General features: G+C 28.6%; 3 protein-coding genes across 3 annotated transcripts; all 3 read right to left on the bottom strand.

The window, feature by feature from the left end:
• Positions 1-16264: 16264 nt before the first annotated feature.
• Positions 16265-21357, bottom strand: LOC142224029 (fibrinogen C domain-containing protein 1-like). The gene is made up of 5 exons (XM_075293838.1): positions 21224-21357; positions 21046-21161; positions 20751-20771; positions 16542-16997; positions 16265-16471 (listed from the first exon to the last, which is right to left on the bottom strand). The coding sequence occupies exons 1-5, from the start codon at positions 21305-21307 to the stop codon at positions 16348-16350; spliced, it is 801 nt and encodes a 266-aa protein (XP_075149953.1). The 5' UTR covers positions 21308-21357; the 3' UTR covers positions 16265-16347.
• Positions 21358-27933: 6576 nt separating this feature from the next.
• On the bottom strand, positions 27934-35045 carry LOC142224028 (uncharacterized). The gene is made up of 6 exons (XM_075293837.1): positions 34919-35045; positions 34737-34852; positions 28781-28855; positions 28641-28715; positions 28180-28577; positions 27934-28105 (listed from the first exon to the last, which is right to left on the bottom strand). Exons 1-6 carry the CDS (start codon positions 35015-35017, stop codon positions 28017-28019), a joined length of 852 nt encoding a protein of 283 aa, XP_075149952.1. The 5' UTR covers positions 35018-35045; the 3' UTR covers positions 27934-28016.
• Positions 35046-39460: 4415 nt separating this feature from the next.
• Positions 39461-67461, bottom strand: LOC142224027 (uncharacterized). The gene is made up of 15 exons (XM_075293836.1): positions 67355-67461; positions 67179-67294; positions 67093-67113; positions 59607-59681; positions 58445-58519; positions 58281-58355; positions 54331-54405; positions 54160-54246; positions 53884-53937; positions 51491-51559; positions 44052-44114; positions 43925-43993; positions 40843-40911; positions 39971-40381; positions 39461-39708 (listed from the first exon to the last, which is right to left on the bottom strand). The coding sequence occupies exons 1-15, from the start codon at positions 67436-67438 to the stop codon at positions 39591-39593; spliced, it is 1461 nt and encodes a 486-aa protein (XP_075149951.1). The 5' UTR covers positions 67439-67461; the 3' UTR covers positions 39461-39590.
• Between the last annotated feature and the right edge of the window lie 4628 nt (positions 67462-72089).

Genomic DNA, 72089 nt, shown 5'->3' with positions numbered 1-72089 from the left:
TCTATAGAAATAAAATTTTGACAACATTGTCTATAGAAATTAAATTTTAACAAAAATTTCTATAGAAATAAAATTTTTACAAAATTTTCCATAGAAATAAAATTTGGACAAAATTCTCTATAGAAATAAAATGTTGACAACATTGAAATAAAATTTGGACAAAATTCTCTATAGAAATAAAATTTGGACAAAATTTTCTATAGAAATAAAATTTTGACAAAATTTCCTATAAAAATAAAATTTGGAAAAAATTTTCTATAGAAACAAAATTTTGACAAAATTTCCTATAGAAAAAAAAATTTGACAAAATTTTCGATAGAAATAAAATGTTGACAAAATTTTATATAGAAATAAAATTTTGACAAAATGTTCTATAGAAATAAAATTGTGACAACATTTTCTATAGAAATAAAATTTGCTTTGTTTGTTATTGTTGGTTTTCTCTTCAATCATTATTGTTGTTTTTGATTTCAGCTTAAAACCATGCATCGACTAAACTACAAGTGTAGGTTAACCAACAGAGGAAAAGTATGCTTGTCAAATTTATTTTACGCAGTAGCCGACTATCAAACCTTTTTTCGGAAGGTTCAAGTGTAGTTCACTTTGAGTTGAGTGAATTACCAGAATTTATTCTGATAATTGGTTGATAGTTTTGCTGCAAGTAGAGGATGCTGATGAGGAATGTGGTAATTCCGAAACAGCTGTACATCCAACTATCTTGCAGTCTATACGGCTTTGCCCAAATAAATTTGATAAGCAAATTTATTTGGTTGGTTAAGCTACACTTGTAGTTTAGTCAATGCATGGTTTTAAGCTGAAATCAAAAACAACAATAAATAAACTTTGGACAAAATTTTCTATAGAAATAAAATTTGAACACAATTTTCTATAAAAATAAAATTTTGCCAAATTTCTTATAGAAATGAAATTTTGACAAAATTTTCTATAGAAATAAAAATTTGACAAAATTTTCTATAGAAATAAAAATTTGACAAAATTTTCTATAGAAATAAAATTTTGACAACATTGTCTATAGAAATAAAATTTTAACACAAATTTCTATAGAACTAAAATTTTGAAAAAATTTTGACAAAATTTTCCATAGAAATAAAATTTAAACAACATTTTCTATAGAAATAAAATGTTGGCAACATTTTCTATGGAAATAAAATTTTGACCAAATTTTTTATAGAAGCACAATTTTGACAAAATTTTCTATAGAGATAAAGTTTTGACATAATTTCCATTTTTTTTTTAGAAATAAAAGTTGACAAAATTTTCTATAGAAATAAAATTTAAACAAAATTTTCTATAGAAATAACATGTTGACAGCATTTTCCATAGAAATGAAATTTTGAGAAATTTTCTATAGAAATAAAATTATGACAAAATTTTCTGTAGAAATAAAATTTGGCAACATTTCCTATTGAACTACAATTATGACAAAATTTTCTAAAGAAATAAAATTTTGATAAAATTTTGACGTTTTCTATAGAAATAAAATTTTGACCAAATTTTTGTAGAAGCACAATTTTGACAAAAATTTCCATAGAAATAAAATTATGACAACATTTTCTATAGAAATAAAAAAAATATTGAACACATTTTTTATACAAGCACAATTTTGACAAGATTTTCTATAGAAATAAAATTTTGACAAAATTTTCTGTAGAAATAAAATTATGACAACATTTTCTATAGAAAAAAAATTTTACCTTATTTTTTATACAAGCACAATTTTGACAAAATTTTCTATACACCCTAAAAAAAAATCGCTTCTTTAACATATGTTCCAAACATATTTTGCAGGAAGCACATATATTATTGGATACTACCGAAACATTAATATGTTTGTTTTATGTCAACATATTATATGTTTGGAAGCATTTTGAGCCCAAAAAATATATGCTTGGAAGAATTTTTCCCAAAGACGATTGTGCTCATTGCCTAACATACTCGTAATTTGACTTCCACGAAATATTTTAGTTCTTGGCACCTTTTTCTGTAATACAAATAATGTTGAAGAAATTATTCACTTTTATAAATTTTTTAAATTTTACCTTTCGCCTGCACGGAAAATCGAACCGAGGACCATACAGTTTGTAAGCCAACACACTACCACTGGGCTACGTAGCTGTTATAGTCACCAGTAGATAATTATCGTTATAAGTTACATTTATATAGCATAGTTTACAGCGCCCACGAGCCCATGCAAACATAACATTATTTAACAGAAACATACATTTGTTTGCCACGTGGAGCAGTGGTTAGCATGTCTGTCTTGCATGCAAAGGGTCGTGGGTTCAATCCCTGCTCCGACCGAACACTTTTTTTTTTTTAATTTACACATTTTTATTTATACTATATTAAATTTTTATAATGAAACTTCGAAATGTGGGTTATTAAAGATTTATAGTCAGTAGCAGTGCTTGATATAAACGAAATTGACTGATTTTTTTATCAAATATTTTTTTATTGCAAAAATAACAATTTTGTAACAAAAAACTGTTTTTGGCACAAAACTTTAAAATTTGGATAGAATTTAAAAACTCTAACAAAAGAAGAACGTGGAGTCGAGTAGAAACACACATAAATAATTTTATAATATAAACATAAATTTATTTAGGCGTGAACAGTTTTTTACTAGCATTTAACACCATCGCTCTAAAATGCCTTTTATTTTTCTTTAATAATTCATTTTAAAGAAAATAAATTTTTGAATTGTTTTAGTTGCAAAACTCGAACTTAATGCCCGCTTTTATATTTGAAGGTGTCCGTCAACTCCTCGCGGACTTGCTTTTATAAATTTTACTATGTAATTTTTCACTATTTCCTCCTTATTTCATTTTACTGTCCCAACTCTAAAAAGAGTATAGTGCCCTTTCGTTATTTTTATGAAGACCCCTGATTTCTTTTAACGAACCAAGAAAAAAATTGTGCCCATAATGCCAAAATAATAAACGAAACTCATGTCCACACTAAAATGCTGCTCTCAAGGCGAAAACATATGCTGTTTGTTTTTCAAATGTCTATTCTCTTGGTTCCGAATGTCTATTCTCTTTATTCAAATTAAATAATATTTAGACTTAAGCATATCAAATTTTTGGCCTTATCATAAATCAGTTTTCCGAAACAAAAGCGGTTTCACAGAAATTGTTCTCTTTTGATTCTTTCGCTGTGTAATGTTGATATCTTTCGTCAACTCTCCGGGTTTCCATCTTTATTTCTTTCTCTATACTCTCTCTGTCGCTTTGAATAAAATATCACAACATATGTATGTTTAGTCGAAATTTGTAAATTTATATATGTTTGCATTCACACGTATGATTTTTATGAAACATTCATGCCCCAAACATAATATATTCTAACATATTAACATAGATGTCCCAAACATTTAGTGTTAGTTTAGGAACATTACATGTTTGCACTTAAATATATTGTGTTTTAAAATTGTGCCCGAAACACATTTTGTTTATATCGGAACATATGAAAAACATATTTTTCTAAGAGTGTAGAGATAAAGTTTTGACAAAATTTCCATTTTATTTTAATAGAAATAAAATTTTGACCAAATCTTTCATAGAAATAAAATTTGGACAAAATTCTTTATAGAAATAAAATGTTGACAACGTTGTCTATAAAAATAAAATTTTCACAACATTTTGACAAAATTTTCTATAGAAATAAAATTTGGATAAAATTTTGACAAAATTTTCTATATAAATAAAATTTAAACAAAGTTTTCTATAGAAATAAAATGTTGACAAGATTTTCTATAGAAATAAAATTTTGACAAATTTTTCTATAACAATATAATTATGACAAAATGTTGACAACATTTTCTATAGAAATAGAATTTTGACCAAATTTTTTATAAAAGCACAAGTTTGACAAAATTGTCTATAGAAATAAAATTGTGACAAAATTTCCTATAGAAATAAAAATAAAATTTTGGCAAAATTTTCTATAGAAATAAAATTTGGAGAAAATTTTGTATACAATGTGGACAAAATTTTCTATAGAAATAAAATTTTGACAAAATTTTCTATAGAAATAAAATTTTGACAAAATTTTCTATAGAAATAAAATATTTACAAATTTTCCTATGAAAAAAAAAATTTTTTTTTCAAAATTTTCTATAGAAATAAAATGTTCACAAAATTTCTTATAGAAATAAAATTAAAAAAAAAAATCTATAGAAATAAAATTTGGACAAAATTTTCTATACAATGTTGATAAAATTTTCTATAGAAATGAAATTATGACAAAATTTTCTACACAATGTTGACAAAATTTTCTATAGAAATAAAATGTTGACAAAATCTTCTATAGAAATAAAATTTTGACAAAATTTCCTATAGAAATGAAATTTTGACAAAATTTTCTATAGAAATAAAATTTTGCCAAAATTTTCTATTGAAGTAAAATATTGACAAAATTTTCTATAGAAATAAAATGTCGACAAAGTTTTCTATACAATGTTGACAAAATTTTCTATAGAAATAAAATTTTGACAAAATCTTCTATAGAAATACAATTTTGACAAAATCTTCTTTAGAAATACAATTTTGACAAAATTTCCTATAGAAATGAAATTTTGACAATATTTGCTATAGAAATAAAATTTTGACAACATTTTCTATAGAAATAAAATTTTGACAAAATTTTCTATAGAAATAAAATTTTGACAAAATTTTCTATAGAAATAAAATTTGGACAAAATTCTCTATAGAAATACAATTTTGACAAAATTTCTATACATTCTATACATGTGGACAAAATTTTCTATAGAAATAAAATTTTGACAAAATTTTCTATAGAAATAAAATTTTGACAAAATTTTCTATAGAAATAAAATATTTACAAATTTTCCTATGAAAAACAAAAAAAAATTTTCAAAATTTTCTATAGAAATAAAATGTTCACAAAATTTCTTATAGAAATAAAATTTAAAAAAAAAAATTCTATAGAAATAAAATTTGGACAAAATTTTCTATACAATGTTGACAAAATTTTCTATAGAAATGAAATTATGACAAAATTTTCTACACAATGTTGACAAAATGTTCTATAGAAATAAAATTTTGACAAAATCTTCTATAGAAATAAAATTTTGACAAAATTTCCTATAGAAATGAAATTTTGACAAAATTTTCTATAGAAATAAAATTTTGCCAAAATTTTCTATTGAAGTAAAATATTGACAAAATTTTCTATAGAAATAAAATGTCGACAAAGTTTTCTATACAATGTTGACAAAATTTTCTATAGAAATAAAATTTTGACAAAATCTTCTATAGAAATACAATGTTGACAAAATCTTCTTTAGAAATACAATTTTGACAAAATTTCCTATAGAAATGAAATTTTGACAATATTTGCTATAGAAATAAAATTTTGACAACATGTTCTATAGAAATAAAATGTTGACAAAATTCCTTATAGAAATAAAATTTTGAAAAAATTTTCTATACAAATAAAATTTGGACAAAATTCTCTATAGAAATACAATTTTGACAAAATTTTCTGTAGCAATAATATTTTACTGAATTTTCTATACAAACAAAATTTTTAAAAAAATTTTCTATAGAAATAAAATTTTGTCAAAATTTTCTATAGAAATAAAATTTTAACAAAATTTTCTATAGACATAAAATTATACTGAAACAGACGATTAATATATAGCTGGAATAATAATTAATTGTAAATTAAGTAATAAAATTTTGACAAAATTTCTTATGGAAATAAAATTTTGACAAAATTTTCTATAGAAATAAAATTTTGACAATCATTTCTCTACAAAATACGTTTCTTTTTTTAGTTTGATAGATTTTTGGTATCGGATATTGGATTCGGAAATATAAAGCAATCACACTATCACACGCTGTCAAATGAACGGTTTAGAAATGTCGAATTTTTTTCGCAGAAGTGTTGTTTTCTCGGCAAACATACACACGGTTTCCGAAATCAGAGACATAATTTTCGAGAATATAACATGGTTGAGACGAAGATGTTCCAAAAATAAAATGTTGCTCTTGAAACAGGTTTGGGGTTATCATATTCCTTCTGTGAGTGTATTAACTGATAGATGAGGACTAAGGGAGCTACATGAAAATGCTGCATGATCACCTCCCAGAGGATGGGGAACATTTTATGGAACCAATTTTTGTTTCCATAAAATAGTTATCGCAATCATATACAGAATGTCCTAGAAAATAACATGGTGAACATGTTAAATGTTCACCATCAAAAAGTATTATTTTGCTTTAGAAGGTGATCATATTTTTGCTCTGGATGTGTCTTTTAAGCTCAAAAGTGACTACCTAATTTTTTGAAGTCAAAATTTTGTGCTTTGTTTTTTTTTTCATTAATTTTAAAAGTTTATCTGTAATTATAAAAATTAAGCGATTTATTTTTATTTCACATGTTGTCTACACTCACACTCACTGGAACGAAATATTAGACAAACGCGATTCCCCTTTAATGTAAAGTAATTTCTTTAAGAGCAAATGGAAGAAAGTAAATAAACAAACAAACCAAAACAAAAAGAAAATTTATTTGCTTCAAAAAAAAAAAAAAACTTTGTTTGTCTAAAATTTCGCTCCTCATAAAAGAAAACTCTTCGTTCAGTGTATTATTATTATTTGTTCCCCCTTTTGATGATATTGCTGAAGATACACTTTATATTTTTTATAGACAAGAATTTTATACAAAATATATTTAATTTTTTTTTATTAATAATTAAAAGTCTATTACTATTATTTTTTATGATATTGCTGAAGATATTCTTTACATAAATTTTTATAGACAAAACTTGGATATGAAATAATTTTTTGTTTATTTAATACAAATAATTTTTGTTTTATATATTATTGTCTCTACAACAAAAAAAAAATCAAACTACAAAACCACCTTTTAAATAATTAAAAATTATAAATAACTAATTTATCACAACAAATGTAAAATCTATTGTGAAAAACCAAATAAAATAAAGTATATTATTATAGATAAATGGAAAATATTATGGCTTGTTTTTTTCCTCTCCACAAATTAAGTGCTATTTTGTCAAGTTAAAAAAAATGTCAATGTTATTTACATAAATGAAGAGAAGAATAATTTAGAAATCAATTCAAATCTATTAACAAAAAACCCCTAATTTTTATAAAACAAAAACTATTCTCCCTCAAAAGACTTCCTCCTCTACAAAAAATAAAAAGCGATAACAAAAATATTTTGTTTGCCAAAATTGAATTTTCTTTTTATGCCAGAAGAAAATATTAAGCCTGTAAATTTTTGAAAAATGGGAAAAGAATTTGTAAGAAACCACAAAACAATTATATTTTTTATTAAAATTTTCTCCAGTGAAGAAACAAATCGAAAACCCAACCTACTTTTCACCTTAAAAACCAAACCCAAAGGCTCTAAAAAAAAAAACACTATACAAAAAAATTAAATTAAATACTTGTAAATATAAATAATACATTTAATTTAATTAACAAAAATAAAAAAAAAAACTATATAAAGCTAATCTTATATATACATACATATACAATATAATAATTTATAAGGATTTATGTTTTAAATATAAGAAAAAAAATACGAAAAAAAAACACAGCAACAAATTGAAACTAAAATTAGAAAATAAAACAAAAAAATTCATATAAATAAGAAATACTAATAAAAGTGAATGCAACCAACAATATGTGTGTTTAGTTTCTATTTATATACATATATTAAATAAATATGTATTTATAAATAATAAACAAATAATTTTATTTTGTCTATATTGTTTATAGTTTTCTTTTGGTTTTTCATATAATTATTACTACTACTGCAACACTTCTTAAAATAAATAAACAGACAGTTTAACTAATTGTTTAAAATTGACAATTTAATTAAAATTATAATGATTAACAAATCAGTCATCACAATACAGAATGCAGTAAATCATTGAATTAATATTCCATTGATTAATCTTACAAAAATTGGTCTAATAAGCATTGCATACATGAATCATACTAAAGAATATAAAAATAAAACAAAAACTCCAGAAAACATAAATCAACAGCAACAAAAACAAATTGATAATAAGTTATAAGAAGTCAAACTAAAATAATGGAAAAAATAAAAAAAAACTATTTTATAAAATAAATAAAAATAAATGTTTTATTTATTAAATCGTTTGAGTATCGAAATACTTGTGAGTGGAGAGTCTCTTGGTCGCATCCAAATTCAAGTTTCTAATATTTCTAAACCGCTAGTCTGATAGCTGACAGATTTATTCTAGTGACAGTTCTTTTTATTCTTTAACAACTTTCAAAAGGATTTGGTCTATTCAATTGGCTATTGTTAGAGCCCTGGTGCATTTAAATGTTATACTCCGGCATTTAAATTGAATCCACGGTTGCCACTCGTGCCACAAATATTCTACCAAAATTTAAAGAAAAATTTACCAAAAACGTACCAACTTTAAAAATGTTGGAACATTTTGATCAAATTTTTGTGGTTAGTATGAAGGAAATGTTTTTTCTTCGAAAGAATTGTTTTATATTTTTAATATTTCTACTAAACCGGAAGACTGTGATAGTATAACCTAACACGAAAATTAACATTTTTAAAAATATTAAATTTATAGAAATAAAATTTTGTTAAAATTTTATTAAAATTTTATTTCTAAAGAAAATTTTTTCCAAAAATGTTGTCAAAATGTCATTTCCATAGAAATTTTTTGCAAAATTTTATTTTCATAGAAATTTTATTACTATAGAATTTTTTTGCAAAATTTTATTTCTATGGAAAATTTTGTCAAATTCTGATTTCTTTTGAAAATGTTGTCAAAGTTTTTCTATCTATAGAAAATTTTGTCAAAATTTTTTTTCTGTAGAAACTTTCGTCAAAATTTTATTTTTATAAAAAGTTTTGTCAAAATTTTAATTCTATAGAAAATTTTGTTAAAATTTTATTATATCCGGAGGAAAATTTGTCCAAATTTTATTTCTATAGAAAATGTTGTCAAAATATTATTTCTATATAAATCTTTTTCAAAATTTTATTTCTATATAAAATTTTGTCAAAATTTTTTTTCTATAGAAGGCTTTTTATAGACAGTTTTTGCAAAATTTTATTACTATATAATTTTTTTGCAAAATTTTATTTCTATAGCAAATGTTCTCAAAGTTTTTCTTTCTATAGAAAATTTTATCAAAATTTTATTTCTATAGAAAAGTTTGTCAAAATTTTATTTCTATTGAAAATTTTGTCAAAATTTTATTTATATAGAAAATTTTGTCAAAATTTTATTTCTATTGAAAATTTTGCCAAAATTTTATTCCATGGAAAATTTTGTCAAAATTTTATTTCCATAGAAAATTTTGTCAAAATTTTATTTCCATACAAATTTTATTACAATAGATTTTTTTACACAATTTTATTTCTATGGAAAATTTTGTCATCATTTTATTTCTATAGAAAATTTTGTCTAAATTTTATTACAATAGAATTTTTTTGCAAAATTTTATTTCTATGGAAAATTTTGTCAAGTTCTTATTTCTTTAGAAAATTTTGTCAAAGTTTTTCTATCTGTAGAAAATTTTGTCAAAATTGTATTTCTATAGAAAATTTTGTCAAAATTTTATTTCTTAAGAAAAGTTTGTCAAAATTTTATTTCTATTGAAAATTGTGTCAAAATTTTAAAAATTTTATTTCTATACTATATAGAAAAAAGAAAACTATATAATTTTTTTGCAAAATTTTATTTCTATAGCAAATGTTCTCAAAGTTTTTCTTTCTATAGAAAATGTTATCAAAATTTTATTTCTATAGAAAAGTTTGTCAAAATTTTATTTCAAATTTTTGTGGTTCGTATGAAGAAAATGTTTTTTCTTCGAAAGAATTGTTTTATATTTTTAATATTTCTACTAAACCGGAAGACTGTGATAGTATGACCTAACACGAAAATTAACATTTGTAAAAATATTAAATTTATAGAAATAAAATTTTGTTAAAATTTTATTAAAATTTTATTTCTAAAGAAAATTTTTTCCAAAAATGTTGTCAAAATGTCATTTCCATAGAAATTTTTGTCAAAATTTTATTTCTATAGAAAATTTTGTCAAAATTTTTTTCTATAAAAAATTTTGTTAAAATTTTATTTCTATAGAAAGTTTTGTCAAAATTTTATTTCTATAGAAAGTTTTTTCTATAGAAAATTTTTGCAAAATTTTATTACTATAGAATTTTTTTGCAAAATTTTATTTCTATGGAAAATTTTGTCAAAATCTGATTTCTTTCGAAAATGTTGTCAAAGTTTTTCTATCTATAGAAAATTTTGTCAAAAATTTTTTTCTGTAGAAACTTTCGTCAAAATTTTATTTTTATAAAAAGTTTTGTCAAAATTTTAATTCTATAGAAAATTTTGTTAAAATTTTATTATTTCCGGAGGAAAATTTGTCCAAATTTTATTTCTATAGAAAATGTTGTCAAAATATTATTTCTATATAAATCTTTTTCAAAATTTTATTTCTATATAAAATTTTGTCAAAATTTTATTTCTATAGAAGGCTTTTTATAGACAGTTTTTGCAAAATTTTATTACTATATAATTTTTTTGCAAAATTTTATTTCTATAGCAAATGTTCTCAAAGTTTTTCTTTCTATAGAAAATTTTATCAAAATTTTATTTCTATAGAAAAGTTTGTCAAAATTTTATTTCTATTGAAAATTTTGTCAAAATTTTATTCCATGGAAAATTTTGTCAAAATTTTATTTCCATAGAAAATTTTGTCAAAATTTTATTTCCATACAAATTTTATTACAATAGATTTTTTTACACAATTTTATTTCTATGGAAAATTTTGTCAACATTTTATTTCTATAGAAAATTTTGTCTAAATTTTATTACAATAGAATTTTTTTGCAAAATTTTATTTTTATGGAAAATTTTGTCAAGTTCTTATTTCTTTAGAAAATTTTGTCAAAGTTTTTCTATCTGTAGAAAATTTTGTCGAAATTTTATTTCTATAGAAAATTTTGTCAAAATTTTATTTCTTAAGAAAAGTTTGTCAAAATTTTATTTCTATTGAAAATTGTGTCAAAATTTTATTTCTATAGAAAACTTTGTCAAAATTCTATTTCTATAGAAAATTTTGTCAAAATTGTATTTCTATAGAAAATTTTGTGAACATTTTATTTCTGTAGAAAAGTTTGTCAAAATTTTATTTCTATTGGAAATGTTGTCAACATTTTATTTCTATAGAAAATTTTGTCAAATTTTTTTTTTTTGTAAAACTTTTGTCAAAATTTTGTTTTTATAAAAAGTTTTGTCAAAATTTTATTTCTGTAGAAAATTTTGTTAAAATTTTATTATTTCTGTAAAAATTTTGTCCAAATTTTATTTCTATAGAAAATATTGTTAAAATATTATTTCTATATAATTCTTTTTCAAAATTTTATTTCTATATGAAATTTTTTCAAAATTTTATTTCTATAGAAGGCTTTTTTATAGACATTTTTTGCAAAATTTTATTACTATAGAGTTTTTTTTTGCAAAATTTTATTTCTATGGAAAATTTTGTCAAATTCTGATTTCTTTAGAAAATTTTGGCAAAATTTTATTTCTGTAGAAATTTTTGTCAATTTCTTTTTTTATAGAAAATGTTCTCAAAGTTTTTATTTCTATAGAAAATTTTGTTAAAATTTTATTTCTATAGAAAAGTTTGTCAAAATTTTATTTATATTGAAAATTTTGTCAAAATTTTATTTCTATTGAAAACTTTGTCAAAATTTTATTTCTATTGAAAATGTTGTCAACATTTTATTTCTATAGAAAATTTTGTCAAAATTTTTTTTCTGTAGAAACTTTCGTCAAAATTTTATTTTTATAAAAAGTTTTGTCAAAATTTTAATTCTATAGAAAATTTTGTTAAAATTTTATTATTTCCGGAAGAAAATTTGTCCAAATTTTATTTCTATAGAAAATGTTGTCCAAATATTATTTCTATATAAATCTTTTTCAAAATTTTATTTCTATATTAAATTTTGTCAAAATTTTATTTCTATAGAAGGCTTTTTATAGACAGTTTTTGCAAAATTTTATTACTATATAATTTTTTTGCAAAATTTTATTTCTATAGCAAATGTTCTCAAAGTTTTTCTTTCTATAGAAAATTTTATCAAAATTTTATTTCTATAGAAAAGTTTGTCAACATTTTATTTCTATTGAAAATTTTGTCAAAATTTTATTTCTATAAAAAATTTTGTCAATATTTTATTTCTATAGAAAAGTTTGTTAAAATTTTATTTCTATAGAAAAGTCTGTCAAAATTTTATTTCTATTGAAAATTTTGTCAAAATTTTATTCCATGGAAAATTTTGTCAAAATTTTATTTCCATAGAAAATTTTGTCAAAATTTTATTTCCATACAAATTTTATTACAATAGATTTTTTTACACAATTTTATTTCTATGGAAAATGTTGTCAACATTTTATTTCTATAGAAAATTTTGTCTAAATTTTATTACAATAGAATTTGTGTCATTTTCTTATTTCTTTAGAAAATTTTGTCAAAGTTTTTCTATCTGTAGAAAATTTTGTCAAAATTTTATTTCTATAGAAAATTTTGTCAAAATTTTATTTCTTAAGAAAAGTTTGTCAAAATTTTATTTCTATTGAAAATTGTGTCAAAATTTTATTTCTATAGAAAACTTTGCCAAAATTCTATTTCTATAGAAAATTTTGTCAAAATTGTATTTCTATAGAAAATTTTGTGAACATTTTATTTCTGTAGAAAAGTTTGTCAAAATTTTATTTCTATTGGAAATGTTGTCAACATTTTATTTCTATAGAAAATTTTGTCAAATTTTTTTTCTGTAGAAACTTTTGTCAAAATTTTGTTTTTATAAAAAGTTTTGTCAAAATTTTATTTCTGTAGAAAGTTTTGTTAAAATTTTATTATTTCTGTAAAAATTTTGTCCAAATTTTATTTCTATAGAAAATATTGTTAAAATATTATTTCTATATAATTCTTTTTCAAAATTTTATTTCTATATGAAATTTTTTCAAAATTTTATTTCTATAGAAGGCTTTTTTTATAGACATTTTTTGCAAAATTTTATTACTATAGATTTTTTTTTGCAAAATTTTATTTCTATGGAAAATGTTGTCAAATTCTGATTTCTTTAGAAAATTTTGGCAAAATTTTATTTCTGTAGAAATTTTTGTCAATTTCTTTTTCTATAGAAAATGTTCTCAAAGTTTTTCTTTCTATAGAAAATTTTGTCAAAATTTTATTTCTATAGAAAATTTTGTTAAAATTTTATTTCTATAGAAAAGTTTGTCAAAATTTTATTTATATTGAAAATTTTGTCAAAATTTTATTTCTATTGAAAATTTTGTCAAAATTTTATTTCTATCGAAAATTTTGTCAAAATTTTATTTCTATTGAAAACTTTGTCAAAATTTTATTTCTATTGAAAATGTTGTCAACATTTTATTTCTATAGAAAATTTTGTCAAAATTTTATTTCCATAGAAATTTTATTACAATAGAATTTTTTTGCAAAATTTTATTTCTATGGAAATTTTTGTCAAGTTCTTTTTTCTTTAGAAAATTTTGTCAATGTTTTTCTATCTATAGAAAATTTTGTCAAAATTGCATTTCTATGGAAAATTTTTTCAAATTCTTATTTCTATAGAAAATTTTGTCAAAATTTTATTTCTATAGAAAATTTTGTCAAAATTGTATTTCTATAGAAAATTTTTTCAAAATTGTATTTCTATAGAAAATTTTGTCAAAATTTTATTTCTATAGAAAACTTTGTGAACATTTTATTTCCATAAAAATTTTATTACAATAGAATTTTTTTTGCAAAATTTTATTTCTATGGAAAATTTTGTCAAGTTCTTATTTTTTTAGAAAATTTTGTCAAAGTTTTTCTATCTATAGAAAATTTAGTCAAAATGTTATTTCTATAGAAAATTTTGTCAAAGTTGCATTTCTATGGAAAAATTTGTCAAACTCTTATTTCTATAGAAAATTTTGTCAAAATTTTATTTCTATAGAAAATTTTGTCAAAATTGTATTTCTATAGAAAATTTTGTCAAAATTGTATTTCAATAGAAAATTTTGTCAAAATTTTATTTCTATAGAAAAATTTGTCAAAGTTTATTTCTATACAAAAGTTTGTCAAAATTTCATTTCTATAGAAAGTTTTTTCTATAGAAATTTTTTGCAAAATTTTGTTTCCATCGAAATTTTATTACTATAGATTTTTTTGCAAAATTTTATTTCTATGGAAAATTATATCAAATTCTTATTTCTATAGAAAATTTTGTCAAAATTTTATTTCTATAGAAAATTTTTTCAAAATTTTATTTCTATAGAAAATTTTGTCAAAATTGTATTTCTATAGAAAATTTTGTCAAATTTTTTTTCTATAGAAAATTTTGTTAAAATTTTATTTCTATAGAAAGTTTTGTCAAAATTTTATTTCTATAGAAAGTTTTTTCTATAGAAATTTTTTGCAAAATTTTATTTTCATAGAAATTTTATTACTATAGAATTTTTTTGCAAAATTTTATTTCTATGGAAAATTTTGTCAAATTCTGATTTCTTTAGAAAATTTTGTCAAAGTTTTTCTATCTATAGAAAATTTTGTCAAAATTTTATTTCTGTAGAAACTTTTGTCAAAAGTTTATTTTTATAGAAAGTTTTGTCAAAATCTTATTTCTATAGAAAATTTTGTTAAAATTTTATTTCTGTAGAAAATTATGTCCAAATTTTATTCCTATAGAAAATGTTGTCAAAATTTTATTTCTGTATAATTCTTTTTCAAAATTTTATTTCTATAGAATATGTTGTCAAAATATTATTTCTATAGAATTCTTTTTCAAAATGTTATTTCTATAGAAAATTTTGTCAAAAATAGAAAGCTTTTTTTATAGAAATTTTTTGTCAAAATTTTATTTGATGTTGTTTTTGATTTCAGCTTAAAACCATGCATTGACTAAACTACAAGTGCACGCAGAGAAGAAACATGATTGTCACAATCATATTCGAAGAGCAAAATAATGTGATAGCAGCTATTTTTGCGGCGACCATGTAGCATTTTAACCTGCAACCATGTTGGCTCAGTGAACATGGTTCTAAGAAAAATACAATTGTCCTCATCTAAAATGTTATTATATTGATAAAAAGAATTTTGTTTCCATTAAAAGACAATGGCCACGATTTAAAATGTTATGGTATTCATTCAAAATGTTTTTCTTCCAGTTAATAGAACATGGTCACAACCTAAAATGTTTTGACCTTTATGAAAAAACTTTTTTCGTCGTCGAAAAAAGGACGCCACTTGAGAAAAGAAAACACAAAATTAACTTTATTTATTTGTTTTTATTTATTTATAAACAAATTCATTGTTTATTTGTATTTATAATGCCATTCAAGCAAACATCATATATTTTTACACACTCTATTTTATTTCAATTTCAACAATAAGTAATTATTCCATATTTACATCGTGCCCATCAAATGTACAAACGCAGGCATCATGTAACTGCAAATAAAAATAAATGATCCATATAGCAAAATGTAGAACAAAAAACAGGTACATTTTTCAATTACACTTTCCTTTTTTGTGTTCACATAAAACCACGTGCCACTTCTGAATAAATAAATTAACACAAAACACAGTAAATCCGTATTCTCCGTCCATTCCAAGAAACAATCAACACACGACTGACGCGCAAAATGAAAATCGTGTGTACCTGCTCAATGTTTTTATAAAATTTTTGTCGCTGCAAAAAAATTAAAAAATTAAATGGTCACGAAAACAATGTACATGGTCTTTATGGCCATGTAATGGTTGTAGACATGTCTATACGTAAACTGTAAAAATACTTTTTTCTCTGCAAAAAATTAAAAAAAAATTGAATGGTCAGGTACATGATTTTCCTGACCATATAATGGTCTCAAATTCTATCATTTAAATAATAGAACATGTTTGCGGCATTTGAGAACCATTTAAATGCTTATTGCCAACATATATTTTTCTCCGCTCGAAAATTATTTTTACAAAGACAAAATACATGGTTTTCGCGACCATTACATACTCTAAATAAGCATTAAATGGATGCGGCAACCATGTCCAAACATGTTTTTTCTGTGCGTGTTCCGAAGAACTTTTAAGTCAGCACCTCAAAAACGGCAGTGGCTGTGGTCCTCATAGCGCTTGTCATATAAAATTTTAAAAAATTAAAAAAAAAAAACTTTAGCCCTTATATACATTATTTTTTATTATTTTTCAAAGATTGATATCAATACATTTCAAATCGAAAGTCTTCATTTTTAAATTACAACTTTGGTCTAATCATCATTACAGCAAATTTCAAGGAGTGATCCCATCCATGAAACGAATTCCAGCTGATACCCCATGTATGGGCTTGATTTGGTGGCCGGTAAGGTCCTGTTAAATAGCTAAAAATATATATATATTTTTTTTGTTTTTATAAAAAAAAATCCATAAATAGTGATTTGATTTATTTACCATGTATAACAGGTACTGAAAAACCACCATCCTCCACTAAAAACTACACCACAATTTCTCTGATTATTATCATCATTATCCTGATCGGATGTTGTGAATTTATGACCACGATGATTAGCAAAATCATTTCCTGCATCACCCGTATAATTTTCAACTTTTAAGAGAGCATATTTCTCTGCTTCACTACCAATTCGAAATAGATCATAATGGGCATAACGCATTTGCCCATTGAAATCTTTGATAATAATTCGTAGTTCCTGAGGTGGACCATACGTGGTAATTTCGTGAATACGCTGAAGACCCATAAAATATTCACCATTGGGATCACCAAATCCATTGCTATATTCATTCCATGGACGATTAAAATTTACCGAGCCATCTTGACGTCGCAAAATTGTAGTCCAAGGGCGATTAAGGCTAACAATCTTCTTCAATAGGGCATCTTGGCTTTCAAATCTGGAAAAGGAGACGTAATGATGAGTTAGTAAACCATGGTGTTTTAAACTTCAAAAGCTATAGTTAGATTTTTTTTAAATTCTGTAACTTGTTCCATTTCATTTCATTAACCCTAAACAGCTTATCTACGTCTGAGAGACGTATGCGTTTTTTTAGTTTTACGCTCTCCCTCCCTCCCTCCTCATGAAAATGAGTACCAAAAATGTGATTTATTTGTTACACAATAAATAAAAGTAGCCAAAAACGTGTTTAAATGATAAGTATAAGTACAAAAATTTAAAAGAAAAATCCACAAATTTTGTCCACAGACGTATGTTTAGCTTATACGTGACTTTCAGTAGGATAAGCTTTCTAGGGTTAAACGAGCATCTTAGTTCTTGAATATGGAGAAAAATTATAATGACGAAAGTTACAGTTCCTGGTATTCTTTTATATCTTTATAACATAACATAGTTGCGCTAAACATATTATATGTTTCCCGTGAAAGAGTAACGTTATGCTCTTGGAACATGTCTATGCAGATCCTTCTAGAATACCTATGTGGCTTAGGGAGCCACAGTGGTGCAATGGTTAGCATGCCCGCCTTGCGTGGGTTCGATTCCTGCTTCGACCGAACACCAAAAAGTTTTTCAGAGGTGGATTATCCCACCTCAGTAATACTGGTAACATTTCTGAGGGTTTCAAAGCTTCTCTGAGTGGTTTAACTGCAATGTGGAACGCCGTTCGGACTCGGAGGTCCCTTGTCATTCAGCTTAACATGGAATCGGGCAGCACTCAGTGATAAGAGAGAAGTTCACCAATGTGGTACCACAATGGACTGAATAGTCTCAGTGAACCTGATACATCGGGCTGCCACCTATCTTAACCTAACCTAACCTATGTGGCTTCATCTAGCATATTTTGATTAGAGGTTCAAATTTTGCCAAATTTTTTTTTTGATTGAAAAATTTTGTAAAAAATTTATTTCTATAGAAAAATTTTTCAAAATTTTATTTCTATAGAAAATTTGGCCAAAATTTTATTACTATAGAAAATTTTGTTTCCATAGAAAAATTTTTCAAAATTTTATTTCTATAGAAAATTTTGTCAAAATTTTATTTCTATAGAAAATTTTCTCAAAATTGTATTTCTATAGAAAATTTAGTCAAATTTTATTTCAATAGAAAATTTTCTCAAAATTTTATTTCTATAGAAAATTTTGTAAAAATTTTATTTCTATAGAAAATTTTTTAAAATTTTATTCCTATAGAAAATCTTGTCAACATTTTATTTCTATAGAAAATGTTGTCAACATTTTGTTTCTATAGAAAATGTTGTCAACATTTTATTTCTATCGAAAATGTTGTCAACATTGTGTTTCTATAGAAAATGTTGTAAAAATTTTATTTTATAAAAAATTTTGTAAAATTTTTTTTCTATGAAAAATTTTCTCAAAATTGTATTTCTATAGAAAATTTTCTCAAAATTTTAGTTCTACAGAAACTTTTTTCAAAATTTTATTTCTAGAGAAATTTTTTCAAAATTTTATTTCTATCAAAAATTTTCTCAAAATTTTTTTCCTATAGAAAATTTTGTCAAAATTTTAGTTCTATAGAAATTTTTGTCAAAATTTAATTTCTGTAGAAAATGTTGTCAACATTTTGTTTCTATAGAAAATTTTGTAAACATTTTATTTTATACAAAATTTTGTAAAAATTTTATTTCTATAAAAAATTCCTCAAAATTGTATTTCTATAGAAACTTTTCTCAAGATTTTAGTTCTATAGAAACTTTTTTCAAAATTTTATTTCTAGAGAATTTTTTTTCAAAATTTTATTTCTATCAAAAATTTTCTCAAAATTTTTTTCCTATAGAAAATGTTGTCAAAATTTTATTTCTATAGAAATTTTTGTCAAAATTAAATTTCTGTAGAAAATGTTGTCAACATTTAATTTCTAAAGAAAATTTTGTAAAAATTTTATTTTATAGAAAATTTTGTAAAAAATTTATTTCTATGGAAAATTTTCTCAAATTTTTATTTCTATAGAAAATTTTCTCAAAATTTTAATTCTATAGAAACTTTTTTCAATATTTTATTTCTAGAGAAATTAAATTTTCAAAATTTTATTTCCAGAACATTTTTTTCAAAATTTTGTTTCTATAAAATTTCTTTTCAAAATTTTTTTCCTATAGAAAATTTTATCAAAATTTTATTTCTATAGAAAAATTTATTTCTTTGGAAAATTTTCTCAAAATTTTATTTCTATAGAAAATTTTCTCAAAATTTTATTTCTATAGAAAATTTTGCCATATTTTATATCTGTAGAAAATTTTGTCAACATTTTATTCTTTTTGGAAATTCTGTCAAAATGTTATTTCTATAAAAAATTTTACTTTTAGAGAAAAATTTGTTAAAGTTTTACTTCTATAGACAATTTTGTCAAATTTTTTCTTTAGAAAATTTTGTCAAAATTTTATTTCATTCGTTTTGTTTGTTATTGTTGGCTTCTCTTCAATCCGAATTTATTCTGATAATTGGTTGATAGTTTTGCTGCAAGTAGAGGATGCTGATGAGGAATGTGGTAATTCCGAAGCAGCTGTACATCCAACCATCTTGCAGTCTATACGGCTTTGCCCAAATAAATTTGATAAGCATACTTTTCCTCTGTTGGTTAAGCTACACTTATAGTTTTGTCAATGCATGGCTTTAAGCTGAGATCAAAAACAACAAAATTTTATTTCTATAGAAAATTTTATTTCTTTAAAAAAATTTGTCAAAATTTTGTTTCTATAGAAACTTTTGCCAAAATTTTATTTCTGTAGAAACTTTTGCCAAAATTTTATTGCTTTACAAAATGTTGTCAAAATTTAGTTCTATATAAAATTTTGTCAAAATATTATTTCTATAGAAAATTTTATGAAAATGTTGTTTCTGTAGAAAATTTTATGAAAATGTTATTAAAATTGTATTTCTATAGAAAATGTTATCAAAATGTTATTTTTATAGAAAATGTTATCAAAATTTTATTTCTATAGAAAATGTTATTTCTGTAGAATTTTTTCTATAGAATTGTATTTCTATAGAATTTTGTCAACAGCTTATTTTTCCTCTTTGCAAAATCTACTAAAGCATAAAGATATCTACCAAACAATAAAATATCTTCCATTTTTGGTAGAATTCTAACAACTGTGGCTACCACCTCTCGCACGTTGAAACTGGAAGAGCACCCTCCGTATGAGTTTCAGAGAGTAATCAAAACTTCCCGTAAATGCTGTTCTGTGGGCACAAAACTTGACCAAAAGAAAACCAATGACACATACTGAAAATTAAAGCTATGACACGAAGCTATGTCCTGAATATAGTTTCGTTATTGTCCGATGCGTTTATTCCGAACTACGCCATCTATTGTCAATCCTGTCATTACTAATTTGCGCTCCTTATATATTTGACTTACATTTCTAGCCGTTTAGCGTTCTATATTGCAAAAAAAAAATAACGAACAAATATGTATCTGCAAGCAACTTTGCATTTGCGAAAAGGTCCTTCCATCATTCTTTGATAGTAAGTCCTGCTTCCCCATACTCGATCTATTTTCCCAGACAACGCTTTATGAAGCATAATCTATTGCGGAGTTAATGGTATCTTCCACCGTTACCTTTATCATCCTATAACAGTTTGTGCCATTTATTATGTTCTCATTGCATTTGCCGTTATTCTCTTTCTCTCCTTCGCTCTCCCTTTTCACAATATGGTGTACTCACTATAATACAAACCTCTTATTTAAGTCTTCGAATCTATAAGAGAAAATTGAAATGCATTAATTCAACAATCAAAAGAAATTTGTATCAAAAGGATATGGTCACACTTGGCAATTATTTGAGCAAAATGAGTATTGAAGTTTTTTTTTCAAAAAAAAAAACTGGTTAACAGTTTTGAAAAATATTCCAACCATGACAACATTATATCCAATATGAACTAGAAATGTTCGTTGCTTTCGCTGTGTTGACGAATTACGTTTTAATTTGTATCAAATATATGTCCAGTGTGACCACACCATCAATTTTATACCTCTGCCTCAAATCCATAAGATTATTGTTCATTTTATCAGTTTGCTCCACCACCGTATTCAATTTCATGAAAAGATTTTTCCATAAAAATGCAGTGTCATTCGCATTATTAAGATCCTTAAGGTGTAGAAATTTTCAAAGGAATTTTGCAATGAAATTAAAAGCCCATAGTAACATACCAAGAATTCATTGTTAGATGTTTCTGTGGCCACAGCAGCATTAACAACTGCCCAAAAGGCTATTATGATTCCAGCGTCTATCATAATTCTTTAAGCTATTACACTTGAATGACGAAGCTTGACTTGGACTTGGATTTGTTGATAGGTATTTAATTTTATTTTCCAAAAAAGGTCTTATCAGTGCATGTTCAAACAAAAATATTATGGAGTTGATAAATCCAAGGGGATTTTTTGTATTTTTTTTTTTTTGTTATAAAACTTTTTATGTGAAAAAAACATTTAGGGAATTTCAGAAATTCTTAGAAATTTTAAATTTACAGTAAGACCCAAAATTTTGCTATTTCAGACTTACTCAATTTGAACCATGGACGTCATGAATGGGCAGAATGGTTCCAAGAAATGGCAACAGTGGATGATCAATTTTCGAAGAAAATCATCTTCAGTGATGAGGCACATTTTCATCTCAGTGGATTCGTCAATAAACAGAATTGCCGCATTTGGGCGAATGAGAATCCAAGAGTGATTGTCGAAAAACCAATGCACCCACAAAGAGTGACTGTTTGGTGCGGTTTATGGGCTGGCGGCATCATCGGGCCGTATTTTTTCCAAAATGAGGCCGGTCAGGCAGTTACTGTGAATGGTGTTCGCTATCGTGAGCTGATAACGAATTTTTTATGGCCCGAATTGGAAGATATGGATGTGGACGATATGTGGTTTCAGCAGGACGGTGCCACTTGCCACACAGCTAACGAAACAATGGCTCTTTTGCGCAACAAATTCAATGGCCGTGTTATCTCATGTAATGGCGATGTCAATTGGCCGCCAAGATCATGTGATTTGACACCGTTGGACTTTTTTCTTTGGGGTTATTTGAAAGAAAAGGTGTACGTCGATAAGCCAGCAACAATTCAAGAGCTAAAGGATGAGATAATTCGGCACATTAACGGCATAGAACCTCCATTATGCCTCAGCGTCATCGAAAATTTGGACCATCGGATGGAGGTGTGCCACCGAGATCGCGGCGCCCATTTGGCCGATATTTTATTCCATACATAATTGAATAATACCAATATATCATAATAAAATAAAATTACAATAATTTCCTAAATAGTTTGTGTTTTATTCAAAATCACCATCGGCCTTTGAAATTATAACCACCCTTTAGCAAACGTATCACAACCAGGGTTGCCACTTAAGCCATACATAATCAACCAACATTTTGAGAAAATTTTAGCAAAAAACTACAAAACAAAAAATCGTATTTTCAAAATTTTATTTCTAAAGAAAATGTTGTAAACATTTTATTCCTATAGAAAATTTTGACAATATTTTATTTCTATAGAAAATTTTATTCCTATAGAAAATTTTGTCAAAATTTTATTTCTATAGAAAATTTTCTCAAAATTTTATTCCTATAGTAAATTTCATGAATATTTTATTTCAATTACAATTTTATGAAAATTTTATTCCTATAGACAATTTTTTCAAAATTTTATTTCTATAGAAAATGTTGTCAAAATTTTATTTCTATAGAAAATTTTGTCAAAATTTTATTTTTATAGAAAATTTTATACCTATAGAAAATTTTATTTTATTAACACATAATTTTGTCAAAATTTTATTTCTATAGAAAATTTTCTCAAAATTTTATTCCTATAGAAAATTTTATGAATATTTTATTTCAATTAAAATTTTATGAAAATTTTTTTCCTATAGAAAATTTTTTTCAAAATTTTATTTCTATAGAAAATTTTCTCAAAATTTTATTTTTTTAGAAAATTTTTTGAATATTTTTTGAATTAAAATTTTATGAAAATTTTATTCCTATAGAAAATTTTGTCAAAATTTTATTTCTATAGAAATTTTTTTTAAAAATTTTATTTCTATAGAAAATGTTGTCAAAATTTTATTTCTATAGAAAATGTTGTCAAAATTTTATTTTAATAGAAAATTTTATTACTATTGAAAATGTTGTCAAAATTTTATTTCTATAAAAAATTTTGTCATATATTTTATTTCTATAGAAAATTTTCTCAAAATTTTATTTCTATTGAAATTTTTCTCAAAATTTTATTCCTATAGAAAACTTTCTCAACATTTTGTTTCTATAGAAAATGTTGTCAACATTTATTTCTATAAAAATGTTGTCAACATTTTGTTTCTATAGAAAATTTTGTACAAATTTTATTTTATAGAAAATTTTGTAAAAATTTTATTTCTATGGAAAATTTTGTCAAAATTTTATTTCTATAGAAAATTGTCTCAAAATTTTAGTTCTATAGAAAATTTTTTCAAAATTTTATTTCTACAGAAAATTTTCTCAAAATTTTTTTTCTAGAGAAAATTTTTTCAAAATTTTATTCCTATAGAAAATTTTCTCAAAATTTTATTTTATAGGATATTTTGTTAAAATTTTATTTCTATAGAAAATTTTCTCAAAATTTTATTTCTATAGAAAAAAAAGGCCGACGTATATAATTCAGTTTGACAAAATTTTCTATAGAAATAAAATTTTGACAAAATTTTCTATAGAAATAAAATTTTGACAAAATTTTCTTTATAAATAAAATTTTGACAAAATTTTCTATAGAAATAAAATTTTGACAAACTTTTCTATAGAAATAAAATTTTGTGTTGGCATGACTGTTAGCGGCCATATACTAGCGCAATGTACCAAATTTCAACCGAATCGGATGAAGGTTGCTGCTCCAAGAGGTTCCGGAGGTCATATCTGGGGATCGGTTTATATTGGGCTATACATAATTATGGACCGATATGGACCAATTTTTGTATGGTTGTTAGAGATCATATACTTACAACTGAAATGGATAAATTTTGCTCCTCCAAGAGGATCCGCAAGTTAAATCTAGCGGTCGGTTTATATGGGGGCTAGGTTAGGTTAGGTTAGGTGGCAGCCCGATGTATCAGGCTCACTTAGACTATTCAGTCCATTGTGATACCATATTGGTGAACTTCTCTCTTATCAGTGAGTGCTACCCGATTCCATGTTAAGCTCAATGACAAGGGACCTCCTTTTTATAGCCGAGTCCGAACGGCGTTCCACATTGCAGTGAAACTACTTAGAGAAGTTTTGAAACCCTCAGAAATGTCACCAGCATTACTGAAGTGGGATAATCCACTGCTGAAAAACTTTTTGGTGTTCGGTCGAAGCAGGAATCGAACCCACGACCTTGTGTATGCAAGGTGGGCATGCTAACTATTGCACCACGGTGGCTCTCATGTAAACGTGGTCCTATATGGCCCATTTACAATACCATCCGACCTACATCAATAACAACTACTTATGCCAAGTTTCAAGTCGATAGCTTGTTTCGTTCGGAAGTTAGCGTGATTTCAACAGACGGATGGACAGACGGAAGGATATTCTTAGATCGACTCAGAATTTCATCACGACCTAGAATATATACTTTATGGGGTCTTAGAGCAATATTTCGATGTGTTACAAATGGAATGACAAAGTTAATATACCTATCCTATGGTGAAGGTATAACAAGTAACAAGAAAGTCTAAAGTCGGGCGGGGCCAACTGCATCTTACTCTGCACCACTTTGTGGATCTACATTTTCGATACCATCTGAAATCCTTCAAATTTATTGGGTGCTATATATATGGGTTTATATTCCCATATACCTAAAGGGTGATACGGTCAAAATTTGGTCAAGGGAAAACGCGCGTAAATCGGTGAAATCGTTTATTAAAAAAATCAAATTAAATTTCTTTTTCAAGTTCAATTAGTATAAAATTCAGGAAAAATATTCAGTTAGGCTTTTCCAAATCCGAATTGCCGGGCCTCACGCTTGACACCTGCCATCAGATTTTGTACAGCCACCTTGTCCACCTTCTTCGCCGCAGAAAGCCAGTTTGCCTTGAACTGCTGCTCGTCCTTAGCAGTTTTTTGGTCTTCTTTAGGTTCCGCTTGACAATAGCCCAGTATTTATCAATTGGGCGGAGCTCTGGCGTGTTGGGAGGGTTCTTGTCCTGGGAACCACCTGCACGTTGTTGGCGGCGTACCACTCCATGGCCTTTTTACCGTAATAGCAAGATGCCAAATCCGGCCAAAACAATACGGAACAACCGTGTTTTTCAAACACTCTTTCACGTACATTTCTTGGTTGACAGTCCCGGAAGCTATGAAAATGCTGATTTTCAAGCCACAGGTACAGATGGCTTGCCAAACCAGATATTTGTTTGCGAACTTTGACAGTTTTATGTGCTTGAAAATATCTGCTACGTTTCCCCTTCCTTTTGCCGTATAAAACTCCTGTCCCGGAAGCTGCTTGTAGTCGGCTTTGACGTAGGTTTCGTCGTCCATTACCACACAGAAAAAAATTTCACGAACATTTTTCCAATTAAAATCTTAATTGAGTTTTAAAAAATATTCAATTAAAAATTTAATTGAATCAACAAATTGTATAATTGAAATAAAAATCAATCATACAAATTAATAGTATCAATTAATTTTTTAATTGACTGTCAATTAATTTTTTAATTGATACTATCATTTCTGTGATTGAAGACATTTCAATTAAAAAATTAATTGGATCAATTAATTTCGTGATTGATTCAGAAAAAAAATTTTTTGTGTGCACGCAGTCAAACTTCGTCAGCATCGTCGTGTACAGCCTCCGGGATCGCGCTTTGGCCGTCGTATTTTGTTTATCATCGCGATTTGGAGTCACTACCTTCTTGTAAGTCGATAGTCCGGCTCGTTTTTTGGCTCGATGCACGGTTGTAGACGATACACCCAGGTTATTTACGGCATCTCGGAGAGAGAGGTTAGGGTTTCGCTTGAAACTACCGGCAACTCTCTTTGTCGTCTCAGCGGCTTCCGGTTTTCGATTTCCCCCCGATCCAGACTTCCTGGCTGTCGAAAAACGTTCCCCAAACACTTTTTTACATTTGTAACGGTTGATTTGGCAACTTTTAGCGATTTTGCCAGCTTTGCGTGCGAGTAGCTCGGATTTTCGCGATGCGCGAGCAAAATTTTGATACGCTGCTCTTCTTGCTTGGACGGCATTTTGACAACTGAAGAGCGAATTCCAAAATCAAAATAGGAGCAACATTCTACACACACACCTTCAAAATGAGTGGTGTTCAGGTTTTTTAAATGCAAAATTGAAAGAAATACGTCAAGTTTATATTGACTAAATTTTGACCGTATCACCCTTTACATTTAAATCTGAATCGACAATATATTTAAGGCTCGTTGGTGGACAATATATTTAAGACTTCTTAGAAAATCTATTGACGTAAAATTTAAGTCGATTAATGCCCTGGAGTGGAACACAATATATTATACTATATTATACCCTTCACCACTATGTATACCAACATTTTTGATACCCTTCTTACATCTTCAAATTTTTTAGGACCTATATAAAGATTTGGACACAAATTTTTAAACTTTCACAAAATGTCTTAACTCAAAATTTAAATTGGTAATGACCGGGACGGACTACAATGTTAATAAAAAACTATTGAAATTAGAAAAAATTTCGCAAATCTGTATGTATACCAACGACGATTTTACTAAGAACATGTGGGAATTTTGGCCATATTTGCTAAAATCGCAAGATAATATATATAGGGGCTTTGTCTAATTCTTAGCCGATTTTAATAAAATTTGGCCCACATAGTTAAAATTTTAATTGAACTCTCTCCCTTGCACAATTTTAAGTAAATCGGAGGGAAATTTTGATCTACGGTGGCCATATGACTTTAAATCGGACAACAGATATATATAGGAGCTGTATCTAAATCTGAACCGATTTCAATTCGGTATGCATATTTATAATATTAGTTCTACTCCTTATGCAAAAATTTAAGTTACTCGGGGTAAAACTTCGGCCTCTAGGGCCATAGGAGTGTAAATCGGGCGAAAGCTATATGTGGGAGCTTTAGATATATCTGAACCGATTTTTTCCAAAATCAATGTCTGTTCATGTATTTTTGCACACAAAAATACATGAACAGACAGACGGGCATCGCTAAATCGACTCTGAATTTAATTCTAAGCCGATCGATGGGCCTCAGACCTTTCCTTCTTGGCGTTACATACAAATGCACAAACTTATTATACCCTGTACAACAGTAGTGGTGAAGGGTATAAATATGGTTAGGTTAGGTTATGTGGCAGCCCGATGTATCAGGCTCACTTAGACTATTCAGTCCATTGTGATACCACAGTGGTGAACTTCTCTTCCCAAATCAGGTAAAACTCTGGCTTCTGGTGCATATCGGGCGAAAGATATATATGGGAGTTATATCTAAATCTGAACCGATTTAATCCAAAATCAATAAGGTTATATTCCTACCCAAAACACATACCTACTTGTGCGAAATTTAAAGTTGATTGGACTAAAATTGTGACCTAAACTTTGATTACAGAAATGTTTTCACAGACAGACGGACACAGGGACATGGCTATATCAGCTCTGGGGCCGATCCTGAGCAATATTGCCAAAGACACCATGTGTCTATCTCGTCTCCTTCTGGGCGTTGCAGACATATACCCTAACCTATAATACCCTGTTCTACAGTGTGACGCAATGTATAAATACGGGAATGATTAAACCATAAATCATTTTTATGCAATTTGAAGTTTATTTTATTTATTACGTTTTTAAGTTCATACCAAATATCACCATAGTCTCATCCTCAAACTTTCTGGAAAAAAAACAACAAACCAGCCAAAATCAAAAACACAATTATGTGTTTTTTTCAATTTATTTACTCTTATACAATTTTGGTCTAATCATCATTGCTGCATATTTCAAGGAATAATCCCAGCCTCTCCATGGGTGCCAACTAACACCCCAAGTTTTTGATTGCGCTTGTTTGCGATAAGGTCCATGTAAGTGACTATTAGAAATCCAACAAAAAAATGATGTTAATATATGTACCATAATTCTTTGGAATTAAGGAAAAAATCTTACCCACTATAGCAGGGATCGTGAAACCACCAGGCTCCTTGAAAGTCCTGTGGACAAGTTCTTTTTTTTCCACTCTATCCAATGTTGAAAATTTTTTCCCTCTATGCCATCCCATGCCATCTCCGGCATCTCCGCTATAGGTTCCCAATTCGACAATGGCATATTGCTCACTCTCGTTTCCCACTCGAAATAGGTCATACTTGGCATAACGTGTCTCACCATCGTAATCGGTTAGAACCACCAATAATTCCTGTGATCGATTTCCATTGGTAAGGATATGAAGCATTTCAAGACATATAAAGAAATCACCATCTGGATTGCCAAATCCATTTTTATATTCCATCCATTTTCGATAGAAATTAACAGAGCCATCTTGACGACGAAGTATTGTAGTCCATTGACTATCGGAAAGAATAAGAGAAGTATTGCAAGATTTGACAGAAATTCTACATTTGGTTACCTACCTTTGAGTTGCTTCACACAAGCCTAGACGAATGTCTTCCAATTTGGTTGTGATTTGATTCTCCAAATCATTTTTACTAGAAGTTTTGAAAATTGTATAAGTTCCTGGATAAGTCGTGGGAAGCTGTAAATCCATACTTACCTTTTTGACATTTCCATTGGGACTCCATTTAAAGTCTCTGTTAATTTTATGAGCCTAGCATCCATATCATTTTGCCTAGAAAAATATATTTATATGTTCATATATGCGCCTCTATAGATAGAATTCTACCAAAAATGGTGGATTTTTTACTGTTTAGTAGATTGATAGATTTCTTGATGGTTTGGTTGACTTTGTTAAATTTTGGAAATAAAATTTTGACAAAAATTTTCTATAGAATTAAATTTTTACAAAATATTCTATGGAAATAAAATCTTTACAAAATGTTCTATAGAAATAAAATTTTGACAAAAATTTTTATAGAAATAAAAATTTGAGAAAAATTTTTATAGAAATAAAATTTTGAGAAAATTTTCTATAGAAATACAATTTTCGACAAATTTTTCTATAGAAATACAAAATTTTCCATAGAATAAAAATTTGGAGAAAATTTCCTATAGAAATAAAATTTTGAGAAAATTTTGAGCTGTACATCCAACCATCTTGCAGTCTATCGGGCTTTGCCCAAATAAATTTGACAAGCATACCTTTCCCCTGTTGGTTAAGCTACACTAGTAGTTTAGTCAATGCATGGCTTTAAGCTGAGATAAAAAAAAAACAACAATAGAAATAATATTTTGACAAAACTTTCTATAAAAAGAAAATTTTTACAAAAATTTCTATAGAAATAAAATTTTGAGAAAATTTTCTATAGAAATAAATTTCTGACAAATTTTCTATAGAAACAAAGTTTTGGCAAAATTTTCTATAGAAATAAAATTTGACAAAAAAAGAACATTTTCTATAGAAATAAAATTTTGAGAAAATTTTCTATAGAAATAAAATCTTGACAAAATTTTCTATAGAAATAAAATTTTGAGAAAATTTTCTATAGAAATAAAATTTTGAGAAAATTTTCTATTGAAATAAAATTTTCGACAAATTTTTCTATGGAAATACAAAATTTTCCATAGAATTAAAAATTTCAGAAAATTTTCTATAGAAATAAAATTTTGAGAAAATTTTCTAGGAAAATAAAATTTTGACAACTTTTTCAATAGAAATACAAAATTTTCCATAGAATTAAAAATTGACAAAATTTTCTATAGAAATAAAATTTTGAGAAAATTTTCTATAAAAATAAAATTTTGACAAAATTTTCTATAAAAATAAAATTTTGACAAAATTTTCTATAGAAATAAAATTTTGACAAAATTTTCTATAGAAATAAAATTTTGACAAAATTTTCTATAGAAATAAAATTTTGACAAAATTTTCTATAGAAATAAAATTTTCGACAAAATTTTCTATAGAAATAAAATTTTGACAAAATTTTCTATAGAAATAAAATTTTCGACAAAATTTTCTATAGAAATAAAATTTTGACAAAATTCTCTATGGAAATAAAATTTTGACAAAATTTTCTATAGAAATAAAATTTTGACAAAATTTTCTATAGAAATAAAATTTTCGACAAAATTTTCTATAGAAATAAAATTTTGACAAAATTTTCTATAGAAATAAAATTTTCGACAAAATTTTCTATAGAAATAAAATTTTGACAAAATTCTCTATGGAAATAAAATTTTGACAAAATTTTCTATAAAAATAAAATTTTGACAAAATGTTCTATGGAAATAAAATTGGACAAAATTTTCTATAGAAATACAATTTTGACAAAATGTTCTATAGAAATCAAATTTTGACAAATTTTTTTATAGAAATAAAATTTTCAGAAAATTTTCTATAGAAATAAAATTTTGACAACATTTTCTATAGAAATATAATTTTGAGAAAATTTTCTATAAAAATAAAATTTTGACAAATTTTTCTATAGAAATACAAAATTTTCCATAGAATTACAAATTGACAACATTTTCTATAGAAATAAAATTTTGAGAAAATTTTCTATAAAAATAAATTTTTGAGATAATTTTCTATAGAAATAAAATTTTGAGAAAAATTTCTATAAAAAAAGTTTGAAACATTTTTCTATAGAAATACGAAATTTTGAGAAAATTTTCTATAGAAACAAAATTTTCGACAAATTTTTCTATAGAAATACAAAATTTTCCATAGAATTAAAATTTTGAGAAAATTTACTATAGAAATAAAATTTTGAGAAAATTTTCTATAAAAATAAAATTTTGACAAATTTTTCTATAGAAATACAAAATTTTCCATAGAATTAAAAATTGACAACATTTTCTATAGAAATAAAATTGTGAGAAAATTTTCTATAAAAATAAAATTTAGAGAAAATTTTCTATAAAATTAAAATTTTGAGAAAATTTTCTATAGAAAAAAATGTTAGACAAATTTTTCTAAATTAATACAAAATTTTCCATAGAATTAAAATTTTGAGAAAATTTTCTATAGAAATAAAATTTTGAGAAAATTTTCTATAGAAACAAAATTTTCGACAAATTTTTCTATAGAAATACAAAATTTTCCATAGAATTAAAATTTTGAGAAAATTTACTATAGAAATAAAATTTTGAGAAAATTTTCTATAAAAATAAAATTTTGACAAATTTTTCTATAGAAATACAAAATTTTCCATAGAATTAAAAATTGACAACATTTTCTATAGAAATAAAATTGTGAGAAAATTTTCTATAAAAATAAAATTTAGAGAAAATTTTCTATAAAATTAAAATTTTGAGAAAATTTTCTATAGAAAAAAATGTTAGACAAATTTTTCTAAATTAATACAAAATTTTCCATAGAATTAAAATTTTGAGAAAATTTTCTATAGAAATAAAATTTTGAGAAAATTTTCTATAAAAATAAAATTTTGACAAATTTTTCTATAGAAATACAAAATTTTCCGTAAAATTAAAATTTAACAAAATTTTCTATAGAATAAAATTTTGAGAAAATGTTCTATAAAAATAAAATTTTGAGAAATTTTTCTATAGAAATAAAATTTTGAGAAAATTTTCTATAGCAACAAAATTTTGAGCAATATTTCTGTAGAAATAAAATTTATTTTTATAAAAATAAAAATTGGGAAAATTTTCTATAGAAATTAAATTTGGAAAAAGTTGTTATAAATACAATAAAATTTCGATAAAATTTTCTATACAGCTAAAATTGCAACAAAATTTTCTATACAAAAAAAATGTCGGCAAAATTTTCTATGCAAATAAAATTTTGCAAAATAAGCTTTTTTTGTTTGGTATTTCTTGGTAAAATGTTCTCCGAAATATGGTAGATTATTTTTTACTCGAGTAACAACCGTTGTTGATTATATAAGAGTGGTCCGAAAAGTACATAAGTCCATCGACTAAAGCTAAAGTTTTTGATAGGTTAGATTCAGGTGGCTCGAAATCGGTGCCGGTGGAGTTAAAACATAATCAACGATCTTGAATTGACAAATCAACGGTTGAAACCGCGCGATCCAACAGGAGATGGCAAGAGGAAATTTTCGACACAAAGAGTTCATGGTTTTTTTTTCTATTCCGAACTATTAAGACAACCGTGAAATGTGCAATTTATTAAAATCTAGATGTTTACTTTTCGACTTTTTTAAATCGAAACAAATTCGAAAGTCGAAATTCACAATGGTAAGAGTGGATTCCCCTTGATCGGCATTCAAGGTTTTGTCCTATGGACCGAGTTCAATGTTGGCTAAGGGTATTCCAAAGTGATATGAGTGACGGCACTTTGACCGGAATTAAAATCATTCTTCTATGGAATGAGTTCAAAGTGATCAATGCGATCACGGTCCAACTAAGAGGTACTTCACAAATTTTCGATAGAAATAAAATTTTCTATAGAAATAAAATTTTGACAAATTTTTCTATAGAAACGAAATTTTGACAAAAATTTCTATATAAAATTTTGTAAAGCATTATTCCCATTGAAAATTTTGTGAAAATTTTATTCCTATAAAAAATTTGTCAACATTTTATTTGTACAAAATTTTCTATAGAATTAAAATTTTGACAAAATTGACAAAATTTTCTATAGGTAAAATTTTCTATAGAAATAAAATTTTGACAAACTTTTCTATCGATTTTTTTTCTACAGAAATAGAATTTTACAAAGTTTTATGTAGAAATACAATTTTTACAAAATTTTTTATGGAAAAAAATTGACAAAATTTTCTATAGGAAAAAATTTTGACATAATTTTCCATAGAAATAAAACATTTTACAAAATTTTCTATATAAAATTGTGTGAATTTTTTATAAAATTATTATTTCTATTTTGTCACAATTTTATTTCTATTAAACATATTTTCAACATTTTATTTGACAAAAATATTGTATAGAAATACAATTATGACAAAATTTTCTATAGAAATATATTTTTGACTAAATTTGTCTATAGAAATAAAATTTTAACAAAATTTTCTATAGAAATAAAATTTTGACAAAATTTTCTAAAGAAATAAAATTTTGACAAAATTGTCTATATAAAAAAAAATTTGACAAAATTTTCTATAGGAAAAAAATTTTGACAAAATTTTCCATAGAAATAAAATTTTTGACAAAATTTTCTATATAAAATTTTTATAATTTTTTTTGTAAAATAATTTTTTTCAAAATTTTCTATAGAAATAAAATTTTGACAAAAAAGTCTATCAAAAAAAAAATTTGGCACAATTTTTTTAGAGAAATAAAATTTTGGTAAAAATGTTCCATAGAAATAAAATTTTGGTAAAAATGTTCAATAGAAATAAAATATTGACAAAATTTTTTATAGAAATAAAATTTTGACAAAATTGTCTATATAAACAAAATGTTGACAAAATTTTCTGTATAACAAAAATATTAACAAAATTTTCTATAGAAATAATGTTTTGACAAAATTTTCTATAGAAATAAAATGTTGACAAAATTTGCTAGAAAAAAAAATTTTTTACAAAATTTTCTATAGGAAAAAAATTTTGACAAAATTTTCCATAGAAATAAAATTTTTGACAAAATTTTCTATATAAAATTTTTATAAATTTTTTTGTAAAATTGTAATTTCTATAGAAAATTTTGTCAAAATTTTATTTCTATTAAACAATTTTTCATTGTTTTCACATTTTATTTGACAAACAATTTTGACAACAATTTTCTATAGAAATAAAATTTTGACAAAATTTTCTGTATAGAAAAAAAAAATATATTGACAAAATTTTCTACAGAAATAAAATTTTTAAAAAACCTACCATTTTTGGTAGAATTCTACCAACTGTGGCAACAGTGATTTAATTACACACAACAATTTTTTGACAAAGAAAATTTCCTTGTACGCATTACTTTTGCGCAAATTAATTTTTTTTATAGAATAAAAATAACTTTGTTGGAGTGAAATTTTGTTAAGGATATAAAGAAAACAAGTTTTTACCGGGTTTAAATTGTAGGATATATGTAGGATGTTAGGATTTTGACAAAATTTTCTATAGGAAAAAAGTTTTGACAAAATTGTCCATAAAAATAAAATTTTTGACAAAATTTTCTATATAAAATTTTTATAAATTTTTTGTAAAATTATTATTTCTATAGAAAAATTTTATTTCTATTAAACAATTTTTCATTGTTTTCACATTTTATTTGACAAAAAATTTTGACAACAATTTTCTATATAAATAAAATTTTGACAAAATTTTCTACAGAAATAAAAGTTTTACAAGAATTTATATAGAAATAAAATTTTTACAAAATTTACAATAAAAAATCTACCATTTTTGGTAGAATTCTACCAACTGTGGCAACAGTGATTTTATTACACACAACAATTTTTTTGACAAAGAAAATTTCCTTTTGGGCATTACTTTGGCGCAAATTAATTTTTTTATAGATTAAAAAGAAGTTTGTTGGAGTGAAATTATGTTACGGATAAAAGGAAAACAATTTTTGATGTTAAATTTTAAGACCCTTTTATCTATAGTTTCTTCGCACATTTTATTGGATATTTTAATTCGACTCTCCGAGTTGGTGCTATAAATTTCTTCACCTACCTCTTAGTTATATCATCGAGTCCTTGTTGCAGTATCTCGATTTCAGACAAAACTTTATTCAGTTTTATAAATAGATTCTTCCATAATTCAGCATTACCAGCTTCATCGGATGGATCCTGAGTAGGAGAAAAAAATAGTTTTTCAAATTTTGGAAATTTCCATTAATATTCACATAAACTTACCAAGTATTCATTATTTGTTGCATGTGAGATTTGAAAAATAAAAACTATAAACAAAAGAAATTGCATTGTCCTCCTTAAGCTTGCAGTCCCTAAAATCATACTGAAAGCTTCGTTAGCAAATACATATCATAATTCTGTGGCTTATTAAATTGACTTACTTTTGATAAGAAGGGGATTTCCCATTGAAGATTGATATGAAATTTCTGAACAATCCCTCTACCCAAATGTGATAAGTTTAAGTCACTCATTTAATTTAGTTTTTGATATATTTTTTTGTTTTTTTTTTTTTTTTGTTTTTTTTTTTTTTTTTAACAATCATACATATCAGAGTACGCACAGTGGGAGAATTTGTCAATATTAAGGAATTTAATTTAAAAGAAAAACAAGTAAGGAAAGTCTTAAGTCGGGCGGGGCCAACCATATTATACCCTGCACCACTTTATAGATCTAAATTTTCGATACCATATCACATCCGTCAAATGTGTTTGGGGCTATATATAAAGGTTTGTCCCAAATGCATACATTTAAATATCACTCGATCTGGAATTTTTTCAATCGTTTTTTTTTTCTATTGAAAATTTGCTTAAAATGTTATTTCTTCAGAAATTCTGTCAAAATTTTATTTCTAAAAAAATTCTGTCAAAATTTTATCTCTAAAAAAAATTTTGCAAAATTTTATTTATATAGCAAATTTTGTTAAAATTTGTATTTCTATAGAAAATTGTGTCAAAATTTCTATTTCTATAAAAAAATTAAATTTTATCTCTATAGAAAATTTTTGCAAAATTTATTTCTATAGAAAATTTTATTAAAATTTTTATTTCTATAGAAAATTGTGTCAAAATTTGTATTTTTTGGAAAATTGTGTCAACATTTTTATTTCTATTACAAAATTTTACTTCTATAGAAAATTATTGCAAAATTTTATTTCTATAGAAAATCTTTGCAAAATTTTATTTCTATAGAAAATCTTTGCAAAATTTTATTTCTGTAGTACAGTTAAGCAAAACAATCTTTCTATAGAATTTTTTTTCAAAATTGTATATCTATAGAAAATTTTGTTAACATTTTTATTTCTGTAGAAAATTTGTGCAAAATTTTATTTCTATAGAAATTTTTTGCAATTTTTTTTTTTAATTTTTATAGAAAATTAAACATTATAGAAAATGTTGTAATTTTTTTTATAGAAAATTGTGTCACAATCTGCATTTCTATAGAAAAAAATTTTGAAAATGTTTATTGTCTATAGAAAAAATTTTTGAAAATTTTTTTCTATTGAAATTTTATTTCTACAAAAATTTTTTGCATAATTTTATTTATATAGAAAATTTTGTTAAAATTTGTATTTTTATAGAAAATTGTGTCAAAATTTCTATTTCTATAAAAAAAAATTGTATCTCTATAGAAAGTTGTTGCAAAATTTTATTTCTTTAAAATTTTTTTGCAAAATTTATTTCTATAGAAAATATTGTTAAAATTTTTGTTTCTATAGAAAATTGTGTCAAAATTTCTATTTTGTTGGAAAATTGTGTCAACATTTTTATTTCTATTAAAAAAAATTGCTAAATTTTACTTCTATAGAAAATTATTGCAAAATTATTCTGGTAAAGATAGGAAAACTCTCTTTCTATAGAAATTTTTTTCAGAATTTTATTTCTATAGAATTTTTTTTTTAAATTTTTATTTCTGTAGAAAATTTGTGCAAAATTTTATTTCTATAGAATTTTTTTTGCAAATTTGTACTTCTATAGAACTTCTCTAAGAGAGAAGTTCACCAATGTGGTATCACAATGGACTGAATAATCTAAGTGGGCCTCATACATCGGGCTTCCACCTAACCTAACCTATCCATCTTCTATAGAAAATTATTCAAAAATTTTATTTCTATAGAAAATCTTTGCAAAACTTTCTTTCTATAGAAAATTTTGTCAAAATTTTATTTCTACAGAAAATTTTCGCAAAATTTTATTTCTATAGAAAATTTTGTTAAAATTTGTATTTCTATAGAAAATTTTGTTAAATTTTTATACCCTGCGCCACACTGTGGAAAAGGGTATTATAAGTTAGTGCATATGTTTGTAACACCCAGAAGGAGACGAGATAGACACATGGTGTCCTTGGCAATAATGCTCAGGGTGGGTCCCTGAGTCGATATAGCAATGTCCATCTGTCCGTCTATCCGTCCGTCCGTCTGTCTGTGAACACATTTTTGTGATCAAAGTCTAGGTCGCAATTTAAGTCCAATCGCCTTCAAATTTTGCACATGTTCCTAATTTGGGTCAGAATAGAACCCTATTGATTTTAGAAGAAATCGGTTCAGATTTAGATAAAGCTCCCATATATATCTTTCGCCCGATATGGACTAATATGGTCCTAAAAGCCAGAGTTTTGGCCCAATTTGGTTGAAATTTTGCACAGGGAGTAGATTTAGCACTGTAGCTATGCGTGTCAAATTTGGTTGAAATCGATTCAGATTTAGATATAGCTCCCATATATATCTTTCGCCCGATATGGACTTATATGGACCCAGAAGCCAGAGTTTTGGCCCAATTTGGTTGAAATTTTGCACTAGGAGTACAATTAGTAATATAGTCATGTGTGCCAAATTTGATTGAAATCGGTTCAGATTTAGATATAGCTCCCATATATATCTTTCGCCCGATATGGACTAATATGGTCCTAAAAGCCAGGCCCAATTTTGTTGAAATTTTGCACAGGGAGTAGATTTAGCACTGTAGCTATGCGTGTCAAATTTGGTTGAAATCGATTCAGATTTAGATATAGCTCCCATATATATCTTCCGCCCGATATGGACTTATATGGCCCCAGAAGCCAGAGTTTTGGCCCAATTTGGTTGAAATTTTGCACACTAGGAGTACAATTAGTAATATAGTCATGTGTGCCAAATTTGATTGAAATCGGTTCAGATTTAGATATAGCTCCCATATATATATCTTTCGCCCGATATGGACTAATATGGTCCTAAAAGCCAGAGTTTTGGCCCAATTTGGTTGAAATTTTGCACAGGGAGTAGATTTAGCATTATAGCTATGCGTGTCAAATTTGTTTGAAATCGGTTCAGATTTAGATATAGCTTCCATATATATCTTTCGCCCGATATGGACTTATATGGCCCCAGAATCCAGAGTTTTTGGCCCAATTTGTTTGAAATTTTGCACTAGGAGTACAATTAGTAATATAGTCATGTGTTCCAAATTTAATTGAAATCGGTTCAGATTTAGATATAGCTCCCATATATATCTTTCGCCCGATATGCACTAATATAGACCCAGCAGCCAGAGTTTTATACCGATGTGCTTCAAATTTTGTACAAACATAACACTTAGTCGTATAGTCAAGTGTGCCAAATTTTATTGAAATCGGTTCAGATTTAGATATAGCTCCCATATACATCTTTCGCCCGATATAGACATATATGGCCCCAGAAGCCAGATTTTTGGCCGAATTTGGTTGAAATTTTGCACTAGGACTACAATTAGTAGTATAGTCAAGTGTGCATAATTTGATTGAAATCGGTTCAGATTTAGATATAGCTTCCATATATATCTTTCGGCCGATATGGACTAATGTGGTCCTAAAAGCCAGAGTGTTGGCCCAATTTGGTTGAAATTTTGCACAGGGAGTAGAATTAGCATTGTAGCAATGTGTGCCAAATTTGGTTGAAATCGGTTCAGATTTAGATATAGCTCCCATATATAGCTTTCGCCCGATTTACACTCATATGACCACAGAGGCCAATTTTTTGATCCGATTTAGTTGAAATTTTGCACAGGGAGTAGAATTAGCATTGTAGCTATGCGTGCCAAATTTAGTTGAAATCGGTTCAGATTTAGATATAGCTCCCATATATATGTTTTTCTGATTTCGACAAAAATAGTCAAAATACCAACATTTTCCTTGTTAAATCGCCACTGCTTAGTCGAAAAGTTGTAAAAATGACTCTAATTTTCCTTAAATTTCTAATACATATATATCGAGCGATAAATCATAAATAAACTTTTGCGAAGTTTCCTTAAAATTGCTTCAGATTTAAATGTTTCCCATATTTTTTTTTTTACTAAAATTGTGTTCCACCCAAGTGCATTAGCCAACTTAAATTTTGAGTCTATAGATTTTGTAAAAGTCTATCAAATTCTATCCAAATCGAGTGATATTTAAACGTATGTATTTGGGACAAACCTTTATATATGCTATAGCCCCAACACATTTGACGGATGTGATATGGTATCGAAAATTTAGATCTAAAAAGTGGTGCTGGGTATAATATAGTCGGCCCCTTACTTGTTTTCTATAGAAAATTTTGCCAAAATTTATATCCATAGAAAATTTTCTCAAAATTTTATTTCTGTAGACAATTTTGTCAACATTTTATAGAAAATGTTGTCAGAATTTGATTCCTATAGAAAATTTTGTCAACAATTTATTTCTATAGAGAATTGAAGTATCTCTTAGTTGGAGAGAAATATTTGGCAAAATGTACCAAAACATCAATAATTCTACCAAACAGTAAAAAATCTAGAATTTCTGGTAGAATTCTACCAACTGTGGCAACAGTGGTTCCGAAAATTTAGTAATTACATTGCTGCCACCCTTTATTTTCTTTACAATATTATAACTTCGTATCTTATTTTGGTTACAAGGTATATAACATTTATTTCAAACTCGATCGAATTAACATTTCAGCATAAGCCATGGAGTTGCCATATTTCAAATCAGTCCACATAATACCACCATCTCCTTTTTCAGTTTTGTAGATGCCACTAAGAAATCTGTAAATACAATATGAAAGGAATTTGATGGAATGTGTAAAGAATTTTTAATTACAGTGAAACCTCTTAAACCTGGACACTCTAAAACGTGGACACCTCCCAAAAAATTGCCACTTTTATTGAGACTTTTGCTATACTACTCGTATCACATTAAAATTAACCTCTCATTAGTGGATACCTTACAAAATTTGGAAAAAAATTTTGGGGACCATTAATGTCCAATACTAGAGGTCGCACTGTATATTCTATATCGCAAACTTACGAATTATAACAATAGTCAGTCATAAACCACCAACCTCCAAAAAAAAGTGTTGCACAATTTATAGGATATGCTGAATTATGTTGGTCTTTCGTTGAAAATTTTGATCCTTTATGCATACGTAAACTGTCTCCAGTATTGCCTGAATATTCACCTAACTCTGTCAAAGTATATTTCTCCGATTCTTCAGCAATTTGGAATTGATCGTATATCGCATAGTGCAAATCGATTCCAAAATCTATTAAAATTACCAAAAGCTCTTTGGCTGGTTCATTAGTGGTCATTTTGTGAAGTTTCTCAAGACCAATAAAAAATTCTCCATTAACATCTCCAAATCCGTTCTTATAATCGGTCCAATTACGATTGAAATCTACACTGCCATCTTGACGGCGTAAAATCGGTATCCAGGGATTACTGTAAGGAAAACAATTCACGGTTAATAAATATAAAAAATAAAACAGTTGGAAACAGGTGGGCTAATATGTTTTGCAGCCAACTTCAGGTTGTTACTAAACTGTTAGTCTGACAGATGACAAACAGCTGACTCTTCATTTGTTTGTTTACAAGCTTACAAAAGCATTTCGAAGTAAAGTTATTTGTGATGGAATTCAAGTATAATATGGTGGTTTCTTTAGTTTAGCGTGTGATGGGTTTTACGGCCGTGTGAAGGCCATAATTCAAAACTGATTCTAAAATTCGGTATTATTTCCGACATTTGGTGTAACAAACTAAAAAAATATAATGCTTTACTTTGATGCAACATCCACTCTGTAGTTACCTTTCCTGGCGTCTAAATAATTCAATGAAATATAGCATTGAATGTGTATAGCTAAGTTTACATTAAAGTATTTCAGATGCTATGGTAGTGTACATACCTTTCATCGTCCTTAACTTCCGGCGTGGAATTCCAAAATTTATTTAATTCTAATTTTACTTCATCCATCCTAAAATTAAAGACGCAACAAAAAAATCTATTAGAAAAGTCACAAGAGTAGTTGAAACGAGCTACAAAAATATATAAAATTTTGACAAAATATTCTATAGAAATAAAATTTTGACAAAATTTTGTATAAAAGTAAAATTTTGACACAATTTTGTATAGAAATAAAATGTTGACAAAATTTTCTATAAAAATAAAATTTTGACAAATTTTCCTATAGAAATGACATTTTGACAAAATTTTCTATAGAAATAAAATTTTGACAAAATTTTCTATAATAATAAAATTTTGACAAAATTTTCTATAGAAATAAAATTTTGACAAAATTTTCTATAGAAATAAAATTATGACAAAATTTTCTATAGAAATAAAATTTTGATAAAACTTACTATAGAAATAGAATTTTGACAAAATTTTCTATAGAAATAAAATTTTGACAAAATTTTCTATAAAAATAAAATTTTGATAAAATTTTCTATAGAAATAAAATTTTGACAAAATATTTTATAGAAATAAAATTTTGACAAAATTTTCTATAAAAATACAATTTTGACAAAATTTTCTATAGAAATAAATTTTGACAAAAGTTTCTATAGAAATAAAATTTTGACAAAATTTTCTATAGAAATAAACTTTTAACAAAATTTTCTATAGAAATAAATATTTTTACAAAATTCTCTATGGAAATAAAATTTTGATAAAATTTTCTATACAAATAAAATGTTGATAAAATTCTCTATAGAAATAAAATTTTGATAAAATTCTCTATGGAAATAAAATTTTGATAAAATGTTCTATACAAATAAAATTTTGACAAAATTTTACATAGAAATAAAATTTTGACAAAATTTTATATAGAAATAATATTTTGACAAAATTTTCTATAGATATACAATTTTGACAAAATTTTCTATAGAAATACAAATTTTGACAAAATTTTCTATAGAAATAAAATTCTGACTAAATTTTTTATAGAAATAAAATGTTGACAAAATTTTATATAGATATACAAAATTAACATTTTGACAAATTTTATATAGAAATAAAAATTTGGCAAAATGTTATATGGTTAGGTTAGGTTAGGACTATTCAGTCCATTGTGATACCACATTGGTGAACTTCTCTCTTATCACTGGGTGCTGCCCGATTCCATGTTATGCTCAATGACAAGGAGGAAGCTTTGAAAACCTCAGCAATGTCACCAATATTACTGAGGTGGGATAATCCACTGCTGAAAAACTTTTTGGTGTTCGGTCGAAGCAGGAATCGAACCCACGACCTTGTGTATGCAAGGCGGGCTACCCATTGCACCACGGTGCAAATACAAATACAATTTTGACAAAATTTTCTATATAAATAAAGTGTTGACAACATTTACTATAGAAATAAAATTTTGACAAAATTTTCTACAGAAATAAAATTTTGACAAAATTTTCTATAGAAATAAAATCTTGACAAAATTTTCTATAGAAATAAAATGTTGACAAAATTTTCTATAGAAATAAAATTTTTACAAAATTTTCTATAGAAACAAAATTTTGACAAAATTTTCTATAGAAATAAAATTTTGACAAAATTTTCTAGAGAAATAAAATGTTGACAAAATTTTCTATAGAAATAAAATTTTTTATTCGTTTTGTTTGTTATTGTTGGCTTCTCTTCAATCGTTATTGTTGTTTTTTTTTTTTGATCTCAACTTAAAGCCATGCATTGACTAAACTACAAGTGTAGCTTAACCAACAGAGGAAAAGTATGTTTGTCAAATTTATTTGGGCAAAGCCCTATAGACCCGAATTTATTCTGATAATTGGTTGATAGTTTTGCTGCAAGTAGAGGATGCTGATGAGGAATGTGGTAATTCCGAAACAGCTGTACATCCAACCATCTTGCAGTCTATAGGGCTTTGCCCAAATAAATTTGACAAGCATACTTTTCCTCTGTTGGTTAAGCTACACTTGTAGTTTAGTCAATGCATGGCTTTAAGCTGAGATCAAAAAAAAAAAAAAAAAAAAAAAAAAAAAAAAAAAAAAAAAAACCAACAATAACGATTGAAGAGAAGCCAACAATAACAAACAAAACGAATGAAGGTAGAGGAAGCACGCTCAAAAACAAACCCAGCCAAATACATACAAATCGATGATTTGAGTTTGGCAAAGGAAAAGAGATATGCTGGCAAATTTGTTTAGGCAGTAGCCGACTATCAAACCCTTTTTCGGGAGGTTCAAGTGTAGTTCACGTTGGGTTGAGTGAATTACCCGAATTTATTCTGATAATTGGTTGATAGTTTTGCTGCAAGTAGAGGATGCTGATGAGGAATGTGGTTATTCCGAAACAGCTGTACATCCAACCATCTTGCAGTCTATAGGGCTTTGCCCAAATAAATTTGACAAGCATACTTTTCCTCTGTTGGTTAAGCTACACTTGTAGTTTAGTCAATGCATGGCTTTAAGCTGAGATAAAAAAAAAAAAAAAAAAAAACAACAATAACGAAATAAAATTTTTACAAAATTTTCTATAGAAATAAAATTTGACAAAATTTTCTATAGAAATAAAGTTTTGACAACATTTTCTATAGAAATAAAATTTTTACAAACTTTTCTATGGAAATAAAATTTTGACAAAATTTTCTATGGAAATAAAATTTTGACAAAATTTTCTTTTTCTATAGAAATAAAATGTTGACAAAATTTTCTATAGAAATAAAATTTTGGCAAAATTTTCTATAGAAATAAATTTTTGACAAAATTTTCTATAGAAATTAATTTTGACAAAATTTTCTATCGAAATAAAATTTTGACAAAATTTTCTATCGAAATAAAATTTTGACAAAATTTTCTATAGAAATAAACTGTTTACAAAATTTTCTATAGAAATAAAATGTCGACAGAATTTTCTATAGAAATAAAATTTTGATAAAATTTTCTTTAGAAATTAAAATTTGCAAAGCTTTTTGGTAAAATTTTCTCGAAATTTTGGTAGGTGGAGGTTAAGTGGAATCAATTGATGTTCTTGCTTACCTCAATGTTTCATTGCTTCGTATTTCAGATTCCCATAAAACTTGAAGCCATCGTTTTATCTCGTCCAATCTTAAATAATATAAAATTTATGGACTATAATATTGTATAGAATTTGAAGATTTCATACCTCTTTTTCGCTGCCATCTCTTTTGACCATTTGTTATCAAGCAAAGTCTTTGTCTTTTCCAATCTACGCCAAAAACAAAATATAGAAAGGTTTAAATATCTGACAATCTGGGTTATTGTATCGTACTTTTTGGACAACCCTATATTCAAACAAGTATATACAGTAGTAAGTTCGGCCGGGCCGAAATTTAAATACCCACCACCATGAATCAAATATAATAGTTTCCTTTGATAATTTCAGGGGGGGTTTGATGACAGATATTTTCCCAAGCATATCAGTTCAACCTATGAAGACTAGATCAGATTCTGAATTTATAAGAACCATTTTTTGTTGGAGTTTTAGATGAATCATAAACATCTTTTGTAAGTCTGCAAGAAAATTATGAAGTAACGCCTTGATTTAAAATCTAAAATCTGTAGAATTTCATCCCAATTATTTAAATGATTACGAGAAGTAAAATCTGGAAATTTTGCATTCAGTTTTTACGATCAGTGCGCCTTCTATACCCTCAATAAGTGGAATTGGTCTATATGGAGGCCTTACCAAATGGACCGATAAAACTAAATCATATACACTTTGTTATGGGTCTAAGATGCCAGTATATTTTCAATTTGTGGCAAATCGGATAAAATCTACAATTTCTAGAAACCCTAGGTGTTAAATCGGGAGTTCGGTGTAATGGGGGCTAAACCAAAACATGGAAGGATACACAACGCATTCAGCACATCTAATTGTAGTTCTACAATCTAGACCCCAAATCGGAGGGCCGGTTTATAAGGGGAGTATATTAAAAACTGTACCGATACACAATATATTCGGCACACTTTTTATGGTCCTGGAATACCTCTAGATTTCAGGCAAATTGTATAAAAACTACGGATTCTAGAAGCCCAAGAAGTAAAATCGGGAGATCGGTCTATATGGGGGCTATATGGAAAGATGGACCGATAATCAACATTTTCGGCACATCTCTTTATTTTCCTAGAATACCTCCAGATTTCCAATTTCAGGCAAATTGGGTAAAAACTACGGATTCTAGAAGCCCAAGAAGTAAAATCGGGAGATCGGTCTATATGTGGGATATACATGGGCTATATGTGGGCTATGTGAAAACATGGACCGGTACTCATCATTTTCGACACACCTCTTTATGGTCCTAGAATACCTCTAGATTTCCGATTTGAGGCAAATTGGGTAAAAATTACGGATCCTAGAAGACCAAGAAGTAAAATCGGTCTATATGGTGGCTATATTAAAACATGGACCGGTACTCACCATATTCGGCACACCTATTTACGGTCCAAGAATACCTCTAGATTTCCAATTTCAGGCAAATTAGATCAAAACTACGGATTATAGAAGCCCAAGAAGTAAAATCGGGAGATCTGTCTATATAGGGGCTATATCAATACGTACCATTTTCGGCACACCTCTTTATGGTCCTAGAATACCCCTAGATTTCCGATTTGAGGCAAATTGGGTAAAAATTACGGATTCTAGAAGACCAAGAAGTAAAATCGGGAGACCGGTCTATATGGTGGCTATATCAAAACATGGACCGGTACTCACCCTGCTCCACTTTATAAATCTAAATTTTCGATGCCATATCACATCCGTCAAAGGTGTTGGGGGCTATATATAAAGGTTTATCCCAAATACATACATTTAAATATCACTCGATCTGGACAGAATTTGATAGACTTCTACAAAATCTATAGACTCAAAATGTAAGTCGGCTAATGCACTAGGGTGGAACACATTGTTATTAAAAAACAAGGAAAATTTTGGTATTTTGACCATTTTTGTCGAAATCAGAAAAACATATATATGGGAGCTATATCTAAATCTGAACCGATTTCAATCAAATTTGGCATACATGACTATATTACCAATTGTACTCCTTGTGCAAATTTCAAGCTAATCGGGATAAAACTCTGGCTTCTGGGTCAATATAAGTGCATATCGGGCGAAAGATATATATGGGAGCTATATCTCATTCTGAATCGATTTCAACCAAATTTGGCACGCATAGCTACAATGCTAAATCTACTCCCTGTGCAAAATTTCAACCAAATTGGGCCAAAACTCTGACTTTTAGCATCATAATAGTCCATATCGGGCGAAAGATATATATGGGAGCTATATTTAAATCTGAACCGATTTCAATCAAATTTTGCACACTTGACTATACTACTAAGTTTACACCTAGTGCAAAATTTCAACCAAATTCGGCCAAAAATCTGGCTTCTGGGGCCATATAAGTCCATATCGGCCGAAAGATATATATTGGAGCTATATCTAAATCTGAACCGATTTCAATCAAATTTTGCACACTTGGCTATACGATAAGTGTTATTTTTATGTTAGCCTGATATCAATGCAGGCTGGTTCAATGTCCAAATCATTTAAACTAGAAGTTATTACAATATTTATTCGAGCTTATTGGACAGGAAGATTAAGGGAATTGACATCATTAAGTTACTGAAAAGAAAATGCCAGATACCCATCTCGCAAGCCTGACTATACATATATGTTTCAGTGTTGGCCACTACACATTTCCATAGTCTTTAGCGAGATCTGGCCGGGTGAGATGATTCAATTTGGTTCTTTTATGTTAATTTCTTATGAAATTTACATACGAGAATTATTTTTCCCAAATTTAACCATTTTTCACCCGCATTGTGCATCATCTTTTCGTATAACTTTACAATCCCTTAATCTTATTTTTAGATTTCGATTTGTTACTACACTAATGTACCAACAAATCGAAATCTATTTTTAAAGACATTGCTGAATTCACCTGATTGGCGAACGATCACACAATGTCTCGTTTCTAGTGTTATGTTTGAGCAAAATTTCAAGCAAATCGGTACAAAACTCTGGCTGCTGGGTCCATATTAGTGCATATTGGGCGAAAGATATATATGGGAGCTATATCTAAATCTGAACAGATTTCTTCCAAAATCAATAGGGTTCTATTCTGACCCAAATTAGGAGCATGTGCCAAATTTGAAGGCGATTGGACTTAAATTGCGACCTAGACTTTGATCACAAAAATGTGTTCACAGACAGACGGACGGACAGACGGACATGGTTATATCGACTCAGGGACCCACCCTGAGCATTATTGCCAAAGACACCATGTGTCTATCTCGTCGCCTTCTGGGTGTTACAAACATATGCACTAACTTATAATACCCTGTTCCACAGTGTGGCGCAGGGTATAAATATGGGAAACATTTAATTCTGAAGCATTTTTAAGGACACTTCGTAAAAGTTTATTTATGATTTATCGCTCGATATATATGTATTAGACGTTTAAGAAAATTAGAGTCATTTTTACAACTTTTCGACTAAGCAGTGGCGATTTTACAAGGAAAATGTTGGAATTTTCACCATTTTTATCGAAATCAGAAAAACATATATATGGGAGCTACATCTAAACCTGAACCGATTTCAACCAAATTTACGCACGCATAGCTACAATGCTAATTCTACTCCCTGTGCAAAATTTCAACTATATTAAACTAAATTAAATAAAAAATTGACCACTGTGGTCATATGAGTGTAAATCGGGCGAACGATATATATGGGAGCTATATGTAAGTCTGAACCGATTTCAATAAAATTTGGCACACTTGACTACACTACTAATTGTACTCTTAGTGCAAAATTTCAACCAAATTGGGGTAAAACTCTGTCTTCTGGAACCGTATTAGTCCATATCGGGCGAAAGATATATATGGGAGCCATATCTAAATCTGAACCGATTTCAATAAAATTTGACACACTTGACTATAACATAGTACTAATTGTTCTTCTTGTGCAAAATTTTAAGCAAATTAGGGTAAAACTCTGGCTTCTGGGGCCATATAAGTCCATATCGGGCGATATATATATATATATATATATATATATATATATATATATATATATATATATATATATATATATATATATATATATATATATATATATATATATATATATATATATATATATATATATATATATATATATATATATATATATATATATCGCCCGATATGGACTTATATGGCCCCAGAAGCCAGAGTTTTACCCTAATTTGCTTAAAATTTTGCACAAGAAGAACAATTAGTACTATGTTATAGTCAAGTGTGTCAAATTTTATTGAAATCGGTTCAGATTTAGATATGGCTCCCATATATATCTTTCGCCCGATATGGACTAATACGGTTCCAGAAGACAGAGTTTTACCCCAATTTGGTTGAAATTTTGCACTAAGAGTACAATTAGTAGTGTAGTCAAGTGTGCCAAATTTTATTGAAATCGGTTCAGACTTACATATAGCTCCCATATATATCGTTCGCCCGATTTACACTCATATGACCACAGTGGTCAATTTTTTATTTAATTTAGTTTAATATAGTTGAAATTTTGCACAGGGAGTAGAATTAGCATTGTAGCTATGCGTGCGTAAATTTGGTTGAAATCGGTTCAGGTTTAGATGTAGCTCCCATATATATGTTTTTCTGATTTCGATAAAAATGGTGAAAATTCCAACATTTTCCTTGTAAAATCGCCACTGCTTAGTCGAAAAGTTGTAAAAATGACTCTAATTTTCTTAAACGTCTAATACATATATATCGAGCGATAAATCATAAATAAACTTTTACGAAGTGTCCTTAAAAATGCTTCAGAATTAAATGTTTCCCATATTTATACCCTGCGCCACACTGTGGAACAGGGTATTATAAGTTAGTGCATATGTTTGTAACACCCAGAAGGCGACGAGATAGACACATGGTGTCTTTGGCAATAATGCTCAGGGTGGGTCCCTGAGTCGATATAACCATGTCCGTCTGTCCGTCCGTCTGTCTGTGAACACATTTTTGTGATCAAAGTCTAGGTCGCAATTTAAGTCCAATCGCCTTCAAATTTGGCACATGCTCCTAATTTGGGTCAGAATAGAACCCTATTGATTTTGGAAGAAATCTGTTCAGATTTAGATATAGCTCCCATATATATCTTTCGCCCAATATGCACTAATATGGACCCAGCAGCCAGAGTTTTGTACCGATTTGCTTGAAATTTTGCTCAAACATAACACTAGAAACGAGACATTGTGTGATCGTTCGCCAATCAGGTGAATTCAGCAATGTCTTTAAAAATAGATTTCGATTTGTTGGTACATTAGTGTAGTAACAAATCGAAATCTAAAAATAAGATTAAGGGATTGTAAAGTTATACGAAAAGATGATGCACAATGCGGGTGAAAAATGGTTAAATTTGGGAAAAATAATTCTCGTATGTAAATTTCATAAGAAATTAACATAAAAGAACCAAATTGAATCATCTCACCCGGCCAGATCTCGCTAAAGACTATGGAAATGTGTAGTGGCCAACACTGAAACATATATGTATAGTCAGGCTTGCGAGATGGGTATCTGGCATTTTCTTTTCAGTAACTTAATGATGTCAATTCCCTTAATCTTCCTGTCCAATAAGCTCGAATAAATATTGTAATAACTTCTAGTTTAAATGATTTGGACATTGAACCAGCCTGCATTGATATCAGGCTAACATAAAAATAACACTTATCGTATAGCCAAGTGTGCAAAATTTGATTGAAATCGGTTCAGATTTAGATATAGCTCCAATATATATCTTTCGGCCGATATGGACTTATATGGCCCCAGAAGCCAGATTTTTGGCCGAATTTGGTTGAAATTTTGCACTAGGTGTAAACTTAGTAGTATAGTCAAGTGTGCAAAATTTGATTGAAATCGGTTCAGATTTAAATATAGCTCCCATATATATCTTTCGCCCGATATGGACTATTATGATGCTAAAAGTCAGAGTTTTGGCCCAATTTGGTTGAAATTTTGCACAGGGAGTAGATTTAGCATTGTAGCTATGCGTGCCAAATTTGGTTGAAATCGATTCAGAATGAGATATAGCTCCCATATACATCTTTCGCCCGATATGCACTTATATTGACCCAGAAGCCAGAGTTTTATCCCGATTAGCCATATAAGTCCATATCGGGCGATATATATATATATATATATATATATATATATATATATATATATATATATATATATATATATATATATATATATATATATATATATATATATATATATATATATATATATATATATATATATATATATATATATATATATATATATATATATATATATATATATATATATATATATATATATATATATATATATATATATATATATATATATATATATATATATATATATATATATATATATATATATATATATATATATATATATATATATATATATATATATATATATATATATATATATATATATATATATATATATATATATATATATATATATATATATATATATATATATATATATATATATATATATATATATATATATATATATATATATATATATATATATATATATATATATATATATATATATATATATATATATATATATATATATATATATATATATATATATATATATATATATATATGGGAGCTATATCTAAATCTGAACCGATTTCTTCCAAAATCAACAGGGTTCTATTCCGAGCCAAAACACATACTTGTGCCGATTGCGACCTAGACTTTGATTACAAAAACGTGTTCACGGACAGACGGACATGGCTATATCGACTCAGGAGCCCACCCTGAGCATTTTTGCCAAAGACACCCTGTGTCTATCTCGTCTCCTTCTGGGTGTTGCAAACATATGCACTAATTTATAATACCCTGTTCCACAGGGTATAACTACGGATTCTAGAAGCCCAAGAAGTAAAATCGGGAGATGGGTTTATATGGGGGCTATATCAAAACATGGTCCAGCACACCAATGTGTGTTCTTAAAATACCTCTAGATTTTCAATTTCAGGCAAATCGGATAGAAAATACACTTTATAGACGCCCAAGAAGCAAAATCGGGAAGTTGATCCATATGGAGGCTATACCAAAACATGGACCGATAGGCACCATTTCGGTACACTTTTTGATGGTCCTAAAATACCTCTAGATTTCCAATTTTAGGCAAATTGGATAAAAACTACGGTTTTTATAAGCCCAAGACCCTAAATCGGGAGGTCGGTTTATATGGGGACTATATCAAAACTTGGACCGATATAGCCCATCTTCAAACTTGACCTGCCTGCAAACAAAAGACGAATCTGCGCAAATTTCAGGACGATAGCGCCATTATTGAAGGCTGTAGCGTGATTACAACAGACAGACGGACATGCTTATATCGTCTTACAATTTCTCCCTGATCAAGAATATATATATATACTTTATATAGTCGGAAATCGATATTTCGATGTGTTACAAACGGAATGACAAACTTATTATACCCCCGTCACCATTCTATGGTGGTGGGTATAAAAATTATTATTTGCAATATTTCTACGACATTTCATACTTATCTGGTGCGTTCACAGGCATCCTCGTATCCCAAAGGATTTTTAGTCTTCGCTTCATTTCCCAAAAGCTGCAAATGAGAATGAAATATTTTAATCCAGAGTTTAATAGTTGTGTTCCTTTAATTTAGACATAGTAAAATTGATAAATGAGAGAAATGTTAATAATTCTTGAGTTGTATTTTTTTTCAGAAATTTTGATGATATTTTTTTTTGTTGTTGTTTTTTATTTCAGCTTAAAACCATACATTGACTAAACTACAAGAGTAGCTTAACCAACAGAGGAAAAGAATGTTTGTCAAATTTATTTGGGCAAAGCCCTATAGACTGCAAGATGGTTGGATGGACGCACGTTTCGGAATTACCACATTCCTCATCAGCATCCTCTACTTGCAGCAAAACTATCAACCAATTATCAGAATAAATTCAGGCAGTTTATTAAACCCAACAAAAACCACACTTGAACCCTCCGAAAAAAGGTTTTACATTGATAGCCGGCTTATGCCGAAATAAATTCGAAACAAACATATCTCTTTTCCTATGCCACTGTCAAATCATCGATTTGAATTCACATGGCTGGGTTTATTTTGAGCGTGCCTCCTCTTCTTTTTCCATTTGTTTTGTTTTGTTATTGTTGGTTTTGTTCTTTAAGCATTGTTGTTGTTTTTTATTTCAGCTTAAAACCATACATTGACTAAACTACAAGAGTAGCTTAACCAACAGAGGAAAAGAATGTTTGTCAAATTTATTTGGGCAAAGCCCTATAGACTGCAAGATGGTTGGATGGACGCACGTTTCGGAATTACCACATTCCTCATCAGCATCCTCTACTTGCAGCAAAACTATCAACCAATTATCAGAATAAATTCAGGCAGTTTATTAAACCCAACAAAAACCACACTTGAACCCTCCGAAAAAAGGTTTTACATTGATAGCCGGCTTATGCCGAAATAAATTCGAAACAAACATATCTCTTTTCCTATGCCACTGTCAAATCATCGATTTGAATTCACATGGCTGGGTTTATTTTGAGCGTGCCTCCTCTTCTTTTTCCATTTGTTTTGTTTTGTTATTGTTGGTTTTGTTCTTTAAGCATTGTTGTTGTTTTTTATTTCAGCTTAAAACCATACATTGACTAAACTACAAGAGTAGCTTAACCAACAGAGGAAAAGAATGTTTGTCAAATTTATTTGGGCAAAGCCCTATAGACTGCAAGATGGTTGGATGGACGCACGTTTCGGAATTACCACATTCCTCATCAGCATCCTCTACTTGCAGCAAAACTATCAACCAATTATCAGAATAAATTCAGGCAGTTTATTAAACCCAACAAAAACCACACTTGAACCCTCCGAAAAAAGGTTTTACATTGATAGCCGGCTTATGCCGAAATAAATTCGAAACAAACATATCTCTTTTCCTATGCCACTGTCAAATCATCGATTTGAATTCACATGGCTGGGTTTATTTTGAGCGTGCCTCCTCTTCTTTTTCCATTTGTTTTGTTTTGTTATTGTTGGTTTTGTTCTTTAAGCATTGTTGTTGTTTTTTATTTCAGCTTAAAACCATACATTGACTAAACTACAAGAGTAGCTTAACCAACAGAGGAAAAGAATGTTTGTCAAATTTATTTGGGCAAAGCCCTATAGACTGCAAGATGGTTGGATGGACGCACGTTTCGGAATTACCACATTCCTCATCAGCATCCTCTACTTGCAGCAAAACTATCAACCAATTATCAGAATAAATTCAGGCAGTTTATTAAACCCAACAAAAACCACACTTGAACCCTCCGAAAAAAGGTTTTACATTGATAGCCGGCTTATGCCGAAATAAATTCGAAACAAACATATCTCTTTTCCTATGCCACTGTCAAATCATCGATTTGAATTCACATGGCTGGGTTTATTTTGAGCGTGCCTCCTCTTCTTTTTCCATTTGTTTTGTTTTGTTATTGTTGGTTTTGTTCTTTAAGCATTGTTGTTGTTTTTTATTTCAGCTTAAAACCATACATTGACTAAACTACAAGAGTAGCTTAACCAACAGAGGAAAAGAATGTTTGTCAAATTTATTTGGGCAAAGCCCTATAGACTGCAAGATGGTTGGATGGACGCACGTTTCGGAATTACCACATTCCTCATCAGCATCCTCTACTTGCAGCAAAACTATCAACCAATTATCAGAATAAATTCAGGCAGTTTATTAAACCCAACAAAAACCACACTTGAACCCTCCGAAAAAAGGTTTTACATTGATAGCCGGCTTATGCCGAAATAAATTCGAAACAAACATATCTCTTTTCCTATGCCACTGTCAAATCATCGATTTTTTTTTAATGTCAAATATTGTCAATTGAATGAATTTTGAATGATAATTAATGTTTGAATTAACTCACTCTCTTCTTCCAGCTATACTAGTCCCATCTTCTTTATCTTCTGGTATATTTTGGCTAAAATAGATATCAACAATAGATAAAGTTATAGTATATACGATTCATTATATTATGTATTTATTTCTAAAAGAACAAAGCAATTTTTTTTTGATTTTTACAAAATATAAACAAAAATCAAAATTTCCTTTTTTGAGAACTACGAAAACTAGAGATATGACCAACTAATATGATATGGCATTTATTTTAAGAAATCCATTTATTTCCTTTTAATTTACATACCTATTGAAGTTGGATATAGGCCCTTCAGGATTCATGTACATAAATTCTTCTTGAATTTCATAGAATTGTTTCATGCTTTCTGAATGTCTGTTTATAATAAAAAATTTTAAATTAATTACAAATAATATTATTATTCAATATTTATAAGAAACAATTATAATTCATAATTACTTTTTGTTAACAATTTGACCAAGATCACGTACACCAACAATTAATTTGGATATATCATTAGTATGAGCGGCTTGCCTGTAAAATATTATATGAAGAAAAAAACACTATTATCTGCATAAACTGCGAAAAAAGTTGTGATAATTTTCTTTTTGGATCCGAAAGTGGTGCATAATTGGCGCAGATGCAATGAATTTAACATGGGCTTGTCATAGGACGGATGTCCACCACAGTCGTTGCACTGAAGTTGCATCCCCTTTTTAAGGTGTGATCCGAATTCAGTATTTTGGATGTTAATTACAAAATTTTTGTGATATTTTGTTAAATAAATTATTTTTATGATTTTTAATGCATTTTATTTCTATAGAAAAATTTTTCACAATGTCTTTTCTATAGAAAAAATTTTCAAAAGTTTATTTCTAGAGAATATTTTGTCAAAATTTTATTTCCATAGACAATTTTGTTAAACTTTTATTTACATAAAAGATTTTGTCAAAATATTATTTCTATAGAAAATTTTGTCAAAACTTTAATTTTATTTAAAATTTTACATAATTATTAAAAACAAGTAAGGAAAGTCTAAAGTCGGGCGGGGCCGACTATATTATACCCTGCACCACTTTGTAAATTAACATTTTTGATACAATATCAAATCCGTCAAATGATTTGGGTGCTATATATAAAGTTTTTTTGTCCCAAATATGTTACATACATTTAAATCTTACTCCATCTGAACAAAATTTATAATCTATAGACTTAAAATTTAAGTCGGCTAATGCCCTGGGAAGGTACACTATGTTAGTAAAAAACAAGTAAGGAAAGTCTAAAGTCGGGCGGGGCCGACTATATTATACCCTGCTCCACTTTGTAGATCTAAATTTTCGATACCATATCACATCCGTCAAATGTGTTGGGGGCTATATATAAAGACTTGTCCCAAATACATACATTTAAATATCACTCGATCTGGAAGAATTTGATAGACTTCTACAAAATCTATAGACTCAAAATTTAAGTCGGCTAATGCACTAGGGTGGAACACAATGTTAGTAAAAAAAATATGGCAAACGTTTAAATCTGAAGCAATTTTAAGGAAACTTCGCAAAAGTTTATTTATGATTTATCGCTCGATATATATGTACTAGAAGTTTAGGAAAATTAGAGTCATTTTTACACCTTTTCGACTAAGCAGTGGCGATTTAACAAGGAAAATGTTGGTATTTTGACCATTTTTGTCGAAATCAGAAAAACATATATATGGGAGCTATATCTAAATCTGAACCGATTTCAATCAAATTTGGCACACATGACTATATTACTAATTGTACTCCTAGTGCAAAATTTCAACCAAATTGGGCCAAAAATCTGGCTTCTGGGGCCATATAAGTCCATATCGGGCGAAAATATATCTGGCAGCTATATCTAAATCTGAACCGATTTCAATCAAATTCGGCACACATGACTATACTACCAATTGTACTCCTTGTGCAAAATTTCAAGCTAATCGGGATAAAACTCTGGCTTCTAGAACCATATAAGTGCATATCGGGCGAAAGATATATATGGGAGTTATATCTAAATCTGAATCGATTTCAACCAAATTTGGCACGCATATCTACAATGCTAAATCTACTCCCTGTGCAAAAATTCAACAAAATTCGGCCAAAAATTTGGCTTCTGGGGCCATATAAGTCCATATCGGGCGAAAGATATATATGGGAGCTATATCTAAATCTGAACCGATTTCAACCAAATTTGGCACGCATAGCTACAATGCTAATTCTACTCCCTGTGCATAATTTCAACCAAATTGGGGTAAAACTCTGGCTTCTGGGACCGTATTAGTCCATATCGGGGGGCTATATATAAAGGTTTGTCCCAAATACATACATTTAAATATCACTCGATTTGGACAGTGGCGATTTTACAAGGAAAATGTTGGCATTTTGACCATTTTTGTCGAAATCAGAAAAACATATATATGGGAGCTATATCTAAATCTGAACCGATTTCAATCAAATTTGGCACACATGACTATATTACTAATTGTACTCCTAGTGCAAAATTTCAACCAAATTGGGCCAAAACTATGGCTTCTGGGGCCATATAAGTCCATATCGGGCGAAAAATATGTTTGGAAGCTATATCTAAATCTGAACCGGTTTCAATCAAATTTGGCACACATGACTACATTACCAATTGTACTCCTTGTGCAAAATTTCAAGCTAATCGGGATAAAACTCTGTAGCTTTGGCACGCATAGCTACAATGCTAAATCTACTCCCTGTGCAAAATTTCAACCAAATTGGGCCAAAACTCTGGCTTTTAGGACCATATTAGTCCATATCGGGCGAAAGATATATATGGGAGCTATATCTAAATCTGAACCGATTTCAATCAAATTGTGCACACTTGACTATACTACTAATTTTACTCCTAGTGCAAAATTTCAACCAAATTCGGCCAAAAATCTGGCTTCTGGGGCCATATAAGTCCATATCGGGCGAAAGATATATATGGGAGCTATATCTAAATCTGAACCGATTTCAATCAAATTTTGCACACTTGACTATACGACTAAGTGTTATGTTTGTACAAAATTTCAAGCAAATCGGTATAAAACTCTGGCTGCTGGGTCTATATTAGTGCATATCAGGCGAAAGATATATATATGGGAGCTATATCTAAATCTGAACCGATTTCTTCCAAAATCAATAGGGTTCAATTCTGACCCAAATTAGGAGCATGTGCCAAATTTGAAGTCGATTGGACTTAAATTGCGACCTAGACTTTGATCACAAAAATGTGTTCACAGACAGACGGACGGACGGACGGACAGACGGACATGGTTATATCGACTCAGGGACCCACCCTGAGCATTATTGCCAAAGACACCATGTGTCTATCTCGTCTCCTTCTGGGTGTTACAAACATATGCACTAACTTATAATAACCTGTTCCACAGTGTGGCGCAGGGTATAAATATGGGAAACATTTTAATCTGAACCAATTTTGAGGCAACTTCGCAAAAATGTATTTATGATTTATCGGTCGATAGATATGTATTAGAAATAAAGGAAAATTTGAGTCACTTTTACAAGTTTTCGACTTAGCAGTGGCGATTTTATAAGGAAAATGGGGGTATTTTGGTCATTTGTGCCCAAATCGGAAAAGCATATATATGGAAGCTATATCCAAATCTGAACCGATTTCAATAAAATCTGACACACTTGACTATAATACTAATTGTTCTTCTTGTGCAAAATTTTAAGTAAATTAGGGTAAAACTCTGGCTTCTGGGACCATATAAGTCCATATCGGGCGAAAGATATATATGGGAGCTATATGTAAATCTGCACCGATTTTTTCCAAAATCAATAAGGTTCTATTCTGAGGCAAAACACATACTTGTGCCAAATTTGAAGGCGATTGGACTTAAACTGCGACCTAGACTTTGATCACAAAAATGTGCTAACAGACAGACGGACGGACAGACGGACATGGCTAGATCGACTCAGGGACCCACCCTGAGCATTATTGCCAAAGACACCATGTGTCTATCTCGTCTCCTTCTGCGTGTTTCAAACATATGCACTAACTTATAATACCCTGTTTCACAGTGTGGCGCAGGATATAAAAACATATACTGACAACACGTACCAAATTTGTTTTAAATAAGAAAATAGATTTTTTTCCATTTAAATGGAACTCCAAGACATGACTTCAAAAAATTCAAAGGATGCGAAAACCAAGTATTTCTGTCCTATGACAAGTCCATGTTAAATGTATTGGAGATGATCCAAATTTGCACTACTACACAATTTTTTTTTTTAATTTTTCTTAATTTTTATATTTCAAACAAACAAGCTGATCAACAACAGCTGTGCAAGAAATTTTCATTGCTTTTTCCAAAACAAAACCCTATAATTTAAGGCATTCATTTCACCAATTACCTTTCATTAGTCTCTTGCAAAACTTCTTCAAAATTCAGCATCATATTATAAATATCCTGCTGTTTATCTTCTTTCCTAAGAATATTTCAAATAAAAATAAGAATATTAAAAAAAATCAATAAATATTAAAAAAAAATAATAAATGAAAGTTACAGTGTACTCACTTTTCGGTAAGATTCTTTTTTATTTCATCAATTTTTTCTAGTATTTTGACATTGTGATTCACTTGCTCTCCATGTCTGTATATAGAAGAATAAATAGATCTTGATTAAATACACAAGAAATACCTAAATTTATATGTATTTGTAAAATATCATATTCGAATTCTAGATTAATGTTTTTACCCAATTTATATAAATGACCGATTTCCCTTTCTACACTGAAAAAAAGCATGCCCGGTTCCAAAGATTTTGTCTTTACTTTAAAAATTTTGGTATTGATTCCGAGCCAAAGAAGCGGAGAATACAAGTAAGGATACTTTTAAGACACAATTCTCTTTTAAATTTGGGTTTTGTGTACTTGCTTCTAGGAAGCAAATTTTAATTTTTCGCTTTTTCAGCCTTTTTTCTTCATATGCTATCAAAGTCCTTTAAAAACGAGTTAACGACAACTTTATTTTCCAAATTAAGACTTGACTTCCATTAGAAATTATGCTATGTTTCAAGTAATAAACGTCTTTAAAATGAAGTGTTGAAAAATATGTCCCTATATTTGAACGATTTTTTGCTTTGTAGTCAAGATGCAAAAAGGCAACAATTTGTTCATTAAATTAAATTTAAAGAATTTTTCTGAATTATTAAAGTCAAGTTGACCTTAGCCCAAACATTTTTTCTTTCAAGTTATTATACCCATTTTTAAGTGAAATCACTTAATTATAAGGACAATACGACTTCATTGAAAAGTTTATTGACTTTTGGACAAGGAAAAAAACTTTATGGTAGAGAATTGCGTCTTCCGTGCTAAGCAAAATTTGCGTTCGTATTTTAAAGACATGAAATCTTTGACCTCACGACAATATTTTTTTCAGTGTAATAAAATAAATAAAATTTCTAATAATATATTTTTCTATGTATAGGGTGATTTTTTATCAGCTGCAGGAAACACTAAAAAAAAAATAATACAAATATAGTAAGATCCATATAATTAATTTTTTGAATGATGAGTGCGACTGTGCCTCAAATGGCCCATCCAATTTTGGCATACTCTTTGGAATATTTCGGCCAGTATTTCACGAATAATTGTGCGTCAGCTATTTAAACTAGTGTTGCCAAAAAGACAATACTTACAAAAAGCACCCTTTATTAAACTACATAATATCGAACTTACTTTTTATTCAAATCTTGACGAATTCCTCGAAGACTAATCGCCAATTTGGAAATTTCAGTTTTATGCTCTCCTTGGCTGTAAAACAAATTAAATTAAACCAACTAAAGAAAAATTCAAATTAAATTAAAAATTAATTAATTTAAGGTCACTACAATACCCGGTATATCTAATCTACTAGAAAAGACACCTACACACTGGGAAAAAAGCATGCCCGGTTCCAAAAATTGTGTCTTTATACTAATGATTTCCTTGTGTACTTGAATCTAGGAAAACACTTGTACTTGAATCTTCAAAACAAAACAATAAAAAAAAAAACTTTAAATATTCTTTCTGTAAATATCAGAAGCATATCTTCTATCACAAAATTCAATAAATTCAAAGAGAAAATTTCTAAATTGGTATATTTACCAGATGTAATAGCATGGTTTCATAGTAACGTGGTTCAAGTTTATAAAATTTCTGGCTACAAAGCATTTCATTGTTGTCGATATGACGGTTATGGTGGAACATCGCTTTTTATACGCGATGAACTTAGATATTCCGAAGTCAAATGTGAGAGTGAAGGATTTATTGAATATGTTTCAGTGAAGATAGTTGATTGTGGTCTTCCTCGTGAACCAATAACGATTATATCCTTCTAAATATCACAAAAATGTTCTTACATGGTTTTTTCAGATTTTTTGGATAATTTATTAAATTGCCATGGCAGAACACCCTGTATATTCTTAGGTGACGCGAACATCGATGCTTTCAATGATAATTCTTTTGAAAATATATTCAATCTACTTTTGGCGTATAATTTCAATAATTGTCATAAGTTAATTACTCGTCTTTCATAAGTTAATTACGTGTCTTGATCATGTTTATACCAATATATGCAAACCTTTAAGTATTGCTTCTAAATATAGAATGTACAATTTCGGATCATAATATGTTATTTTTGTCAGTTGATAACGGTGGGCGACTGCAGGATATTGTAAGGGCAAATTATTCGGTTTGTGACTATGCCAAGCTGAAGGTTTGTGTTAGAGGTCTGCATCGAATAACTTTTCACTACATGTATGCAATTCGCTGTCGAATATAGTACATACACTGTCTTTCTCTCAGAGCGCAAGTAGTGAAGTGAAGAGAACACTTGCCTGTCAACTACCACCAAGTACTTATCCGAAACAATATGTGTTCCGAAAAAAAGGAACAATAAAAATGTAAGTACTTGAGAAAAAGTACAACATGGATTCTCTTCACTTCACGTGGTACCACAAGTATTTCTCAGTTATGTGCGAAGCAAAACTTTCCATTATTATTAATCATAGATATGTATGTATATCACATATTTCATATATTTATGTATGTCACACACTTACCTTAACGTTTGCCGTTCTTTATAACAAACCAAAACATATATTATGGAGAGTAACTGTTTTTTTTGTATTTCTGAAACTGCACGTGGTACATGGAGTACTCTATGAAGTTTTGTTCTCGCAACATACTCGACGTGATCACTCTGAGTACACTTCAATAATAGAGAAAGAATAATATGTGATTGTTGGTAGTGAAGACATCAGAGTAGCAACAAGAAGTTACTCGTGGCTTTTGGTGTTCATCAAAATGTGTACCAATAGTTTGCGACTCTCTCAAATAGATGTACTCATGTAGCAAGTACACGTGTACTCTGCATTTACAAATGGAATTGTGCAGACCTCTAGTTTGTGTTCAGAATCAGCTAGGTCAGATGGCGAGTACGGGGAACCCATGAACTTATAGGAGCAATATAATTTATTCCGTAAAATCTGCTGTGGATTCTGCAACTTTTGAAAGGCAAAGGAAAAGAAATTTGCGTCTTGATCTTACACCTTGGGTCAATGGAAACCTATTTAAATTAATTGCGTATAAGCAAAGTTTGTTGCAACAACGTAGGAAATATCCCAGTAGTGAGGACATAAAACAACGATTGAAACGAACTAGCAATGTTATTAGGAGAGCTTATAGAACTTCTATGAACAATTATTATATGGATCAGATATCCTCCACTCAGAATGATACCAGAAAGACTTGGAAATTTTTGAATGGGACTCTCGGGAGAAGTGAGAACAATTCTATTCAAGTGACTGATTTTGACGGTGATTTAATACGGGAAGATTCTGTTAAGGCACAAAGGCTTAATGATTATTTACTAAACTCAGTTCTGGCACTGAAAAACAAGATTGATACACATCCTGCGGACAATTTCAATTCATTGAATACGGTGGAAGAATTTAATTCGCGTATTTTTTTAGATGATACTACTGATTTGGTTGGTGTTTTTAATAGTGCTGTGCGTAGTGGAATATATCCCGATATTTTGAAAATACATAAAGTCATTCCTATAGCGAAGGAGAAGAATGTCACATCTATTGATAATTTTCGTCCTATTTCGGTATTTCCAACAATAAATAACATCTTTGAGAGAATACTCCATCGTCAGCTTACCATGTTCTTTGGGCGGAACAATTGTATTTATGAATATCAATATGGGTTCAGGAAAGGTTATGGTTAGGTTAGGTTAGGTTAAAGTGGCAGCCCGATTAAGATTCAGGCTCACTTAGACTATTCAGTCCATTGTGATACCACATTAACTAAAAGTACCTATTACATATGGGCACTTCTAGTTTTAACCGTTGAACCTTCTCGATTATTTTCTTCTGTTGAACCAACCAGATTGTTCCAAAAACATTAGCAGACTGCTTAAGTTAACGTTTTCCAGGTCCGCTAGTAATCTGAAGCTATATGCCCCTAAAATTTGCTTACGCCTTACACAAAATGCAGGACACTCACACAAGAGGTGTTTTATTAATTCCTTTTCCTCCGCATCATGACAGCTCATACAATAGTCATTATACTTCGCACCAATAGTTTTTGCAAAATCGCCTATCAGGCAGCGACCCGTTATAGCAGATATCAGGAGTGATATCTGGCGTCTCGAGAACACTAGCATATCTAGTGTACGGTTTAAGTTTAAATGGGGCCATATTTGTTTGGTGTCGTTACAGCCCTTGCAATTCTCCCATCGAACATTTGCCATCATAACAACCTTCTCACGCAGCATGAGCTTGCAGGTAGCCAGAGGCATACCAACAGATTCTAGTTCCCCTGGAATATGTAAGGTAGTCCCTAGCCTTGCCAACTCATCCGCTTCGCAGTTCCCCGGTATGTTCCTATGGCCAGGCACCCATATTAGGTGAATATTGAACTGCTCAGTCGATGGCCGTTTTCGAGTTGAGGAACACAGAGTCCAAGGATTTTATTGCAGGTTGACTGTCTGAGTATATATTAATGCCCAAATTTTTTGGAACATTACTTCTCAGCCAATTCGCCACCTCTCTTATTGCTAATATTTCAGCCTGAAAAACACTACAGTGATTAGGTAATCTTTTCGCTATTCGAAGTTCCAGATCATTAGAATATACTCCGAACATCACTTGTCCATCCAATTTGGAGCCATCAGTGTAGAAATCTATATATTCTTTATTCCCCGGGGTCTGTGTGCACCACGCCTCACTGTTGGGGATTAGAGTCTCAAACTTTTTGTCGAAAAGTGGACTCGCCAAAGTGTAATCCACTACGTTAGGCACATCTGGCATTATTTTGAGGACAGAACTGTGACCGTAACCTTTTTCCGACCACAGCGATAGTTCGCGCAACCGCACAGCCGTTGTTGCAGCTGACTGTTTGGCCAAAATGTCTAAGGGCAATAGATGCAGCATGACATTAAGGGAATTTGTTCCTGTCTTGCTGAATGCGCCTGAAATACACAAACACGCCATACGCTGAACTTTATCTAAACAAGTCGGTTTCTGAAGTGCCGGCCACCAGACTACAACACCATATAGCACTGTAGGTCTAACCACTGCCGTGTATAGCCAATGCACAATTTTTGGTTTTAGTCCCCACTTTTTTCCTATTGCCTTTTTGCACGAGTACAAAGCTACAGTTGCCTTTCTCGCCCTTTCTTCAATATTAAGCTTAAAGTTCAGCTTGCTGTCCAAAATAACGCCAAGGTATTTTGCACAATCACCAAAGGGAATTTCAATACCCCCTAAGGAAATAGGCCTAACCGTGGGAGTTTTGCGATCTTTGCAGTACATGACTAATTCTGTCTTTGCAGGATTTACCCCAAGACCATTGTCTGTCGCCCATTTCTCAGTCATCCGGAGGGTCCTCTGAATAATATCTCTGATTGTGGATGGGAATTTTCCCCTGACTGTCAGAGCCACATCATCTGCGTATGCCACCACTTTGATCCTTTCTTTTTCTAGAGTAACCAGAAGGCTATTTATAGCAACATTCCAAAGAAGAGGTGATAGAACTCCTCCTTGGGGAGTGCCTCTGTTCACATACCTTTGTATGTTTGCTTGTCCTAGTGTGGCTGAAATACGTCTCTTCATTAGCAGTTCGTCTAACAGCCTGAGTATACATGGATCAACATTCAGAGTTGTCAGTCCATTTAATATCGAGCTCGGATGGACATTATTGAACGCCCCTTCGATGTCTAGAAACGCCACGATTGTGTACTCTTTGACAGATAGTGAGCTTTCAATAAAGCTGACTAGTTCATGTAGTGCGGTCTCAGTAGACCTGCCCTTCGAGTATGCATGCTGTCGTTTCGAGAACAAACTTGAATCGATGCTAGTTCTAAGATACATATCTATCATCCTCTCCAGAGTCTTAAGTAGGAATGAGGATAAGCTGATTGGTCGGAAATCCTTCACCCTCGAGTGAGAGGCTTTTCCCGCTTTAGGTATGAAAACGACTTTTGTTTCCCTCCACTTTCCTGGGATATATGATAAGTTGATACATCCTTTATATATCACCGACAAACAGGGGATAATTTTGTCAGTTACAGCTTGTAACTCCGCCGTAGTAATTCCATCAGGTCCGGGGGATTTGAATGGTCCAAAGCTATTTAGCGCCCATCTTATTCTAGTTTCCGATACAATTTCCTCGACAGGAAACGACCGCTGAGCAACTGTGGCACCGCCTGTACATGGTTCAAACGTCTGATTTCCAGGAAAATGTGTGTCCAATAGTACCTCCAGCGTCTCCTCACTGGACGTTGTCCAATTGCCCTCCGATGTTTTAATGAAACCTGGAGCGGAGTTGGTGGATGCTAGAACCTTCCGTAGTCTGGAAGCCTCGGACGTATTCTCAATACTGCTGCAGTAATCATTCCAAGAGTTATGCTGAGCCTTTCTCAGTTCTCGCTTGTATCCTCTCAGATTCTTCTTGTAAGCGTCCCAGTCCTCAGGGGCTCTGGTGGACTTTGCCTTGTTAAAGAGCTTCCTGCAGGATTTCCTCATATTACTTAATTCCGTAGACCACCATGGTGGTCGATGTTTCCCCCTTGGCTTTCCTCTAGGGCATGCAGCTTTCAGTGAGATGTTGAAAGCCTTAGTAATCCGCTCCACTGCGTGTTCGATATCTTGCACATTGTTCATATTTGTCTCTGTTATTTCCGGTATCATCATATTGAACGATTCCCTATACCTATTCCAGTCAGCTTTCCTAACATTTGGCGGAAATATGGTCTTGGTGATATGAACATCAAATTTGAAACTGATGTAGCGATGATCTGAGAAGCTGTGTTCACTTAAAACCTGCCATTCAGATATCATTTCATTCAGTTCTTGCGAGGCCAAGGTGATGTCCAAAACCTCTTGCCTGTTTTTAGTGACAAAGGTTGGGGCATCTCCCTTGTTGCAAACTACCAGATTAGTACGCAAAATAAACTCTATTAGCGACTCTCCCCTTTATGGTACCGAAGAAGCAACAATATGGTACCGAAGAAGCAACAATAAATGTCCAAAATTATATATGTAAAGCACTGGATGATGGCTATAGTGGCGTTGCGGGAATCTTCTATGATCTGACAAAAGCATTTGATATGATTGACCATAAGATTCTATTAGATAAGCTTCATTCATATGGCGCGTGTGGCAATGAAAACCGTCTAATTGAGTCATACTTACATAATCGTAGGCAATTTGTTCAGATTAAGGGATATAGGAGTGACATGTATACGGTTCAATATGGAGTGCCACAGGGAAGCGTACTAGGCCCATTATTTTTCGCCTTATATATCAATGATATAAAGAACCTGGATTTATCTGGGAAACTGTTTATGTATGCAGACGATGTATGTATATTTTATCCATATAAACATGAGACAGTGCTGAGACCATATATGGAACGAAATGCAGCATTAATTTTTTAATTCATGCGTATAAACAAACTCTTTATTAATGAGAAAAAGACAAAACTCATAAGATTTAGACCACATACACGTTTTGAATCTACATTTACTATAAATGTAGGGGGGAAGACAATAACAGAAGTAGTATTTGGGATTGTATTTACAATCAAACTTATCGTGGGATTGACACATTCGTAATGTGACGACAAAAATATCGCCGGTTTTAGGTGTGCTTTATAAATTTAAATACAAACTTAATCAAGCCACGAAGCTTTTGATATATAACTCCCTAATTCAGAGTACTTTGAATTATCTTGCAATAATAAAAAAAAAAAAACAAATCTAAATTTATTAGTTTTTTCCGGCTATTTTCTTCGACAACTTAAATTTCCAAATTCAGACTCGAATTCAAATAGAAATTGTTCTATATTTCAAGTAGAAAAGATACAACAAGTCAACAAAGGTTAAGACGATTTCCTTAATTTTGAAGAATTTTTTATAATATTGAAGTCAATTTGAACTTAGCCAAAAAAAAAAATTCTTTCATGTTAGTATACCCATCGTATCGAATATTTATAAGGACATCGACTTTTGGACAAGGGAAAAAACTTTATATCAGAGAAATGTGTCTTCTATGCTAAGCAACATAAGTACTCGTATTTGAAAGACATGAAATCTTTGGTCTCACGACAATGCACTGACTTTCTTTTTTGTTTTACAAACGAAATTTTATCCAAATTATAATCCCTTAGAACCATAGGATTATAACTTGGATAAAATTTTCTATAGAAATAAAATTTTAACAAAATTTTCTATAGAAATAAAATTTTGACCAAATTTTTCTATGGAAATAAAATTTTGACAAAATTTTCTATAGAAATAAAATTTTAACAAAATTTTCTATAGAAATAAAATTTTAGCAAAATTTTCTATACAATTAAAATTTTGATAAAATTTTCCATAGAATTAAAATTTTGACAAAATTTTCTATAGAAGTAAAATTTTGACAAAATTTTTTATAGAAGAAAAATTTGGATAAACTTTCCCTTACAAATAAAATTTAGACAAAATTTTCTATAGAAATAAAATTTAGACAAAATTTTCTTAGACATAAAATTTTGACCAAATTATTCTATGGTAATAAAATTTTGAAAAAAAATTCTATATAAATTAAATTTGGACGAAATTTTCTATATAAATAAAAAAAAGAACTTATCTACTGAGATCTAAAAAATCGTATCTAGCATTTCCACTTACCGTTCATGTAATTCATCCAATCTGCAAAATAGGTAATCCATACTAACTATTTACAAAAATTTACATATTTTCGTATATATTAATACCTTTTAGTAACTTCAGCCAAACCAATACCTAACTTTTCCGTTTCACTTAAAACAGTATTCAATTTTATGAACATATGTTTCCACATAAGTGCTGTATCCTCTATATCACTTGGATCCTGTTGAATTTTAATTTAATAAAAAAAATTCCAAAAAATTTTTAAATAATTATGTATTACCAAATACTCTTTTGTCACGATGGCCGCATTAACTATATCCCTAAGTATCAGTATCCCAAGAAATCGGAATCCAAAGAGGATCATCGCGACTTAATGTCTGAATGAAGACTAATATATAAGCTTCTACAAGCAAGACATATGAGATGTATAATGAACCATGATGAATTAGGGATTTCGAAATGGTCACTTTTTCCCGAGTTAAATGTGAATGGTGAACCTATTTCCGAATAGCATGAATATGATAAAAAGAAACGCTTCATTCAAAATGTGTTCTCTACCAACGTCTCGGATGAACTTACACACACAGAGAAGGAATATGATCACCTCAAACATGTTTTAAGAGCAAAATGTTATTTTTGGGTGGTGACCAAGTAAAACAGAGTGTAAAACAGAGTGTGAAGCTGTGCACAACAGAATACATCCTTGAAACGGTTTTGACGAAGTCAACCGAAATATTGGAAATAAAACTTAAATAAAAACATCAATCCTATGTTTTTTAATCGGCCTATAGCCGAAGTATTGCTTACAAATAAAATAAAAAGGTCAACGATAATCAATCTGAAATAAAATTTTATTCTATAGAAAATGTTGTCAACATTTTATTTCTATAGACAATTTTGTCAGAAAATGTTGTCAACATTTTATTTCTATAGAAAATTTTGTAAAATTTTTATTTCTATAGAAAAATTTTTCACAATTTTATTTCTATAGAAAATTTTGTCAAATTTTTATTTCTATAGAAACTTTTGTCAATATTTTTTTCTATAGAAAATTTTTTTTCAAAATTTTATTTCTATAGAAAATTTTGTCCAAATTTTTATTTCTATAGAAACTTTTGTCAATATTTTTTCTATAGAAAATTTTATTAAAATTTTATTTTTATAGAAATTTTGTCAAAATTTTATTTCTATAGAAAATTTTGTCACAACTTTATTTCTATAGATAATTTTGTTTTATTTCTATAGAAAATGTTGTCAAAATTTTATTTCTATAGAAAATGTTGTAAAAATTTTATTTCTATAGGAAATGTTGTCAACATTTTATTCCTATAGAAAATTTTTTCAAATTTTTATTTCTATAGAAAATTTTGTAAAATTTTAATTTTATTCCTATAGACAATTTTGTCAAAATTTTATTTCTGTAGAAAATTATGTCAAAATTGTATTTCTGTAGAAAATTTTGTCAAAATTTTATTCCTATATAAAATGTTGACAAAATTGGGCTTACTCCTACATGCGATACTGCTGATTCGCACCATGGTCAAATTAGAGGAGACTATATTGCAAAATAAATCGCCACATTTCCAACATTGTTTTGATTTATTTGTAGGCTAAGCTTATAGAACCACTCTCCAGAAGGTTACGTTGCCGATTCAGTCCCAGTTTAACTCTTACTTCACATTCGATTCTTCCTTCACTATGATAATTACACATTTGAGCAACCTTTGAATTAAACTTGCATTCACATACTACTACATCATAGTCTGTTCTATTCAATAATTCCCCTATTTTGTTCTTCTTAGTTATCATATACTAGATTTGTTTTGTTTAGTTTTCTGCTATAGATGCGACAAATAGATATTTGAGCAACCTTTGAATTCAACTTGCTTTCATATATTACAGTATTCAAATATTCCTCCAAGTTATCATCATTGGTTGTCATATACTAGAGTTTTTTACTTACTTTTACTATAACTTCGACAAATAGATGCTTGAGCAATCTTTGAATTCAACTAGCTTTCATATGCTTTCCATCATGACATGTTGTTTTCCATTATTCTTCTAAGTTATCATCATTGCTTGTCATAACAAGATGTAGTATGTATTTTACTTACTTTTTATGATGTTACTACATCATAGCATATTGTACTCAAATATTTCTCGAATTTGTTCTCATAGGTTGCTATATACTAGAGGTGTACACGTGAGTAATATTCAGATATCATTTCATTCAGTTCTTGCGAGGCCAAGGTGATGTCCAAAACCTCTTGCCTGTTTTTAGTGACAAAGGTTGGGGCATCTCCCTTGTTGCAAACTACCAGATTAGTACGCAAAATAAACTCTATTAGCGACTCTCCCCTTTATGGTACCGAAGAAGCAACAATATGGTACCGAAGAAGCAACAATAAATGTCCAAAATTATATATGTAAAGCACTGGATGATGGCTATAGTGGCGTTGCGGGAATCTTGTATGATCTGACAAAGGCATTTGATATGATTGACCATAAGATTCTATTAGATAAGCTTCATTCATATGGCGCGTGTGGCAATGAAAACCGTCTAATTGAGTCATACTTACATAATCGTAGGCAATTTGTTCAGATTAAGGGATATAGGAGTGACATGTATACGGTTCAATATGGAGTGCCACAGGGAAGCGTACTAGGCCCATTATTTTTCGCCTTATATATCAATGATATAAAGAACCTGGATTTATATGGGAAACTGTTTATGTATGCAGACGATGTATGTATATTTATTTGTAGGCTAAGCTTATAGAACCACTCTCCAGAAGGTTACGTTGCCGATTCAGTCCCAGTTTAACTCTTACTTCACATTCGATTCTTCCTTCACTATGATAATTACACATTTGAGCAACCTTTGAATTAAACTTGCATTCACATACTACTACATCATAGTATGTTCTATTCAATAATTCCTCTATTTTGTTCTTCTTAGTTATCATATACTAGATTTGTTTTGTTTATTTTTCTGCTATAGATGCGACAAATAGATATTTGAGCAAACTTTGAATTCAACTTGCTTTCATATAGTACAGTATTCAAATATTCCTCCAAGTTATCATCATTGGTTGTCATAAAAACTCTAGTATTTTACTTACTTTTACTATAACTTCGACAAATAGATGCTTGAGCAATCTTTGAATTCAACTAGCTTTCATATGCATTCCATCATGACATGTTGTTTTCCATTATTCTTCTAAGTTATCATCATTGCTTGTCATAACAAGATGTAGTATGTATTTTACTTACTTTTTATGATGTTACTACATCATAGCATATTGTACTCAAATATTTCTCGAATTTGTTCTCATGGGTTGCTATATACTAGAGGTGTACACGTGAGTAATATTTTACTCACGCACACGCACGACGAAAAAATCTTACTCACGCACGATATTATTTGGTGGGTCACACGCTCACGCACACTCACGAAAAGAAAATTTGTACTCACGCAGACTCAGCACGAAAATGTCGTGACTCACGAAAAATATCGGGACTCACGAAACATGTCGTGACTCACGAATAATTTTATGAGTAATTTACCTGAGGGACGTGTCTGACATGATGAGCACGATTAAAATCGTGAGCGTTATTAAACTCCTAACATCCTAGGTGTCACTAAAATTGCAAATGAATTGAACTTTTAAGCGTATTATGTTGGAGAGCTGGATTATTTTCGTGAGCGTATTTCGTTACTCATGCACACTCACGAGGATATTGTTTTCGTGACTCACGCTCACGCATGACATTTTGGTTTGTTAATCACGCACACTCACGCCGTCGACATGAAAATTTTCATGAGTCACGACAATTTCGTGCTACGTGCACACCTCTACTATATACTGCATTTATAAAGGATTAAATCCCTCTCTGGATTATTAAATTCAATATAACAATTTTATAAAACAATTCACATCCCTATTTTCGAATCTAGCATTCAGAAAAATCCCCCATCGTTGCTTGTTATCAGCATAAGTATTTTCATTTGCAGCTATTAATTACCCATAAACATGCAGATATGATTTAAGCAAACCTATCGCGACATTCCCATTGATCAAAGATGATTGTTTCATTTGGGGAACAACTAATTATAAGCAATTGTATAACCAGAGATTTCCATCTAATGTACACCCTCAAAAAAAATGCAAACGCTTCTGTAACATATACTCCCAAACCAATTCTACTTAAATACTAATAGGAAAACTTACATTCCAAAATCGTGAACATAATGAAACGGATACGTTAACGAAAAATCAAAACGGAATGTTTACGTTTTCGTCTATGGGCGTTCATGATTTCATGAACGGCTTTCGTTTTTCTTTCGCCATGAAAAGTCTTAAAATATTCGTTAGACGTTCTTATGACAAAGCCGTCGGTGGTGCAATACGCTAAGGTAGAATTCTACCAAAAATTGTAGAATTTTCTATAAGAAATAAAATTTTGACAGCATTTTCTATAAAAATAAAATTTTATATAAAATTTTTCTATAGAAATCAAACTTTCCCAAAATTTACTATAAAGATACAATTTTGTCAAATTTTTTTAAGAAATAAAAAAATTTTCTATAGAAATTAAATTTTGACACAATTTTCTATAGGAATAAAATTTTGAAAAAATTTTCTATAGCAATAAAATGTTGACAAAATTTTCTATAGAAATAAAATTTTGACAAATTTTGGATAGAACTAAAATGTTGACAAATTTTTTCTAAAGAAATAATATGTTCACCAAATTTTCTAGAGAAATAAAATTATTTTACCAAATTTTCTAGAGAAATAAAATTTTGAGAAAATTTTCTAGAGAAATAAAATCTTGACAAATTTTTCTATAGAAATAAAATTTTGAAAAAATTTTCTATAGAAATAAAATTTTGACAAAATTTTCTATAGAAATAAAATTTGACAAAATTCTCTATAGAAATAAATTTGACAAAATTTTCTATAGAAATAAAATTTTGACAAACTTTTTTTTAGAAGTAAAATTTTGATAAA

Source organism: Haematobia irritans, chromosome 2 (genome assembly GCF_050003625.1).
Source record: "Haematobia irritans isolate KBUSLIRL chromosome 2, ASM5000362v1, whole genome shotgun sequence".
Classification (NCBI taxonomy): Eukaryota; Metazoa; Arthropoda; class Insecta; order Diptera; family Muscidae; genus Haematobia; species Haematobia irritans.
This window is presented reverse-complemented; position numbering and strand designations above follow the sequence as displayed.

Coding starts and splice junctions, on each gene's coding strand:
- LOC142224029 (XM_075293838.1), bottom strand. CDS start 21,307: ATGATAGACGCTGGAATCATAATAGCCTTTTGGGCAGTTGTTAATGCT. Junction 21,162..21,223: donor CATCTAACAATGAATTCTTG/GTATGTTACTAT, acceptor CTACACCTTAAG/GATCTTAATAATGCGAATGA. Junction 16,998..20,750: donor TTCGAAGACTTAAATAAGAG/GTTTGTATTATA, acceptor CTCCTTTTCCAG/ATTTGAAAGCCAAGATGCCC.
- LOC142224028 (XM_075293837.1), bottom strand. CDS start 35,017: ATGATTTTAGGGACTGCAAGCTTAAGGAGGACAATGCAATTTCTTTTG. Junction 28,716..28,780: donor CCAATGGAAATGTCAAAAAG/GTAAGTATGGAT, acceptor CAAAACTTCTAG/TAAAAATGATTTGGAGAATC. Junction 28,106..28,179: donor CACGATCCCTGCTATAGTGG/GTAAGATTTTTT, acceptor GATTTCTAATAG/TCACTTACATGGACCTTATC.
- LOC142224027 (XM_075293836.1), bottom strand. CDS start 67,438: ATGATCCTCTTTGGATTCCGATTTCTTGGGATACTGATACTTAGGGAT. Junction 54,406..58,280: donor TTGCAAGAGACTAATGAAAG/GTAATTGGTGAA, acceptor AATATTTTACAG/GCAAGCCGCTCATACTAATG. Junction 53,938..54,159: donor CCTATATCCAACTTCAATAG/GTATGTAAATTA, acceptor TATCTATTTTAG/CCAAAATATACCAGAAGATA.